The 69,744-nt window shown below is 46.7% G+C and overlaps 3 protein-coding genes across 3 annotated transcripts; all 3 read left to right on the forward strand.

Moving 5' to 3' along the window:
- The first annotated feature begins 4,332 nt into the window (after positions 1–4,332).
- Positions 4,333–11,006, forward strand: LOC132590299 (zinc finger protein 135-like). Its single transcript, XM_060263340.1, has 3 exons — positions 4,333–4,366; positions 9,046–9,072; positions 9,628–11,006. Exons 1-3 carry the CDS (start codon positions 4,333–4,335, stop codon positions 11,004–11,006), a joined length of 1,440 nt encoding a protein of 479 aa, XP_060119323.1.
- A 16,360-nt stretch (positions 11,007–27,366) lies between these two features.
- LOC132590305 (zinc finger protein 418-like) lies at positions 27,367–33,614 on the forward strand (the record flags this gene model as incomplete). The annotated part of the gene is made up of 2 exons (XM_060263352.1): positions 27,367–27,429; positions 32,478–33,614. Coding segments are annotated over exons 1-2 (1,200 nt in total), but the record flags the coding sequence as incomplete, so codon positions are not given.
- A 22,700-nt stretch (positions 33,615–56,314) lies between these two features.
- Positions 56,315–57,076, forward strand: LOC132567493 (zinc finger protein 892-like; the record flags this gene model as incomplete). The annotated part of the gene is made up of 1 exon (XM_060233172.1): positions 56,315–57,076. A coding segment is annotated over one exon (762 nt), but the record flags the coding sequence as incomplete, so codon positions are not given.
- Between the last annotated feature and the right edge of the window lie 12,668 nt (positions 57,077–69,744).

Here is a 69,744-nt window from a genome sequence, read left to right on the forward strand (position 1 = left end):
AGAAAGCTTTTGATAAAGTTCCTCATCAAAGGCTCCTTAGAAAGCTTGAGAATCATGGAGTAAAAGGACATGTCGTCTTGTGGATCAAAAACCGGCTGAGTAATAGGAAGCAGAGAGTGAGTATAAATGGGCAGTCTTCGCAGTGGAGGACGGTAAGCAGTGGGGTGCCGCAGGGCTCGGTACTGGGTCCCATGCTCTTTAACTTGTTCATAAATGATTTAGAGTTGGAAGTGAGCAGTGAAGTGGCCAAGTTTGCGGATGACACTAAATTATTCAGGGTGGTGAGAACCAGAGAGGATTGTGAGGAACTCCAAAGGGATCTGTTGAGGCTGGGTGAGTGGGCGTCAACGTGGCAGATGCGGTTCAATGTGGCCAAGTGCAAAGTAATGCACATTGGGTCGAAGAATCCCAGCTACAAATACAAGTTGATGGGGTGTGAACTGGCAGAGACTGACCAAGAGAGAGATCTCGGGGTCATGGTAGATAACTCACTGAAAATGTCAAGACAGTGTGCGTTTGCAATAAAAAAGGCCAACGCCATGCTGGGAATTATTAGGAAGGGAATTGAAAACAAATCAGCCAGTATCATAATGCCCCTGTATAAATCGATGGTGCGGTCTGATTTGGAGTACTGTGTGCAGTTCTGGTCGCCGCACCTCAAAAAAGGATATTATAGCATTGGAGAAAGTCCAGAAAAGGGCAACTAGAATGATTAAAGGGCTGGAACACTTTCCCTATGAAGAAAGGTTGAAACGCTTGGGACTCTTTAGTTTGGAGAAACGTCGACTGCGGGGTGACATGATAGAGGTTTACAAGATAATGCATGGTATGGAGAAAGTAGAGAAAGAAGTACTTTTCTACCTTTCTCACAATACAAGAACTCGTGGGCATTCGATGAAATTGCTGAGCAGCCAGGTTAAAACGGATAAAAGGAAGTACTTCTTCACCCAAAGGGTGATTAACATGTGGAATTCACTGCTGCAGGAGGTGGTGGCGGACACAAGCATAGCCACCTTCAAGAGGAGGTTAGATAAAAATATGGAGCAGAGGTCCATCAGTGGCTATTAGCCACAGTGTGTGTGTATATATAAAAAAAAAATTTGCCACTGTGTGACACAGAGTGTTAGACTGGATGGGCCACTGGCCTGATCCAACATGGCTTCTCTTATGTTCTTATGTGACACAGAGTGTTGGACTGGAGGGGCCATTGGCTTGATCCAACATGGCTTCTCTTCTGTTCTTATGTGACACAGAGTATTGGACTGGATGGGCCATTGGCCTGATCTAACATGGCTTCTCTTATGTTCTTATGGACAGTTCCGCAGGGCCTGTAAGACAGTCCTCTTCCGGTTGGCTTATAACTGACCGGAACCGAAATACTGAAGAAAGTTTATAGATAGCACACTAATATGGACTGATGTATCGATATTAATGTTTTAACTATGTATTTACTATTGTATTTTAATTCTGAATTTTATTGTTAGAATTTTTATGCTGTGAGCTGCTCTCAGCCCGCTTTGGTGGGGTAGGGCGGGATATAAATCAAATAATAAATAAATAAATAAATATCTGAGCTTCTGCTAAAGTTTCCCTGAGGGATATTTGTCCAAGTGTTAATCCTCCAAATGGGAGATTTCTCAGCTTCCTTCTGCAGCTTCTTCTAGAGAATTTCTGCTCCCTCCAGATAACTGACCAGGTCTGCTGATGGAAGGGTGCAGAGTCTGGGAGTGGGGCAGGATCCAGTGCATGGTCTCTTTTCCATCCCATCTCTTATCCATTTCAGATGTGGGGACCATCGGTGAAGGCAGAAGCTGCATTCTCTGGGGCAGACAGAGCTTCCTTGGAGCAAGGGCAGGGGGCGCAGGCCCAGGAGGGTGCCCAAGATGCCTTCTCCTCTGGTAAGGACTCTTTGTGCCTGGAGGCGATTGGGGCACCCCGTGAATGTGATGGGGAGAGCATTAAGGTCACAGCGCTGGAAACCAGTTCCTCGAGGCCAATAATCAAGGGGGAGATGTGGCTTCTGTGCCTGTGCTTATAGGAGCATCTGAGGGGTCACTGTGGAAAACAGACTTGTGCAATTGGGATGACAGGGTGTGGCCGGAACCCCAGGAGATTTGGGGAGGCCTTGATGTGAAGCTTGGCACAGAGAGTACCCTAGATCAGGGGTGTCAAACTCCTTCGTTAGGAGGGCTGGAGCTGACACAAGTGGGACTTCGTGGGGCCAGGCCGTGTCTGTCATAAAATATATTGCCAGGTAGTGGAGATCAATGTTCCCTTTATGGTGTGGGGTCTTGTGAGCAAAAATTCTACTGTGTGAGCTATTGACAATAAAGCTATGAGGTACTGCATAAATTAGCTTGCTCCGGGGCCATTTTTCCTGAGCTAAGACAAAAATGTGTGAGCTGGAGGCTAAAAAGCTGTGAGATAGCTCACACTAACTCAGCTTAGCGGGAACGTTGGTGGAGCTATAAACTTTATAATGGACACAGACAAACACAGTTAAAAGATAGTTTTAAACTTAAAATACGAACATGCTTAAAACTTTTCCAATTTTTTTTTAAGTTGGAAAGGTGGAAGATCAGTGGAATTTGGCACTTCAATTTTTAAAATAAAACATCAAGAAAAAGCACAAAGGGTCTGACTCTGTGGAAACAATGAAATGGCATTCTAAGCTTCTCCCCCACCCCCAAGTCTACTCAGGTGTGCAATGGCTTTCCAGTATAATATCCCCCTTTGGCTGTGGGTTCCCACATTAGAGTACTCACTAGATTGGCACCATTCAACAGATAAGCTGGCTGAAAGCATCAACCTTTTGTTTGCAAGGACACAACTCCAGGAAGCGAGAGTTTGAGCTGCTTATAGGAACTCAAAGCTGCAAGGAAAACATGGAACGGACCTTAATATCTACCCCACGTTTTCTTTGCAGCAGCCAGCAAAGAAAGGCAGGAAGAGCCGGGAACTGAGACTCAGCCTGGGAGCTTCAAGAGAAGCTTCAAAGACCTTTTGAAGCTCCCAACTGAAGGAGACTCTGCCTCAGAGCCTCAAAGAGTCTGAGAAGTGAAAGGGAGGTAGTCTTCGAGGTTCAAAGGGTAAGGACAAGAGGGGGCAGAAAAGAGCTCCGTGGGCCTGATCAAAGCCCTGGGCGGGCCGCTTCTGTCACGTGGGCCGAGTGTTTGACACCCCTGCCCTCGATTCTCCAGAAATGCTCCAGTGACATCTGGGATTTGGGCTGAATGTGATGGTGACATTTCATGCAACGTCATTTCCATCCCTGTCTATATCCTCCCCCAGCCCAGACTCAAGGGCCCAGCCGGCAGAAGAATGGGATTCCTGAGTTTGTGCTCTGATCCAGCAGAATGCTGTAACTTTAGGAACTCCAGAGTTCCCAGGGAACGTTTGAAGTCTGAAATATGTTGGCAGAGATTTTCACCCCGAGGCTCATGGGTACTTCTCTTCTGCTTATCCCAGGATTTAGTAAAAAGTGTGAAAGAATGTGTTGAGTGTACACAGGGCTTGTCTCAGACTCTCGGGAAGGGGATGCGTGAAGCAAGGAGCGACAAAGCAAATGGAATAAGAAGTCAAACACCCTCCCTTCTTCCTTTCTGTTATGAACAGGCAGTGGAGAGATGCTGTTTAGCCGCTGTCTTGCTGGAGGTGTGGAAATGGCTGCTTCACCTCTAGTCCAGGTAGGGGAGATGAGCGGGAGACAGCCTGGGTCCCCCTTCTTTCTCGGGGAGGGGGGGCTTTTGCTCCCAGTTCCTACAAGGATCCGGATGAGAGAGGATCTAAATGCAGCTCCCTTTATCCACGCCAAGCCGTATGTCCTGTTCTGCCCCAGATTCCTCCCTTCCAGTGTGCAATCTCTGTCCAGCATGAAACAGGCTTCCTCAGAAGGTGGTGAGCTCTCCTTCCTTGGAGGTTTCTTTATTTTATTTTGTTATTTTGGGGATTTCTAGTGTGCTCTTTCCCAAGTCGGATTCAGGGTGGATTACGACATAATAAAATAATTAAATCACACAATAAAACAGTTAAAATTAAACAGTTAAAACCATTAAAAAGAAAGAAAATAAGGCAGATGGCTAGATGGCCATGTGACAGCAATGAAGACCCTGTGAATTTAGGGGGACCTATTTGTGAGTTTCCTGCATTGTGCTGGGGGTTGGACTAGAGGACCCTGGAGGTCCCTTCCAACTCTAGGATTTTGTGATCGCTGACGAGGGAATCTCCTTTTTCTTTCAGTGCCCCGTTTCCTTTGAGGAGGTTTCTGTCTGCTTCACCCCAGCAGAGTGGGCCCTGCTGGATCCGGGCCAGAGGACTCTCTACAGGGAAGTTATGCGGGAGAACTACGGGAGTGTCATCTCTCTGGGTAAGGAGCTTTCAAAAGGGGCAAAGGTATGAGTTGGTACCTCTGGGAGGATGCTGGAATCAAACTGTTGAACAGCAATCCATCATTTTGAGGTCTTTCCAGCTTTGGTGAGGGGTGACTGAGACCAGTGTTGTGGCCGTCACCGAAGCCTGAGAAGGTGTCCCGGATAACAATGTTTGGTAAAACCTTTTTGGAGAAACCATATAATCTTTTTCTACATTAAAACAGCACAAGAAAGGTCCATTCTCGCATTAAAATATTACGAGAGAGGCAGGCCTGTAGCTAAGGGAGGCCCCAGGGGGGAACGGCCCCTCTACCCAATCCCCCTCAACAAGTATTGTCCCTCCTTTCCCTGCCGCTCTTGTGGCCCCTGATCTCTGCGGCGCTGTTCTTGCAGCCCTCGCCCGATCTCCACAATGCTGGTCTGGCTGCCTCCGCCCGATCTCCCCGCCGCTGCTCTTGCGGCCCCGTCCCAAACTCCCCGCCGCTTTTCTGGTGGCCCCCACTCTCATAACCACTCTTGCGGCCTTCGCCAGAATTCCCCACTGCTGCTGTGCAGCCCCGCCACCAATTTTTTATCCTCTGGGGCCCCTCCCCCAGAACTTTTCTGGCTACGGGCCTGGAGAGAGGTCTAGTGAGCCTCTCAGATTTAGATGAGATATAGGCTCATTTTGTCAATGAAGTTTTTCCTGAAGAGTAGTCCTTATTTCTTTCAGGGTTGTCAGCCTCTTGTAACAATTGAATGGAAATGCACTTCTGCAACATCTGTTTTTGTTTTTCAAGTTCTGTCATCGTGGGATAAACCAGGGCGGTAACAACAGGAGACACCACAAAGCTGAATGGAAATAGATAATTTTTAAATTTTAAGATATTGTTAATTGTTATTAAAAACTTGCAACTCAATCCCACTTAAGTGTACATATATATTTATTAGGAGCTTAAACCAGTCCTGAACCACTTCTTCAACCCGATGCAAAAGCCTTCTGGAGCTTGCTGGCAAATTGCTCTCTAAAATATTTTTATTAGGAGCAAGCCGTTCCTTTTGATGGCAGAAAGCAAGCTCCAAAAGGATTGAATGGTAAGTTTCTGGGTGCACATTGGACCTTTCTTGTAATATTGTAATGTGAGAATGGAACTTTCTTGTGCTTTTGTAATGTACAAAAAAATTATATGGTTTTTCTAAAAAAGTTTTACTAAACATTGTTAGCCAGGACATCAGAGGGTCTGTATCTCTTGGTGTGTGTAATGTGAAGTGTGATCCCATTTTGTTGGTGTTACTGAGAAGGTCTCCCGGCCGGAGGCAAAGGTGGAAATGAAAGAACCCCTGAGAAAGAATCCGGAAGGGGCCAGATCCTCATTTCTCTACTGCTTACGTTTACAACACCCCCTCCCCCCTGGATGGGATTACAAACATCCCCTTTGACTGTGACCTGTGAAAGATGCTGTCAAGAACCCAAGCCTGGGTCCCCCTGGTGTTATACTTCTACCTCTGTAGTGTCAGGTGGTCCGAATGACCCAATCGAGGGTCCTCACTGATGGAATCTTCCAGAAGCTGTCAGCGCCCACCCAGTCCCCCCCTAACTCCTGGTTGCACAACTGGATACAGGTTCTCAGGATTCACCAAAGCCAGCCTTGAGAAAGATAAGCTGGAGGGGGGGGGGTGTCAAATTAGCAACACCTGCAAGTCAGACGGACCATTTAATGCTCACATTAACCCTTGAGGGGAACTAGGGTGCTTTGCCTCACAAATCTGTCCCTCTTACACTGGTTGGGATTGCGGGCTAAGATCCTGACCATGATTCCAGAAGAATTTTTACTCCAGAATTTATTTCCTTCCCGATAGAAGAATGATTACTTTTTCTTTCTCTCTCTCTGCAAATGAAGTCAGAAGTATAAGCGAGACTTTGGTGGAGAAAGACAATCGCCTTGCATCCAAAGAAAAGCTGGGGAGTTTCTCAAGAGGATCTCAAGAGCCAATTTCCTCCCCAAATGACCTGTCTGACAGTAAGTATCATTCAGTTAGCCCAATAAAGAGGCAAGGCATAGCCATCGGGGAGTTTGGATTGAATTAGGAGCAAGATTTAGTTATTTATTCTATTTTTATTTCTTGCACTTGTATTCCGCCCTCCCCAAACGGGCTCAGGGCGGCTAACAACGGTCACAATTTGATGACAGATTCACATTATAACAATAACTCGTGGGCATTCGATGAAATTGCTGAGTAGCCAGGTTAAAACGGATAAAAGGAAGTACTTCTTCACCCAAAGAGTGATTACCATGTGGAATTCACTGCCACAGAGCTACTGTTTGCTGATGATGCTGCACTTGTCTCCCACTCGGCATCAGCTCTGCAGCATATGACGTCCTGCTTTGCAGAGGCTGCCAAGCTATTCGGCCTAGAAGTTAGTCTGAAGAAGACAGAAGTTCTCCACCAGCCTGCACCCCAGGAAGATTATCACCCTCCCTGCATCACTGTGGGTGAATCAGTTCTGAAGACAGTCCAGCAGTTCAGCTACCTGGGGTGCATCATCTCCTCAGATGCCAAGATCGACAAGGAGATTGACAACAGGCTGGCAAAGGCAAACCGTGCCTTTGGCCGACTGCACAAAAGAGTGTGGAGCAACAAGCATCTGAAAAAAGGCACAAAGATCAATGTTTACAAAGCGGTTGTGATGACAACCCTCATCTACGGCTCCGAATCGTGGGTTTTATACCGTCATCACCTGCAACTCCTTGAGCGCTTTCATCAGCGCTGCCTTCGCACCATCCTCAACATCCACTGGAGTGACTTTGTGACCAACACTGAAGTCCTCAAGAGGGCGGAGGTTACCAGCATCGAGGCACTGCTGTTGAAGACGCAGCTGCGCTGGGCAGGGCATATTTCTAGGATGGAAAACCACCGCCTTCCCAAGATTGCCCTGTATGGCGAACTCTCCACCGGCCATCGAAATAGAGGGGCACCAAAGAAGAGGTACAAGGACTCCTTGAAGAAATCCCTTAGCACCTGTCACATCAACCATCACCAGTGGTCTGACCTAGCCTCAGATCGCAAAGCATGGAGGCACACCATCCACCAGGCTGTCTCTTCCTTTGAGAACGCACGCATAGCTGGTCTTGAGGACAAAAGGAGATTGAGGAAGAATCGCACTGCTACAGGACCAACCCTAAATCAGACTTTTCCCTGCAGCCGCTGTGGCCGGACCTGCCTGTCCCACATTGGTCTTGTCAGCCACCAGCGAGCCTGCAGCAAACGTGGACTATTGCACCCTTCTTAAATCTTCGTTCGCGAAGCCAAGCCGAGAGAGGTCTACACAGATCACTGCCACAGGAGGTGGTGGTGGCCACAAGCATAGCCACCTTCAAGAGGGGTTTAGATAAAAATATGAAGCAGAGGTCCATCAGTGGCTATTAGCCACAGTGTGTGTGTATGTATAAAATTTTTTGCCACTGTGTGACACAGAGTGTTGGACTGGATGGGCCGTTGGCCTGATCCAACATGGCTTCTCTTATGTTCTTATGTTCTTAATAAAACATTATTAAAATATTAAAACAGTTTGAATACAGTTCACATAGCGCGCTCTGTCTGTTTTGAATTAATTTGTGATGCCATTGTGGGGTAGATAGTACACACCCCATAGATGTTAAAAGTGCCTCCACTTATTTATTAAAAGCCTGCCTGAGCAGGTATGTCTTACAGGCCCTGCAAAATTGTGAGAAATCCTGCAGGGCCCTGGTCTCCTCAGGGAGGGCCTTCCAGAGGGCAGACGCAGCCACGGAAAAGGCTCTTGCCCTTGTAGTGGTCAAACGGGCCTCCTTTAGCCCGGGGATCTTGAACAGATTTAACGAGCTTGATCGTAGTGCTCTGTGGGGCTCGTGTGGGGAAAGGTAGTCCAGAAAGTAGACAGGTCCCAAGCCATATAGGGCTTTAAAGGGCCAAACCAGCACTTTGAGCCAGGCTGAGAACACTACAGGCGATCAGTACAGCGTCTCCAGTGCAGGTTGGTACAATCATACAACCCGCTGTGGGAGGAGGAGTCCTTCTGGGGATGTCAAGAAGAATAAGATATTGGATTTATATCTCGCCTTATACTCTGAATCTAAAGAGTCTCAGAGCGGTCACAATCTCCTTTACCTTCCCCCCCCCCCCGCACCACAACAGACACCCTGTGAGGTGGGTGGGGCTGAGAGAGCTCTCCTCAGAAGCTGCATTTTCAAGGACAGCTCTGCGAGAACTATGGCTAATCCAATACCATTCCAGCAGCTACAAGTGGAAGAGTGGGGAATCAAACTCCGTTCTCCCAGATAAGAGTCCGCACACTTCACCACTACACCAAACTGGCCCTGGAAGAGGCAAGGAATAGCCATGGGTGATTTTGGATTGAGTTCAGAGCAACATTTGGTTGGTAGAATCAGACATTTCACTGCAGGGACAGGCGGCCTTCTGGGGACTGGGACTTGTAGGGTCAGGAGCTTCCTCTGAGCAAGAGCTCAGGTGTGACTCTCGTAGGGATGAGGTATCCTGAAAGACTAGATATCTCGGGGAGGGTGGAAGAGAGGTTAAGATCAGGCAAGCCGAAGGAGGCCAAAGGGCCCTCAGTCCTTTCCTCCTGCAGTCACATCGATGCCTTTAGAACTTACCTGCCCTCCAGGTGTTAATGGGATCTTTCTTCTTATTCCAGCCCACGACGATCAGAGCAATGAGGAGGGTGAGAAACTGGATCAGCAGTTGCCAGATCGAGTTAAAAATGTGGACTTGAAAGAAAACATCAGGAATCCAGGAAGACCTAAGAGAAAGAAAGGCAGCCATACACCTGAGAAGAGAAATAGAAGACGACATAATGCACGTTTTCCAAAGCAGAGGATAATGAGGGCAAGTACATCCGTTCAGTGTGTAAAGCACTTCAAAATCAGATCACAGCTCCCTCTGCACCAAAGACAACGAAGAGGGCAGAAATCATTTGAATGCACAGAGAGTGGAAGGAGATTCAGTGAGACAGGGAATCTTCAAAAGCATCAGAGAATCCACAAAGGAGACAGACCTTTGGACTGTTTAGAGAGTGAAAAGAGATTCAGTCAGAGTGGCCATCTTCAAAGTCATCAGAGAACCTACACAGGGGAGAGACCTTTTGAATGCTCAGAATGTGGAAAGAGGTTCAGTGAGAGACGGAAACTTCAGATGCATCAGAGAACCCACACAGGGGAGAAACCTTTTGAATGCTCAGAGTCTGGAAAGAGATTCACTGACAGTAGCAGTCTTCAAAGTCATCAGAGAACCCACACAGGGGAGAAACCTTTTGAATGCTCAGAGTGTGGAAAGAGATTCAGTCAGAGCGGCCATCTTCACAGGCATCAGAGAACCCACATAGGGGTGAAACCTTTTGATTGCTCAGAGTGTGGAAAGAGATTCAGTCACAGTGGCCTTCTTCAAAGTCATCAGAGAACCCACACAGGGGAGAGACCTTTTGAATGTTCAGAGTGTGGAAAGAGATTCACTGTCAGTAGCAGTCTTCACAGGCATCAGAGAACCCACACAGGGGAGAGACCTTTTGAATGCTCAGAGTGTGGAAAGAGATTCACTGACAGTAGCAGTCTTCAAATTCATCAGAGAACACACACAGGGGAGAAACCTTTTGAATGCTCAGAGTGTGGAAAGAGATTCACTGTCAGTAGCCATCTTCACACGCATCAGAGAACCCACATAGGGGAGAAACCTTTTGAATGTTCAGAGTGTGGAAAGAGATTCAGTCAGAGTTGCCATCTTCAAAGTCATCAGAGAACCCACACAGGGGAGAGACCTTTTGAATGCTCAGAGTGTGGAAAGAGATTCAGTCACAGTTGCAGTCTTCAAAGTCATCAGAGAACTCACACAGGGGACAGACCTTTTGAATGCTCAGAGTGTGGAAAGAGATTCAGTCAGAGCAGCCATTTTCAAAGTCATCAGAGAACCCACACAGGGGAGAGACCTTTTGAATGCTCAGAGTGTGGAAAGAGATTCAGTGTGAGTCGCAGTCTTCAAAGTCATCAGAGAACCCACACAGGGGAGAAACCTTTTGAATGCTCAGTGTGTGGAAAGAGATTCACTGACAGTGGCAGTCTAAAAAGTCATCAGAGAACCCACACAGGGGAGAGACCTTTTGAATGCTCAGAGTGTGGAAAGAGATTCAGTCACAGTGGCAGTCTTCAAAATCATCAGAGAACCCACACAGGGGAGAGACCTTTTGAATGCTTAGAGTGTGGACAGAGATTCAGTCGGAGTGGCAGTCTTCGAAGTCATCAGAGAACCCACACAGGGGAGAGACCTTTTGAATGCTCAGAGTGTGGAAAGAGATTCAGTCGGAGTGGCAATCTTCAAACTCATCAGAGAACCCACACAGGGGAGAGACCTTTTGAATGCTCAGATTGTGGAAAGAGATTCAGTCGGAGTGACCATCTTCAATGGCATCAGAGAACGCACACCGGGGAGAGACATTTTGAATGCTCAGAGTGTGGAAAGAGATTCACTGAAAGTAGCAGTCTTCACAGGCATCAGAGAACCCACACAGGGGAGAGACCTTTTGAATGCTCAGAGTGTGGGAAGAGATTCAGTCACAGTGGCACTCTTCAAAGACATCAGAGAACCCATATGGGAGAGACATGTTGAATGCTCAGCGTGTGGAAAGAGATTCAGTCACAGTGGCACTCTTCAATGCCATCAGAGAACCCACACAAGGGAGAGACCTTTTGAATGCTCAGAGTGGAAAGATGTTCAGTGAGAGACAGAATCTTCAAAGTCATCAGAGAACAGTGATGGGACAGTGGCTCAGTGGTAGAGCATCTGCTTGGGAAGCAGAAGGTCCCAGGTTCAATCCCTGGCATCTCCAAAAAAGGGTCCAGGCAAATAGGTGTGAAAAACCTCAGCTTGAGACCCTGGAGAGCCACTGCCAGTCTGAGAAGACAATACTGACTTTGATGGACCAAAGGTCTGATTCAGTATAAGGCAGCTTCATATGTTCATATGTTCAAACCCACACAGGGGAGAGACCTTTTGAATGCTCAGAGTGTGGAAAGAGATTCACTGACAGTGGCAATCTTCAAAGTCATCAGAGAACCCACACAGGGGAGAGATCTTGTAATTGCTTAGCCTGTTAAAGCAGCTTTTATCTTATTTTATAACTAAAGCAGAGCCACATTCCGTATAAAGAATTGGCACTATATAAAGTATTGTATAAAGCTTGAATCTACGCAGAAATGTTATTGTAACCAGGAAGAAATATTAAAAATGTTCTCAATATGGAAGAAGCTTTAGCCGTGTTCGAAGCCTTCTGATACATCTCACTACCCCATATGGTGTCAAAAGGACACCAGACTCTTTTCTTCCAGCCAGTTGGCAACCCTAGATTGTTTATTAATCTGAGAAAACGAAGCTGAACTAAGGAATGTTCATAGGTTGTTTAAGAGATTCTTATGTGTATCAGGTACATCAGACTTATACTCCTTATACATAGCTATCTGGTCCATTGAAATTAATTTTAATAAGTCGATGAATATTGCTATGAGATTATTGTAAATTACTGTATTATTTTAAACTGTATTTTTTCCATCTAATTGTGGGGGCTGGGGTGAACAGAAGTATCATTTGTTATTGAAGTTCATTCCCTTTCAGATATTTGACCAGCAACACAAATTGTAAGTTGTTTTGGCTCCAGCTACCAAAGGAGTGGTGTTCTAACCCTCTGTGAAGTATTCCAGCTGGGGCTTTGGTGTGTTCTCCCTAAGCATCCTACACCTGCAAATGATACTTAATCATTCGGCCTTGATTGGCTGGTAGGCTCTTTAATGCTGCTGGAGGCCTTCCTTTAGGGGGATTAGCCTCTTCCCCTCCTGGTCACCTGGGTCTGAGAGTTTGAAACTTTCTGTCTCTGTTATCTGACAGTGATGCTCATGTATCTTATAGAGTCTCTTTGCTTGCCCTTGCAGCTGATAAGAGCAAGAGTGATATCAAATGTAACTGATGGACAGTTTGGTGTAGTGGTTAAGTGCTCAGACTCGTATCTGAGAGAACCAGGTTTGATTCCCCACTCCTCCACTTGTAGCTGCTGGAATGGCCTTGGGTCAGCCATAGCTCTCTGAGCTCTCCTTGAAAAGGCAGCTGCTGTCAGAGCTCTCTCAGTCCCACCTACTTCACAGTGTGTCTGTTGTTGGGAGGGGAAGTAAAAGGAGATTGTAAGCTGCTCTGAGATTCAGAGTGAAGGGTGGGGTATAAATCCAATATCATCCATCAACAACAACTTCTTGAGGGCGGCCCTTCTGGGGAACTTTTAAGATGTTTTCTGTGAACTTTGGCGTTTGTGTTCTGTTTTGTAATGGCCAATAGGTATACACAATAAATTTTTGACTGCAGTTATCCCAAAATATTTCTGAGGGGTTTGCAGCTTTTTACTGGCTGTGTTTCCCATGTCTGTGTTTCCTGCACCCCCCACAGCTCCAAGAATACAGACAGAGCACCACTTACAGGGAAAGAAAGAAAGAAGGGGGGGACAAAAAAAAAGGAAGGAAGGGGGAAGGAAGCCAAATAGACGTCAGGCTTTGCAGTCTGTGTTAGTCTTCAAGACAAGCTCCTCTCTGCACAACAGAGAGACGGGGGAAGGAAGGAAGCCAAATGGAGCTCAGACTTTGCAGCCTGTGTCAGTCTTCAAGGCTAGCTCCTCTCTGCAGAACAGAGAGACGGGGGAAGGAAGGAAGCCAAATGGAGATCAGGCTTTGCAGCCTGTGTCAGTCTCCAAGGCTAGCTTTTCTCTGCACAACAGAGACAGGGGAAGAAAGGAAACAGAGTACAGGTCAGGCTTTGCTGGGGGCGGGGCTAGCTTTGGCTTTTTTTGTGACCCAGTAGTGAGGCTTCCGTAGCCCGGTACTGGGTCACGACCTTGCAAATGGGAAACACTGGCCTACGGAAATTGCTTGGCATGTAGAAGTTCCCAGGGTCTTTTATGTCATTTGATGAATGGGTTTTCTATAATAGGAAACTTTTTCTTCTGTCTTGTTTTGATTTCCCCCCTTTTAAAAAATTTTCCTCCTACTAATGACTGGCATCCGAGGAGGTGAGCAGTGACTCACAAAAGCTCACAGCCTGCCAGAAATTTTGTTAGTCGTTAAGGCTTCTAGTGTCCCAAACATCATGGTCGGGTGGTCCTAACAGAGGGATCCCAATTGGACTCTTGAATGTTGAGAAGATAAGAGAAGCCAAGTTGGATCAGGCCAAAAAAACCCAGGCACCATCAGTGGGGCCAGGACACTTGGAGCCCTGTTAGCCAAGAAGTATAGATGGAACTCTCTGGGGCAAGTGGTGCTCTGTATTCTTGGTGCTTGGGGGCACAGTGGGAGGGCTTCTAGTGTCCTGGCCTCACTGATGGACCTCCTGACGGCACCTAGTTTTTCTGTCCACTGTGTTACACAAAGTCTTGGACTGGGCCATTGGCCTGATCCAACATGGCTTCTCTTATGTTCTTATGTCTGGGGCAAGTGATGCTCTGTATTCTTGGGGCTTGGGAGGGGGCACAGTGGGAGGACTTCTAGTGTCCTGGCCCCACTGATGGACCTCCAGATGGCACCTGGCTTTTTTGGCCTGATCCAGCATGGTTTCTCATGTTCTTAATATTCATTTAAAAGGCACGAGGTCCCTTTAAATGTGATTGCCAAAACTCCCTTGGGAGTTGAATCGTGCTTGCCACACCTGGCTCCACCCCCAAAGTCCCCAGATATTTCTTGAGTCGGACTTGGTAACCCTACGCAGAATCCACCTTCCAAGGCAGCCATTTTCTTTAGCGGGAACTGAACTCTTTTTAGAGGGTTTGAATTGGCAGGCATCTCTTTTAACGGAGGGAGGACTAGGGATTTTTAAAAGTATTTTTAAATGAGAGGCCCCGTGGCGCAGAGTGGTAAAGCAACAGTACTGAAGTACTGTGGTCTGAACTCTCTGCTTATGACTGAGTTCGATTCCAGTGGAAACTGGATTCAGGTAGCTGGCCCAAGGTTGACTCAGCATTCCATCCTTCCGAGGTCAGTCAAATGAGTCCCCAGACTGGAGAAGGCCATGGCAAACCACCCCGTAAAAAGTTAGCCATGAAAATGTGAAAGCAACGTCACCCCAGAGTTGGAAACGACTGGTGCTTGCAGGGGGGACCTTTCCTTTCCTTTTTCCTTAAATGAAAATGGTTTCAACCGTTATTATAAGCACTTTGAACTATAAGGAAAGGTGAAGCTTAATTAAATGAATTGTAACCGTCCCAGGTTAGGGGTGACAGGTTATTTATCACTGTTATGCTCTGTACGTGGGACTACCCTTGACCCTAACTCAGAAACCACAGCTAGTGCAGAACACTGCAACACAACTGTTAACGGGGCTCCCTCGATGGGAGCACATTCAACCGGTGCTGAAAGAGCTGCACTGGCTACCTATTGTGTTCCGTATCTGTTCGGTACTGACCTTTAAAGCCCTATATGGTCGAGAGGTGTGCGCATGCTCTAAGAACCCTTTGCCTTCCCCTCCTAGAAGGAAAAAGAATTATGACCTAAAAGGAATGTAAACATTCCCACTACAGTGTGAGATATAAATAGGAGAGTGTCTAAGGAAGTAGAGAATAGTCTGATTTGAAAACTCAACGGCTGCGTTTGGTAAGAAAACTTTTATTGAACTTTCAAGATAAGAAGTCGACGCTAGCCGTGACTGATTGCTTAAAATGGCGACTACAGTGAAAGGGTTATCTGAGCAAATGACACAATTTCAAAACTTAGTGTTGGAATCTAATGAGAAAATTAGAGCTGAAATTGCAGAAGTAAAAAAGGAGGTGTGCCAATTAAATATGGAGTTAAAAGGGGTCAAAGAACTGGCATTGAAAGCTGATAGCGCCACAAAAGAATATAAGGTGCAGATTAACCAGCTGAAGAAACAAATCACTGAGCTTTCGGACAGGAATAGAAGGGCCAATTTAATTGTACATGGAATCTCAGAAGTAGATGCAAAACAGGTAGAGAAGAGCATGATGGAATGGATTTCAGAGCAGGGAATAAAATTAAATGAAGAGCAGATAGAGCGAGTACACAGACTGCGGAGTAAAAGGAGAGGAGGGGAAACACGCATCGTGATAGTTAAATTTGCGAGGGAGAAATTACAACAACAAGTATTCCTAGCTCTGAAGAAGAACAAACAACTGGAACATAAACGGGAAAAGGGTTTTGTAAGACAAGACTTTTGTCAGGAAACATTGCAACAAAAGAGCTTAATGAAACCATATGCTGAGAGGCTCTTCCAGAACAAAATGCAGTTCACATGGGCTTATCCAGCTTCTATAGTAATTTTCAGAGAGGGGAAAAGACTGATGGCAAGAAATCCAGATGAAGCAGTGAAACTACTAGAGAAGTTGGAAATCGACCCAGGAGACACTGACTCCCAACCAATGGAGGAGACTTCAATATTGGAAGAAGAAGAAGAAGAATCTACCACACGTCAGGACAAACGGCAAAGGACGCTTTCATAAGAAAAGGGAAGTATTCATAAAATAAGAGGTCATAAATTAAGGATATAATTAAGTATGAAGGAGGGGGGGATGTGCATACTCAAAGGCATAGAGAGGGGATGAGGAATCACCCCCAGTTACAAGCTCTATGTCAGGGGCAGGAGGGAGGGGGTGGAGGAGGGGGGGAAGGGATGTTGGGAAGCAGGAAGGGAAGGATAATTAAGTAAACGTTCGGCCAGAGGGACGGGGGAATTTTAGTGTAAAAAAATGATTAGAATGTTGAAGATGCTTTCACTGAACTTTAATGGTCTAAGTTCTAATCTCAAAAGGTTTAGATTTATAAAGCAACAAAATATTGCTAGATTTATAAAGCAACAAAGTATTGCTAGATTTATAAAGCAACAAAATATAGATATTACGTGCTTACAGGAAACACACAAAGTCAAAAAGGATACTAAACCATTATTTAATGACCCACAGTGGGAGGTGTTAGCTGAAGCAAGAAGTACTGCAAAAGCAAGGGGCGTGGCAATTCTGGCACACAAAAGGAATGACATTAAATTGATAGATGTATTAAGTGATGGGGAAGGAAGATATCTCTTGGCTAAATGCTCCTTTCAAAATAGATTGATAACACTGATAACTATTTATGCCCCAAACAAAGGATGGAAAAAATTTCTAGTAACAGTATTACAAAAGTTACAGAGGTTCTCTGAAGGAGAAGTGATAATAGCAGGAGATTTTAACATGGATGTCACTAAATTAGGTGGGAAAAGTGGAATCTGATAGAAGCATATGAAGCTTTAAGTTTGAACCCCCAACCAACTCACTTTTCCAGCAGGCATAAAATAGCTTCATGCTTAGATCATATAATCTTTCAAAGATCAAATAATTGGGAATTGACAAGAATAACAACGCACCCAATATGGATCTCTGCTCATGCCCCATTGAGTATAGAAATAGAAATAAAAGGTGAACAGGTTAAAAGAATGTGGAGATGTAATAATATGATTATGACTAAAGAAAAAGATAAAAAAAGTTATGGAAAATTATATTTTAAGGAAGATAGAGGGACAGTGGCCACAGATATTCTTTGGGATGCAGCTAAGGCAGTAATCGGGGGACAATGCATAATGAAGGAAAAGGAAATAAAAAAGAATGGTTTTTTAATAAGACAGGAAAAATACAAGAACTGGAAATATGACAGAGACACCAAGTAAAAACATTTTGCCAAGATAGGCAAAAATTAATTAAAGAACTTAAGAGACAATTAGATTCTCTTGACTCTATGGCACTCTGGAAAAAAACAAACTATGTAAGGAATTAATTTCAGAGGATCACAATAAACTCAAATAGGAGATTGGCAAACTATTTGAAGAGTAGAAGGCATAAGCAAAGGGTGAAAAGTATAAGAACACATGCAAATACAATGCAGAACCCAAGGCGATTAGAGAAGCCTTCCTGGATTTTTATAAAACTTTATATGCAAAAAAAGACATAGTTGAATTTGTGGAGCAAATAGGAATAAGTTTAAAAGATCAGGATAAAGAAAGTTTAGAGAAAGAAATCACTACCCAAGAAATAGTTGAGGTAATAAAGGGTTTAAAAACTGGCAAATCTTCGGGATTAGATGGTTTTACAGCAGAATTCTACAAGGAAATGAAAGGAATATTGACCCTGGAATTGCAAACAGTGTTTAATACTATCCTAAAGGGAGGAAGGTCTCCAAATATCTGGAGGAAAGCGGAAATAACTTTAATAGTGAAACCTCAGAAAAATCCTCAAGAAGTGGGCTCATACAGACCAATAAGTTTATTAAATCAAGATTATAAAATTTTTGCCAAAATAATGGCAAACAGATTGCAAAACGTAATACCTCATATAATAAAAGAAGATCAGTATGGGTTTGTGAAAGGTAGAAGTATAGCACATTCCATAAGAAATATATTAAATGTAATCTGCCATAGCCAGGCTAAGAAACTCTCTCTCTCTCTCTCTCTCTCTCTCTCTCTCTCTCGGCTTGGCTTCGCGAACGAAGATTTAAGAAGGGTGCAATAGTCCATGTTTGCTGCAGGCTCGCTGGTGGCTGACAAGACCAATGTGGGACAGGCAGGTCCGGCCACAGCGGCTGCAGGGAAAAGTCTGATTTAGGGTTGGTCCTGTAGCAGTGCGATTCTTCCTCAATCTCCTTTTGTCCTCAAGACCAGCTATGCGTGTGTTCTCAAAGGAAGAGACAGCCTGGTGGATGGTGTGCCTCCATGCTTTGCGATCTGAGGCTAGGTCAGACCACTGGTGATGGTTGATGTGACAGGTGCTAAGGGATTTCTTCAAGGAGTCCTTGTACCTCTTCTTTGGTGCCCCTCTATTTCGATGGCCGGGGTAGAAGTATAGCACATTCCATAAGAAATATATTAAATGTAATCTGCCATAGCCAGGCTAAGAAACTAGGATTACTTAAAATAGATGTATATAAAGCATTTGACGCACTGTCCCGTGAATTTTTGTAGTCCATAATGTCAAAATATGGAATAGGCCAGCCATTTATAAATACAATTCAGGAAATTTATTTATTCATTCATTTATTTTAAGATTTATATCCCGCCCTTCCCAACAAGTGCCTCAGGGCGGCTCACAGCACAAAGTTCCACATAAGTACAATTTAAGCATAAAAACAGTTAAAATAGTTAATACATTTAAATTTTAAGATATTTAAAACATTTAAAACATTAGGGACAGCAACCTCTATTATAACTACACCTGGTTTCTTGTACCAGCTAGTCATAAGCCAGCCGGCAGAGGGTTGTCTTACAGGCCCTGCAGAACTGGGCAAGGTCCCGCAGGGCCCTCACCTCTTCCGGCAGCTGGTTCCACCAGGAGGGGGCCATAACAGAAAAGGCCCGGTCCCTGGTAGATTTTAAGCGGGCTTCTTTTGGCCCGTGGATAACTAGGAGATTTCGAGTTCCCGATCTCAGTACTCTCTGGGGAACATGTGGGGAGAGACGGTCCTTCAGGTAGGCAGGTCCTAGGCCATATAGGGCTTTAAAGGTAATAACCAGCACCTTGTACCCGACTCGGTAAGCTATTGGCAGCCAGTGCAGATCCCGGAGCCCTGGCCGGATGTACTCCCTTCTTGGGAGTCCTAACAACAGCCGGGCCGCGGCATTCTGCACTAGCTGTAGCTTTCGGGTTCGGCACAAAGGCAGCCCCATGTAAAGAGCATTGCAGTACAACCTCGAGGTGACCGTGGCACGGATCACTGTTGCTAGATCGTCGCGCTCCAGGAAGGGGGCCAACTGCCTTGCCCGCCTAAGATGAAAAAAGGCGGACTTGGCGGTGGCTGCTATCAGCCTCCATCGTTAAGGAGGGCTCCAATAGTACCCCCAGGCTTTTGACCCTGTCCGCCGCTATCAGCGGCGCACCCTCAAAAGCTGGTAGGGGGATTTCCCTCTCCGGACCCCGACGACCCAAGCAAAGGACCTCTGTCTTCGCCGGATTTAGCTTCAGCCCGCTCAGTCTGAGCCATCCAGCCACTTCCTGTAGTGCCCGGTCTAGATTTTCTGGGGCTGAGACTGGTCGGCCGCCCATAAGTAGATAGAGCTGGGTGTCATCAGCGTACTCTTGACAACCCAGCCCATACCTTCGGGCAATCTGGGCAAGGGGACGCATATAGATGTTAAATAACATCGGGGAGAGAACCGCCCCCTGAGGCACTCTGCAATCAAGCGTGCGCCTCCGGGATAGCTCACCCCCAATCGCGACCCTTTGTCCTCGACCTTCGAGGAAAGAGGAAAGCCACTGTAAAGCTAACCCCTGAATCCCCGCGTCGGCGAGGCGGCAGGTCAGTAACCGATGGTCAACCGTGTCGAACGCAGCCAACAGGTCCAACAACATCAGCACCGCCGAGCCGCCCCGATCCAGATGCCGTTGAAGGTCATCCACCAGGGCGACCAACACCGTCTCAGTCCCATGACCCGGGCGGAAGCCGGACTGGAGAGGGTCGAGGACGGAAGCGTCCTCCAGGAAAGTCTGTAACTGCATCGCCAATGCCACTGAAATCTACAGAGAAAGTACAGCAGTTGTAAGAGTGAATACGGAACAATTTCCAATTTTAAGGGGAGTAAGGCAAGGCTGTCCACTTTCACCAGCGTTATTTATAATGGCGATGGAACAATTAGCTGAAAGAATTAGGAATTCAGGCAGGATGGGCAGGGTGGAGATGAAAATTAACTTATTTGCAGATGATATAATTATGATTATGGCAAATCCCAAAGAGGGAATTAAGGAAATAAAAATTATATTCGATGACTTTGAAGCGATATCAGGATTAAGAATTAATATGCGTAAATCAGAAATAATGTATTATAATGTGAATTTGAAGGAAAGGAAGGAAATTAATAGGTTAACTAAAATAGGAATGGGAGTCAAGAAATTTAAATATTTGGAAATAGAAATTTATAAAAATATTAATAAGATAATGGAAGAAAACTATAAAAATGTATGGGAAAAGATAAGAGATATGAAGGGATGGAGGAGGAAAACTATGAGTATAACTGCTAAAGTAAAAAGTGTTACAGTGTTTTGGATACCAAAATTATTATATTTATTCCAAACAATACCATTAGAAATGGACAAATAAAAAATGAGTAACTGGAACATAAAAATACGAGAATGGATTTTTGGTACTAAGAAATTTAGAATTGCAAAAAAGTTAGTATATAATCATAACTCTGAACTAGGATGGGGAGTACTGGACATAATAAACTATTACGAAGCTTTTCAACTTAAAGCATTATTAGAAATAGAAAGAGAAGGGAATCAGAAATGGGTTAGGTTTGAAAATGAAGCTAACAAAGGGGTAGGGAAATTTGGTATTTTTACAAATAAATGGACTAAAGATCTTAAATTGGATACAGGACCAAGGTAAAGTACATTAATGATCTGGAGAAAGTGGAAGCCAAAATGGTTAAAACGAATATCTAGATGGTCGCCTTTGGAAGAGGAAGGCATAGACTATAGATGGGGGGAACTACTTAAACAAAAAGGATATAATAGAGTACAGGACTTGTTATCTGCAAATATCTTAAAACCATTTCAAGTTCTTGAGGAGGCAGTAGGTGCAAAATACTGGTTAAAAGCTGCAGACTTATACACAAAAATTAAAAAGATAATTGAAAATAGTGACATAAATATAGAAGAACCAATAGAAGAGATTTATAAATTAATGGAAAAAAACAAAAGAGGATTGGTAGGTGTAATTTATAAGAAAATGACCTCAGATGAAAAAGGAATAATAGCCCACCTTCAAAGAAAATGGAGTAGAGAAACTCAACAGAACAAAAAGCTAAAAAATTAATGGAAGGAATTAAGAGAATAAAAATACATAAATTTAGGGAAATGGAGCTAAAATTTTATACCAAATGGCACAGAACCCCAGCCACCTTAGCCAACATGTTTCTAGGATATAGCCCAAACTGTTGGCATTGTAGAAAAGTGAAAGGATGGTACACCCACATGTGGTGGGAATGTCATGAGGTTAAAATAGTATGAGAAAATATAGTGGAAATAATAAACAAGCTCTTTCAAGTAAAGCTAAATATAGATTTTGAACTGATGTTGATGAGCACTCTAGGCAATGCAATAACAGGGGAAAAGAACCAAGATCTATTAAAAGCGATGATACTAGCTGGTAAAGCAGTAATAGCAGTAGGGTGGAAAGATTAAAAAAAACGGACAGAAAGAACCTGGCATAATTATTTGTTTGAATTTGTTCAGTCAGATATAATGGATATAGCAAACCAGGATCTGCCATGGGAAGACAGAACCTCGAGGATCAAAGAAAAGTGTTTGCTTTACCTGAGCTGAATAAAAGAGGAACAGAAGGAAGACGTTCAGTGGAAGTGTCAAGCCCTCTGCCCCTGGCGGAAAGAAGTTTAGATTGAGGGGGGAGGGACGGGACAGAAAAATTTATAACGGAACAATGAGACAATGGAAAATTGTACATTTTAATTAGTAAACAATAAAAAATTATATTAGAAAAAAATAAAATAAAGCCTTATATGGTCGGGGCCCTGCCTATCTACGGGACCGCCAGACTGTTCTACACGGGCTAGGGCAGGGGTGTCAAACATGCGGCCCTGCGGGATCTTTCCCAATTCCACAGGGCCTGCAAAACTGAATTGTTTTGACTGGCCTTCGACACCTAACCGGAAGAGGGCTGCCCCCCTGCACTGCTGAGGAATTACGATCGTTATAGGTTCACTCTCAGAAGAAAGGAAGATCCTGCCTATACTGAAGTTAAGCAGCACCATAAAATGTTTTTAAATTGTTTTTATCGTTTTAAAATTGTAATTGTAGATGTTTCAACTAGGCTTCCCAATCCCCAGGTCCCAGCGGGGGATCCCCCGTTTTGACAGGCTTCTCCCTGCCCCCAGCCAGCTGGCCGGTGGGGGAAGACCCGCCCCCACAGTCATCCGGTAGTTTTAGAGCTCTGGCAGGTTTAGAAACCTGCAAACAGATCCATTTTTAAAATGTGTGCCCTTAAGGCTGAGCAGGAAGCAGGAAACAGGAAGGGCTTCATGGGAAAGGGTCAGAAACAGTTTCCTAAGAGAACGGCCCCTCCCTTTCTTTTGCTTTCGTTTTCAGAGCACAAGTAAAGTTCTGCAGAAACAAGACCCAGTAAGTATTTGTGGGGGGGGGGCAGGGGATTCCCTGGTTTGGAGGTCCTCCCCCCCCTTTAGAAACTGGGCACTCTATTATTCCCTATGGAGAAGGATTCCCATAGGGAATAGTGGGGAATTGATCCGCGGGTATTGGGGGCTCTGGGGGGGCTATTTTTTGAGATAGAGGCACCAAATTTTTAGTATAGCATCTAGTGCCTCTCCCCAAAATACCCCCCCCCAAAGTTTCAAAACCAGGGGGTCCAATTCTATGAGCCCCAAAATATGGTGCCCCTATCCATTATTTCATATGGAAGAAAGGCATTTGAAAAGGTGTGCTGCCCCTTTAAATATAATGGCCAGAACTCCCTTGGAGTTCAATTATACTTGTCACACCTTTGTTCCTGGCTCCACCCCCAAAGTCCCCAGATATTTCTTGAATTGGACTTGGCAACCCTAGTTTCAAATGATTGTTAGCCGCCCTGAGTCTGCTTGCAGAGAGGGCGAGTATTAAGTAATAAGTAATAAGAAAGGAAAGGGAAAAGTCCCTTGTGCAAGCACCAGTCGTTTTTGACTCTGTGGTGATGTTGCTTTCACGTTTTCATGGCAGACTTTTACGGGGTGGTTTGCCATTGCCTTCCCCAGTCATCTACGCTTTCCCCCCAGCAAGCTGGGTCCTCATTTGACTTGACCTCAGAAGGGTGGAAGGCTGAGTCAACCTTGAGCCTGCTACCTGAAAACCCAGCTTTCGCTGGGGATCGAACTCAGGTCGTGAGCAGATCTTAGGACTGCAGTACTGCAGCTTTAACACTCTGCACCACGGGGCTCTTAATAAATAATAAAGCAATCAATAAATCAGTGGGGGATGGGAGATAGAGGCTTGCCAGCTCCAGGTGGGGAAATTCCTGGAGATTTGGGGATGGCGCCAGTGGAGGAGAGAGAACTCAGTGGGGTGCAGGGTGCCAGGTGTGGGTTGGGAAAGAGCTGGAGTGGAGTAATTTTATTTATTTATAACGGTCATAGACCAGCAAACAATTCATAAAAGTCCAATTCATAACCAATAAAAGGTAATATAAATATACAATAATTATTATACACTAAAATATGATACCACCTAAAATATACATAAAATACGAATACAGACTTTAAGACACTGACACTGAAGATGTAAAATTAGTGTTAAAACCAAGGATGAACTAAAAACCCTGTCTGGACCTCTTTGTTTCTCCCCTTAATAAAGAAATTATTTATTCACGCCCTGAGCCTGCCTTGGCGGGGAGGGCGGGGTATAAATAAAATTGTATTATTATTATTATTATTATTATTATTAGCCAGCATTTAAAGCAGTAAAATCATACAAAATTAGATATTGAAGAAGATATTGGATTTATATCCCGCCCTCCACTCTGAAGAGTCTCAGAGCGGCTCACAATCTCCTTTCCCTTTCTCCCCCACAACAGACACCCTGTGAGGTAGATGAAGATATTGGATTTATATCCCGCCCTCCACTCCGAAGAGTCTCAGAGCGGCTCACAATCTCCTTTCCCTTCCTCCCCCACAACAGACACCCTGTGAGGTAGATGAAGATTTTGGATTTATATCCCACCCCCCACTCCGAAGAGTCTCAGAGCGGCTCACAATCTCCTTTCCCTTCCTCCCCCACAACAGACACCCTGTGAGGTAGATGAAGATTTTGGATTTATATCCCACCCCCCACTCCGAAGAGTCTCAGAGCGGCTCACAATCTTCTTTACCTTCCTCCCCCACAACAGACACCCTGTGAGGTAGATGAAGATATTGGATTTATATCCCGCCCTCCACTCCAAAAAGTCTCAGAGCGGCTCACAATCTCCTTTCCCTTACTCCCCCACAACAGGCACCCTGTGAGGTAGATGAAGATATTGGATTTATATCCCGCCCTCCACTCCGAAGAGTCTCAGAGCGGCTCACAATCTCCTTTCCCTTCCTCCCCCACAACAGACACCCTGTGAGGTAGATGAAGATTTTGGATTTATATCCCACCCCCCACTCCGAAGAGTCTCAGAGCGGCTCACAATCTCCTTTCCCTTCCTCCCCCAAAACAGACACCCTGTGAGGTAGATGAAGATTTTGGATTTATATCCCACCCCCCACTCCGAAGAGTCTCAGAGCGGCTCACAATCTCCTTTCCCTTCCTCCCCCACAACAGACACCCTGTGAGGTAGATGAAGATATTGGATTTATATCCTGCCCCCCACTCCGAAGAGTCTCAGAGCGGCTCACAATCTCCTATCCCTCCCTCCCCCACAACAGACACCCTGTGAGGTAGATGAAGATTTTGGATTCATATCCCGCCCCCCACTCCGAAGAGTCTCAGAGCGGCTCACAATCTTCTTTACCTTCCTCCCCCACAACAGACACCCTGTGAGGTAGATGAAGATATTGGATTTATATCCCGCCCTCCACTCCAAAAAGTCTCAGAGCGGCTCACAATCTCCTTTCCCTTCCTCCCCCACAACAGGCACCCTGTGAGGTAGATGAAGATATTGGATTTATATCCCGCCCTCCACTCCGAAGAGTCTCAGAGCGGCTCACAATCTCCTTTACCTTCCTCCCCCACAACAGACACCCTGTGAGGTAGATGAAGATATTGGATTTGTATCCCGCCCTCCACTCCAAAGAGTCTCAGAGCGGCTCACAATCTCCTTTACCTTCCTCCCCCACAACAGACACCCTGTGAGGTAGATGAAGATATTGGATTTATATCCCGCCCTCCACTCCGAAGAGTCTCAGAGCGGCTCACAATCTCCTTTCCCTTCCTCCCCCCACAACAGACACCCTGTGAGGTAGATGGAGATATTGGATTTATATCCCGCCCTCCACTCCGAAGAGTCTCAGAGCGGCTCACAATCTCCTTTCCCTTCCTCCCCCACAACAGACACCCTGTGAGGTAGATGAAGATATTGGATTTATATCCCGCCCTCCACTCCAAAAAGTCTCAGAGCGGCTCACAATCTCCTTTCCCTTCCTCCCCCACAACAGGCACCCTGTGAGGTAGATGAAGATATTGGATTTATATCCCGCCCTCCACTCCGAAGAGTCTCAGAGCGGCTCACAATCTCCTTTACCTTCCTCCCCCACAACAGACACCCTGTGAGGTAGATGAAGATATTGGATTTGTATCCCGCCCTCCACTCCAAAGAGTCTCAGAGCGGCTCACAATCTCCTTTACCTTCCTCCCCCACAACAGACACCCTGTGAGGTAGATGAAGATATTGGATTTATATCCCGCCCTCCACTCCGAAGAGTCTCAGAGCGGCTCACAATCTCCTTTCCCTTCCTCCCCCCACAACAGACACCCTGTGAGGTAGATGGAGATATTGGATTTATATCCCGCCCTCCACTCCGAAGAGTCTCAGAGCGGCTCACAATCTCCTTTCCCTTCCTCCCCCACAACAGACACCCTGTGAGGTAGATGAAGATATTGGATTTATATCCCGCCCTCCACTCCGAAGAGTCTCAGAGCGGCTCACAATCTCCTTTCCCTTCCTCCCCCACAACAGACACCCTGTGAGGTGGGTGGGGCTGGAGAGGGCTCTCACAGCAGCTGCCCTTTCAAGGACAACCTCTGCCAGAGCTATGGCTGACCCAAGGCCATTCCAGCAGCTGCAAGTGGAGTGGGGAATCAAACCCGGTTCTCCCAGATAAGAGTCCGCACACTTAACCACTACACCAAACTGGCTCTTAAAACTGACTGTCCATACAATCCTACATAAAAGGCATAAAATACTGTTATAAAACTACAGATATAACAAAACATGGCCGTTACAACCAACAGATTGGCAAAGAGGTGGAGATTTTGGGGGTGGAGCCTAAGGAGGGTGGGGTTTGGGGAGCAGAGCTCATCAGGGCACAGGGCTATAGGGCTCGACCGCTGAAGCAGGGAATCTGATCTCTCTAGTCAACTATCGAACAGCAGCAATGCCAGGAGATCCCTCCCCAGGCCCTAACTGGAGGTTGGCAACCCTAGCTGGGGTGCAATGCCATGGAGTCCATCCACACAGCGCCTCCCTCCCAAAAAAGACATCCATTGGCTCTGTAGCCTGGAGATAGTGAGCTGTAATTCCAAGATATCTCCAAACCCCACCTAGAGGTTTGCAACTCCACCAGCCCACCCTTTCCCGTACGCTCCCCGCAAAATGTGCTGGGTGTAGGGTTGCCAATTCCCAGGTGAGGGCAGGGGATCCCGCGGTTTAGAGGCCCTCCCCCCGCTTCAGGGTCGTCAGAAAGCGGGGGGAGGGGAGGGAAATGCCTGCTGGGAACTCTATTATACCCTATGGAGATTTATTGCCATAGAAAATCATGGAGAATTGATCCGCGGGTATCTGGGGCTCTGGGGGGGGGCTGTTTTTTGGGGTAGAGGCACCAAATTTTCAGTATAGCATCTAGTGCCTCTCCCCAAAATACCCCCCAAGTTTCAAAACGATTGGACCAGGGGGTCCAATTCTATGAGCCACAAAAGAAGGTGCCCCTATCCTTCATTATTTCCTATGGAAGGAAGGAATTGAAAAGGTGTGCCGTCCCTTCAAATGTGATGGCCCGAACTCCCTTTGGAGTTCAATTATGCTTGTCACAGCCTTGATCTTGGCTCCACCCCAATGTCTCCTGGCTCCACCCCCAAAGTCTCCTGGCTCCACCCCCAAAGTCCCCAGATATTTCTTGAATTGGACTTGGCAACCCTAGCTGGGTGCTCAATGCACTGCATTTGCTTATCCTTAGCACCAGTCAGGCCGGCCCTTCCTTTCCCCTCCGCTCCCCCCCCAGCCTGTACACACAGGGGGGCCCATGGGGGCACTGCCTCCTGACTCCTGGGATGCCCTCTGGGGCACAGCCCCCCTCTTTGTCCATGGCAGTGCTAGGGAAGGAGGAGGAGCAGGTGGTGGAGGCAGCCGCATGAAATGGACCGGGAAGGGGAGGAAGGGATCCGGCTGCTGGCTGCTTGCACACTGCGGTTCCTTCTTGACTCCAAAGTTTTAGGTTTGGCTGCCCCGACTTGGCCGCTTTCAGAACCTCCAGCTTTTGCTCCAACCACAGAACATAAGAACATAGAAGCCATGTTGGATCAGGCCAACGGCCCATCCAGTCCAATACTCTGTGTCACACAGTGGCCAAAAATTTTATATACACACATACACTGTGGCTAATAGCCAGTGATGGACCTCTGCTCCATATTTTTATCTAAACCCCTCTTGAAGGTGGCTATACTTGTGGCCGCCACCACCTCCTGTGGCAGTGAATTCCACATGTTAATCACCCTTTGGGTGAAGAAGTACTTCCTTTTATTCGTTTTAACCTGTCTGCTCAGCAATTTCATCGAATGCCCACGAGTTCTTGTATTGTGAGAAAGGGAGAAAAGTACTTCTTTCTCTACTTTCTCCATCTCATGCATTATCTTGTAAACCTCTATCATGTCACCCCGCAGTCGACGTTTCTCCAAGCTAAGGAGACCCAAGCGTTTCAACCTTTCTTCATAGGGAAAGTGCTCCAGCCCTTTAATCATTCTAGTTGCCCTTTTCTGGACTTTCTCCAATGCTATAATATCCTTTTTGAGGTGTGGCGACCAGAACTGCACACAGTACTCCAAATGAGACCGCACCATCGATTTATACAGGGGCATTATGATACTGGCTGATTTGTTTTCAATTCCCTTCCTAATAATTCCCAGCATGGCGTTGGCCTTTTTTATTGCAAACGCACACTGTCTTGACATTTTCAGTGAGTTATCTACCACGACCCCAAGATCTCTCTCTTGGTCCGTCTCTGCCAGTTCACACCCCATCAACTTGTATTGGTAGCTGGGATTCTTGGCCCCAATGTGCATTACTTTGCACTTGGCCACATTGAACCGCATCTGCCACGTTGACGCCCACTCACCCAGCCTCAACAGATCCCTTTGGAGTTCCTCACAATCCTCTCTGGTTCTCACCACCTTGAACAATTTAGTGTCATCCGCAAACTTGGCCACTTCACTGCTCACTCCCAACTCTAGTGAAACCTTCTGAGAAGGAGAAACTGCCATAGTGGATGGTAAACGGGGCCCCCTGACTTTTTAAAAAGCCCCCCCTTGTAAAATCCTGACTACACCCCTGGCTCCGCCCCCCGTGGGGCTTCTCTTGACCACTCTCCGGACAAGCAGGTATTTCTACATGCCAGGTAGGGCTGCCAATCCCCAGGTGGGTAAGAGAACCATGGAGAATCAGGGAGAGACAGCAAACCAAAGAAATAGCGTGATACAATAATGAAGAAACCATCGAATTCACTTATACAAATTTATCAAAAATTGATATCACTATAGCTATGATCATTTTTGATAAATTTGTATAAGTGAATTGGATGGTTTCTTCGTTATTGCATCACGCTATTTCTTTGGTTTGCTGCAATCCCCAGGTGGGGGGCAGGGGATCCTCCGGTTTGGAGGCCCTCCCCCCGCTTTAGGGTCATCAGAAAGCAGGGGGCGAGGAAAGTGGCTTCGAGCACTCTATTAATCCCTATGGAGACCAATTTCCATAGGGTATAATGGAGAATTGATCATAAGAACATAAGAGAAGCCATGTTGGATCAGGCCAATGGCCCATCCAGTCCAACACTCTGTGTCACACAGTGGCCAATATATGTGTGTGTGTATACACACACACACACACATATATATATATATATATATACACACACACACACATACTATGGCTTTCCCCACAGCAAGCTGGGGACTCATTTTACCGACCTCGGAAGGAGGGAAGGCTGAGTCGACCTCAAGCCGGCGACCTGAAAACCCAGCTTTCGCCGGGGATCGAAATCAAGTCGTGAACAGAGCTTAGGACTGCAGTACTTCAGCTTTAACACTCTGCGCCACGGGGCTCTTAATAAGTGATCAATCAATAAATAAATCAGTGGGGGATGGGAGATGGAGGCTTGCCAACTCCAGGTGGGGAAATTCCTGGAGATTTGGGGATGGCGCCAGCGGAGGAGAGAGACCTCAGTGGGGTGCAGGGTGGCCAGCTGTGTGTTGGGAAAGAGGTGGAGATTTTGGGGGTGGAGCCTGAGGAGGGTGGGGTTTGGGGAGCAGAGCTCATCAGGGCACAGGGCTATAGGGGTCGACCGCTGAAGCAGGGAATCTGATCTCTCTAGTCAACTATCGATCAGCAGCAATGCCAGGAGATCCCTCCCCAGGCCCTAACTGGAGGTTGGCAACCCTAGCTGCGGTGCAATGCCATAGAGTCCGTCCACTCCCCGCCCCCCCCCCCAAAGCATCCATTGGTTCTGTAGCCTGGAGAGGGCGAGCTGTTTAGAGGCCCTCACCCCGCTTCAGGGTCATCAGAAAGCAGAGGGCGAGGAAAATGTCTTCGAGCACTCCATTATTCCCTATGCAGACCAATTCCCATAGGGTATAATACAGAATTGATCTGCCAGTATCTGGGTCTCGGAGGGGGGCTCTTTTTTGAGGTTGGGGTACAAACCTGCAGCATAGTATCCAGTGCCTCTCTCCAAAATACCTTCCAAGTTTCAAAAAGATCGCACCAGGGGGTTCAATTCTATGAGCCCCCAAAGAAAGTGCCCATATCCTTCATTTTTTCCAATGGAGGGGGGGCCCCAGACAGCAATGAGGGTCCTGTGGATGGAGGGGGAGGGGCTTGTGAGTTCCCTGCATTGTGCAGGGGGTTGGACTAGAGGACCCTGGAGGTCCCTTCCAGCTCTAGGATTCTATGCTTTAACTGGGCTCTCCTTCCTTGGAGGTTTTCCAACAGAGGCTGGATGGCCCCCTGACAGCAATGATAGTCCTGTGGATTGAGGGGGGGGGGGAGGCTTGTTGTTAGCCGCCCTGAGCCTGCTTCGGCGGGGAGGGCGGGATATAAATAAAAAATGTTGTTGTTTTTGTGAGTTCCCTGCATTGTGCAGGGGGTTGGGCTAGATGACCCTGGAGGTGCCTTCCGACTCTAGGATTCTGTGCTTTAACTGGGCTCTCCTTCCTTGGAGGTTTTTCAGCAGAGGCTGGATGGCCCCCTGACAGCAATGAGGGTCTGGTGGATTGAGGGGGAGGGGCTTGTGAGTTCCCTGCATTGTGCAGGATGTTGGACTAGATGACCCTGGAGGTCCCTTCCCGCTCTAGGATTCTATGCTTTAACTGCGCTCTCCTTCCTTGGAGGTTTCTAAACAGAGGCTAGATGGCCCTCTGACAGCAATGAGGGTCCTGTGGATTGTGGGGGAGGGGTTTCTTGTCCCTTCCACCTCTAGGATTCTATGCTTTAACTGGGCTCTCCTTCTTTGGAGGTTTCTAAACAGAGGCTAGATGGCCCTCTGACAGCAATGAGGGTCCTGTGGATTGAGGGGGAGGGGCTTGTGCGTTCCTTGCATTGTGCAGGGTGTTGGACTAGATGACCCTGGAGGTCCCTTCCAACTCTACGATTCTGTGCTTTAACTGTGCTCTCCTTCCTGGGAGGTGTTTCAACAGAGGTTGCATAGCCATCTGACAGAAATGTGGGTCCTGTGGATTCAGGGGGAGGGGCTTATGAGTTTCCTGCATTCTGCAGGGGTTGGATTAGATGACCCTGGAGGTCCTCTTCAACTCTAGGATTCTATGCTTTAACTGGGCTCTCCTTCATTGGAGGTTTTTCAACAGAGGCTGCATGGCCTCTGACAGCAATGAAGGTCCTGTGGATTTAGGGTGAGGGGCTTGTGAGTTCCCTGCATTGTGCAGGGGGTTGGACTAGAGGACCCTGGAGGGCCCTTACAACTCGAGGATTCTATGCTTTAAGTGGGCTCTCTTTCCCGGGAGGTTTGTAAACAGAGGCTGGATGGCCCTCTGGCAGCAATGAGGGTCCCGTGGATTGAGGGGGAGGGGCTTGTGAGTTCCTTTCATTGTGCAGAGAATTGGACTAGATGACCCTGGAGGTCCCTTCCAACTCTAGGATTCTTTGCTTTAACTGGGCTCTCCTTCCTGGGAGGTGTTTCAACAGAGCCTGAATGGCCCTCTGACAGCAATGAGGGTCCTGTGGATTCAGGGGGAGGGGCTTGTGAGTTTCCTGCATTGTGCAGGGGTTGGACTAGACGACCCTGGAGGTTCCTTCCGACTCTAGGATTCTGTGCTTTAACTGGGCTCTCCTTCCTTGGAGCTTTCTAAAGAGAGGCTGGGTGGCCCCCTGACAGTAATGAGGGTCCTGTGGATTGAGGGGGAGGACATTGTGAGTTCCCTGCATTGTGCAGGGGGTTGGACTAGATTACCCTGGAAGTACTTTCCTGCTTTAGGATTCTATGCTTTAACTGGGCTCTCCTTCCTTGGAGGTTTTTCAACAGAGGCTGGATGGCCCTCTGACAGCAATGAGGGTCCTGTGGATTGTGGGGGAGGGGTTTCTTGTCCCTTCCACCTCTAGGATTCTATGCTTTAACTAGGCTCTCCTTCTTTGGAGGTTTCTAAACAGAGGCTGGATGGCCCCCTGACAGCAATGAGGGTTCTGTGGATTGAGGGGGAGGGGCTTGTGAGTTCCCTGCATTGTGCAGGGGGTTGGATTAGAGGACCCTGGAGGTCCCTTCCAGCTCTAGGATTCTATGCTTTAACTGGGCTCCCCTTCCTGGGAGGGGTTTCAAGAGAGGCTGCGGGGGCCCCTGACAGCAAGGAGGGTCCTCTGGATTGAGTGTGGGAAGAGGTTCAGTGAGAGACAGCATCTTCAAAGTCATCAGAGAACCCACACAAAGGAGAGACCTTTTGAATGCTCAGAGTGTGGGAAGAGGTTCAGTCAGAGTGGCAATCTTCAAAGCCATCAGAGAACCCACACAGGGGAGAGACCTTTTGAATGCTCAGAGTGTGGAAAGAGGTTTAGTGGGAGACAGCATCTTCAAAGTCATCAGAGAACCCACACACAGGAGAGACCTTATGAATGCTCAGAGTGTGGAAGGAGATTCAGTCACAGTTGCAGTCTTCAAAGTCATCAGAGAACCCACACCGGGGAGAGACCTTTTGAATGCTCAGAGTGTGGAAAGAGGTTCCGTCAGAGTGGCCATCTTCAAATGCATCAGAGAACCCACACAGGGGAGAAACCTTTTGAATGCTCAGAGTGTGGAAAGAGATTCGCTGACAGTGGCAGTCTTCAAAGGCATCAGAGAACCCACACCGGGGAGAAACCTTTTGAATGCTCAGAGTGTGGAAAGAGATTCAGTCGGAGTGGCCATCTTCAAAGTCATCAGAGAACCCACACAAGGGAGAAGCCTTTTGAATGCTCAGAGTGTGGAAAGACGTTCAGTCAGAGTGGCAATCTTCACAGTCATCAGAGAACCCACACAGGGGAGAGACCTTTTGAATGCTCAGAGTGTGGAAAGAGATTCAGTCAGAGTTGCCATCTTCAAAGTCATCAGAGAACCCACACAGGGGAGAGACCTTTTGAATGCTCAGAGTGTGGAAAGAGATTCACTGACAGTGGCAGTCTTCAAAGTCATCAGAGAACCCACACAGGGGAGAAACCTTTTGAATGCTCAGAGTGTGGAAAGAGATTCACTGTCAGTAGCCAACTTCAAAGTCATCAGAGAACCCACACAGGGGAGAAACCTTTTGAATGCTTAGAGTGTGGAAAGAGATTCAGTGAGAGTGGTAGTCTTCAAAGTCATCAGAGAACCCACACAGGGGAGAAACCTTTTGAATGCTCAGAGTGTGGAAAGAGATTCAGTGAGAGTGGTAGTCTTCAAAGTCATCAGAGAACCCACACAGGGGAGAGACCTTTTGAATGTTCAGAGTGTGGAAAGAGATTCAGTCAGAGTTGCCATCTTCAAAGTCATCAGAGAACCCACACAGGGGAGAGACCTTTTGAATGCTCAGAGTGTGAAAAGAAATTCATTGACAGTGGCAGTCTTCAAAAGCATCAGAGAACCCACACCGGGGAGAAACCTTTTGAATGCTCCAAGTGTGGAAAGAGATTCACTGTCAGTAGCCATCTTCACAGTCATCAGAGAACCCACACAGGGGAGAAACCTTTTGAATGCTCACAGTGTGGAAAGAGATTCAGTCGGAGTAACCATCTTCAAAGTCATCAGAGTACCCACACATGGGAGAGACCCTTTGAATGCTCAAAGTGTGGAAGGAGATTCAGTCAGAGTTGCAGTCTTCAAAGTCATCAGAGAACCCACACAGGGGACAAACCTTTTGAATGCTCACAGTGTGAAAAGACGTTCAGTCGAAGTGACCATCTTCAAAGTCATCAGAGAACCCACAAGGGAGTGACATTTTGAATACTCAGAGTGTGGAAAGAGATTCAGTCACAGTGCCATCTTCAAAGCCCTCAGAGAACCCACACAGGGGAGAGACCTTTTGAATGCTCAGAGTGCAGAAAGAGATTCAGTGGGAGTGACATTCGTCCTAATCATCAGAAAACCCACCCAACGGAGAGAGCTTTCCAATACTCAGAGCGTGGAAAGAGATTTAGTCGGAGTGACACTCTTCAGCGGCACCAAAGAAACCAAAGAATAGAAACCATGTAATTGCTTAGTCTGTTAAAGTAGCTTTTATCTTATTTTATAACTAAAAAAGAGCCACAATCCGTATAGAGAACTGGCACTATATAAACTATTGTAGAAAGCTTGAATGTACACAGAAATGTTACTATAGCCAGGAAGAAATATTTAAAAATGCTCTAAATATGAAAGAAACTTTAGCCGTGTTTGAAGCCTTCAAATACATACCACTACCCCATATGATCTTAGAAGGACACCAGACTCTTCTTCCAGGCAGTTGGCAACCCTAGATTGTTTCTTAATATGAGAAAACGAAGCTGAACTAAGGAATGTTCATAGGTTGTTTAAGAGATTATTATGTGTATCAGGTACATCCGACTTATACTCCTTATACATAGCTATCTGGTCCTTTGAAATTAGTTTTAATAAGTTGATGAATATTGCTATGAAATTATTGCAAATTGCTAAATTATTATTGTAAATTGTTTTTTTTTCCCCATCTAATTGTGGGGACTGGGGTGAACAGAAGTATCATTTGTTATTGAAGTTCGTTCCCTTTCAGATATTTGACCTGCAACACAAATTGTAAGTTGCTTCGGCTCCAGCTGCCAAAGGAGTGGTGTTCTAACCCTCTGTGAAGTATTCCAGCTGGGGCTTTGGTGTGTTCTCCCTAAGCATCCCACACCTGCAAATGATACTTAATCATTCGGCCTTGATTGGCTGGCAGGCTCTTTAATACTGCTGGAGGCCTTCCTTTAGGGGGATAAGCCTTTTACCCTCCTGGTCACCTGGGTCTGAGAGTTTGAAACATTTTGTCTCTGTTATCTGACAATGATGCTCATGTATCTTATAGAGTCTCTTTGTTTGCCCCTGCAGCTATGAAAATAAGAGCAAGAAAGAGATTCAGTCAGAGAGGCACCAAAAAAACCACAGAGCAACCATGTAACTGCTTAGACTAACCCCTTAGGCCGTTAAAAGAGCTTTTCTCTTATTTTATAACTAAAAAACAACCACAAACCGTATAAAGGACTAGCACTATATGAACTATTGTAGAAAGCTTTAATCTACACAGAAATGTTACTGTAACCTGGAAGAAATATTAAAAATGCTCTCAATATGGAAGAAGCTTTAGCCGTGTTCGAAGCCTTCAGATACATCTCACTACCCCATATGGTGTCAAAAGGACACCAGACTCATTTCTTCCACCCAGTTGGCAACCCTAGATTGTTTATTAAACCGAGAAAACGAAGCTGAACTAAGGAATGTTTATAAGTTGTTTAAGAGGTTATTATGTGTATCAGGTACATCAGACTTATACTCCTTATACATAGCTATCTGGTCCTTTGAAATTAATTTTAATAAGTTGATGAATATTGCTATGAGATTATTGTAAATTACTGTATTATTTTAAACTGTATTTTTTCCATCTAATTGTGGGGGCTGGGGTGAACAGAAGTATCATTTGTTATTGAAGTTCGTTCCCTTTCAGATATTTGACCTGCAACACAAATTGTAAGTTGCTTCGGCTCCAGCTACCAAAGGAGTGCTGTTCTAACCCTCTGTGAAGTATTCCAGCTGGGGCTTTGGTGTGTTCTCCCTAAGCATCCTACACCTGCAAATGATACTTAATCATTCGGCCTTGATTGGCTCTTTAATGCTGCTGGAGGCCTTCCGTTAGGGGGATTAGCCTCTTCCCCTCCTGGTCACCTGGGTCTGAGAGTTTGAAACTTTCTCTTTCTGTTATCTGACAATGATGCTCATGTATCTTATAGAGTCTCTTTGCTTGCCCTTGCAGCTGATAAGCGCAAGAGTGATATCAAATGTAACTGATTGACAGTTTGGTGTAGTGGTTAAGTGCTCAGACTCTTATCTGGGAGAACCGGTTTGATTCCCCACTCCTCCACTTGCAGCTGCTGGAATGGCCTTGGGTCAGCCATAGCTCTCTTAGGAGCTCTCCTTGAAAGGGCAGCTGCTGTCAGAGCTCTCTCAGCCCCACCTACATCACAGTGTGTCTGTTGTCAGGAGGGGAAGGAAAAGGAGATTGTAAGCTGCTCTGAGTGAAGGGTGGGGTATAAATCCAATATCATCCATCAACAACAACTTCTTGAGGGCGGCCCTTCTGGGGAACTTTTAAGATGTTTTCTGTGAACTTTGGCGTTTGTGTTCTGTTTTGTAATGGCCAATGGCTATACACAATAAATTTTTGACTGACTGAAACTTTGCTGGCATTGGTATTCTTTTTTCTCTATCATCAGACAGTGATTTGTTACTCTTTCAACTTGTTCTGAATAAACTTTGTCAGGTTTTTTCAAAGCTGAAGTGTGGAACAGTTTTGTTAATAAGTGTGTCTTCCATCCCAGAGCCGAACCGGAAACTGGGGAGGTGGCCTTTGAAGGGGGGATTAATTCTTATTAATCCAACAAACCACTCCTTGCCAACTCAAGGCCAGACACCCCTGCAACTTTTAACGTGCAGAGCCGGGGGGGGGGGGGAGGGGGGAAGAGAAGCTCCAAGTCCACAGAGGATTATACTATTAACTACTTACACATAGCTATCTGGTCATCTGAACTGGAACATGGTGTATCAAAGGCTGAAATGGAGCCAAAGGACCATGGCTCAGTGGTGCGGGGCTGTTTCACGCACACTGAAAAATGCACTTTCCATGCACTTTGCAACTGGAGTTTACTGTGCGAAAGGCCAAAATCCACTTGCAAATGGTCACTAAAGTGGATAGAAACAGTTTTTAAAATGTCTGAAACCGCCTACAGCAGGGTTTCCCAAACTTTTCTTTCCCGCGGCCCGGTTATTTTTACACTTCTTCGTGGCCCACTAAAATGTGGGAGTGGAGCCAGGAGACTTCGGGGGTGAAGCTGGGAGACAGGAATTATGTAATTTCCTGTGGTGTCACTTTCAGGTCAAGGGCCAAGTGATGTCACTTCTGGGGCACACTGAACCAAAACTGCACCTTTTCATGTGATGTCAGTTCCAGGTCATTCCCCCAAACCTGCTCCTCCTTAAGTAACTTCGTTTTCAGAAAAATCTCTCTGAAACTCATGCTGAGCCAAAATGGTAGTGGAAAGTGGGCAGTCTGCAACTGTTTCATACATTCCCAGAGTCCCCTCTTTCCACCTCCACACCTGCATGCACCTATGTGTGTGTTCTTCTCCACCTTCCTCATGCCCATGTTCAGTTGCCTGCACCACCTACACAGCCCTTCCTCAATAGCACTGGCCAGTGTATGCAGTTGGGAGTGCTGTTGCCATTGCCATCAGGAGTGCCAGCACTGTATACCACCCACACTGGGCCCTGGCAGCTGCTCTACCTCAAATATCTGACACATTTAGTAGGCCTTTCCTTCAGCTGCTACTACTGGAACCCTGCCTCAAGCTACAAACAAGCTTACTTGGTTTCAAGAAAATCTTTTGACAGCTATTTTTCATACTTGGCTAAAACACTGGGAAATTGCTGTGAAAGGTAGCAGAGAATTGGACTGCAATTAATGAATTAATTTTAAGTTCTATAAAGTTCATACCATCTTTTCTGCAGTTATCCCAAAAAGGATATTTATGAGGGGCTTGCAGCTTTTTACTGGCTGTGTTTCCCGCCCACCCCCCCCCCCCAGCTCCAAGAATACAGACAGAGCACCACTTACAGGGAAAGAAAGATAGAAGGGGGGGGGGGTCAAAAAAAAAACAAGGAAGGAAGGGGTAGGAAGGAAGCGAAGTAGACGTCAGGCTTTGCAGTCTGTGTCAAGTCTTCAAGACTAGCTCCTCTCTGCACAACAGAGAGACGGGGGAAGGAAGGAAGCCAAATGGAGCTCAGGTTTTGCAACCTATGTCAGTCTTCAAGGCTAGCTCCTCTCTGCAGAACATAGAGATGGAAGAAGGAAGGAATCCAAATGGAGCTCAGGCTTTGCAGTTTGTGTCAGTCTTCAAGGCTAGCTCATCTCTGCACAACAGAGATGAGGGAAGGATGGAAGCCAAATGGAGCTCAGGCTTTGCAGCCTTTTCTCAGTCTCGAAGACTAGCTTTTCTCTGCACAACAGAGAGACGGGGGAAGGAAGGAAGCCAAATGGAGCTCAGGCTCTGCAGCCTGTGTCAGTGTTCAAGGCTAGCTTTTCTCTGCACAACAGAGAGACGGGGGAAGAAAGGAAGCAGAGCACAGGTCAGGCTTTGCTGGGGGCGGGGCTAGCTTTGGCTTTTCTTGTGACCCAGTAGTGAGGCTTCCGTGGCCCGGTACTGGGTCACGACCCTGCAAATGGGAAACACTGGCCTACAGAAATTGCTTGGCATGTAGAAGTTCCCAGGGTCTTTTATGTCATTTGATACATGGGTTTTCCATAATAGCAAACTTCTTTTCTGTTTTGTTTTGAGCCCCCCCCCCCTTTTAAAAAATTTTCCTCCTACTAATGACTGGCATCCGAGGAGATGAGCAGTGACGCACAAAAGCTCACACCCTGCCGGAAATTTTTAGCCGTTAAGGCTTCTAGTGTCCCATACGTCACGGCCGGGAGGTCCTGACAGAGGGATCCCAATTGGACTCTTGAATGTTGAGAAGATAAGAGAAGCCATGTTGGATCAGGCCAAAAAAACCCAGGCACCATCAGTGGGGCCAGGACACTAGGAGCCCTGTTAGCTACAGAGTATGGATGGAACTCTCTGTCTGGGGCAAGTGATGCTCTGTATTCATGGTGCTTGTGGGAGGGCTTCTAGTGTCCTGGTTCTACTGATGGACCTCCAGATGGCGCCTGTTTTTTTCAACCTTTGTGTGACACAGAGTGTTGGACTGGATGGGCCATTGGCCTGATCCAACAGGGCTTCTCTTATGTTCTTATGTGACACAGAGTGTTGGACTGGATGGGCCACTGGCCTGATCCAACAGGGCTTCTCTTATGTTCTTATGTGATACAGAGTGTTGGACTGGATGGGCCACTGGCCTGATCCAACATGGCTCCTATTATGTGACACAGAGTGTTGGACTGGATGGGCCATTGGCCTGATCCAACATGGCTCCTCTTATATTCTTATGTGACACAGAGTGTTGGACCGGATGGGCCACTGGCCTGATCCAACAGGGCTTCTCTTATGTTCTTATGTTTAGGGCACTGATGCTCTGTATTCTTGGGGCTTGGGAGGGGGTACAGTAGGAGGGCTTCTAGTGTCCTGGCCCCACTGATGGACTTCCAGATGGCACCTGGTTTTTTTGGCCTGATCCAACATGGCTTCTCTTATGTTCTTAACGTTCATTTAAAAGGCACGAGGTCCCTTTAAATGTGATTGCCAAAACTTCTTTGGGAGTTCAATCTTGCTTGCCACACCTGGCTCCACCCCCAAAGTCCCCAGATATTTCTTGAGTCGGATTTGGCAACCCTACACAGAGTCCACCTTCCAAAGCAGCCGTTTTCTTTAGTGGGAACTGAACTCTGTTTTCAGAGGGTTTGAATTGGCAGGCATCTCGTTTAACGGAGGGAGGACTAGTGATTTTTAAAAGTATTTTTAAATGAAAGGCCCCGTGGCACAGAGTGGTAAAGCAGCAGTACTGCAGTACTGTGGTCTGAATTCTCTGCTCATGACTGAGTTCAATTCCGGCGGAAGCTGGATACAGGTAGCCGGCCCAAGGTTGACTCAGCCTTCCATCCTTCCGAGGTCACTCAAATGAGTCCCCAGCTTGCTGGAGGGAAAGTGTAATGACCGGGGAAGGCAATGACAAACCACCCCGTAAAAAGTCTGCCATGAAAACGTTGTGAAAGCAACACCACCCCAGAGTTGGAAACGACTGGTGCTTGCATGGGGGACCTTTCCTTTTCTTCTTCCTTAAATGAAAACAGTTCCAACCGTTATTGTAAGCTCTCTCTCGGCTTGGCTTCGCGAACGAAGATTTAAGAAGGGTGCAATAGTCCACGTTTGCTGCAGGCTCGCTGGTGGCTGACAAGACCAATGTGGGACAGGCAGGTCCGGCCACAGCGGCTGCAGGGAAAAGTCTGATTTAGGGCTGGTGCTGTGGCAGTGCGATTCTTCCTCAATCTCCTTTTGTCCTCAAGACCAGCTATGCGTGCGTTCTCAAAAGAAGAGACAGCCTGGTGGATGGTGTGCCTCCATGCTTTGCGATCTGAGGCTAGGTCAGACCACTGGTGATGGTTGATGTGACAGGTGCTAAGGGATTTCTTCAAGGAGTCCTTGTACCTCTTCTTTGGTGCCCCTCTATTTCGATGGCCGGTGGAGAGTTCGCCATACAGGGCAATCTTGGGAAGGCGGTGGTTTTCCATCCTAGAAATATGCCCTGCCCAGCGCAGCTGCGTCTTCAACAGCAGTGCCTCGATGCTGGTAACCTCTGCCCGCTTGAGGACTTCAGTGTTGGTCACAAAGTCACTCCAGTGGATGTTGAGGATGGTGCGAAGGCAGCGCTGATGAAAGCGCTCAAGGAGTCGCAGGTGATGACGGTATAAAACCCACGATTCGGAGCCATAGATGAGGGTTGTCATCACAACCGCTTTGTAAACATTGATCTTTGTGCCTTTTTTCAGATGCTTGTTGCTCCACACTCTTTTGTGCAGTCGGCCAAATGCACGGTTTGCCTTTGCCAGCCTGTTGTCAATCTCCTTGTCGATCTTGGCATCTGAGGAGATGATGCACCCCAGGTAGCTGAACTGCTGGACTGTCTTCAGAACTGATTCACCCACAGTGATGCAGGGAGGGTGATAATCTTCCTGGGGTGCAGGCTGGTGGAGAACTTCTGTCTTCTTCAGACTAACTTCTAGGCCAAATAGCTTGGCAGCCTCTGCAAAGCAGGACGTCATATGCTGCAAAGCTGATACCGAGTGGGAGACGAGTGCAGCATCGTCAGCAAACAGTAGCTCTCGGATGAGTTTTTCCATTGTCTTGGAGTGTGCCTTTAGTCGCCTCAGGTTGAACAGGCTGCCATCGGTGCGATAGCGGATGTAGACACCATCGTCCTCATCTAGATCTACTGCGGCTCTTTGAAGCATCATGCTAAAGAAGATAGTAAAGAGAGTTGGAGCGAGAACGCAGCCTTGCTTTACACCTGTGCCTATTGGGAAGGGCTCCGAGAGGTCGTTGCAGTGTCCGACTTGGCCTCGCTGGTCTTCGTGTAGCTGGATGATCATGCTGAGGAACCTTGGGGGACATCCTAAACGTTCCAAGATTTGCCACAGGCCTTTCCTGCTAACGGTATCGAAAGCTTTGGTAAGGTCGACAAAAGTCACATACAGACCCTTGTTCTGTTCCCTGCATTTCTCTTGGAGCTGCCTGAGAACAAATACCATGTCGGTGGTGCTCCTGTTAGCTCTGAAGCCGCACTGGCTCTCTGGGAGGAGTTCTTCTGCAATGGTGGGCACCAGTCTGTTCAGGAGTATTCTGGCAAGGATTTTGCCTGCGATGGAGAGCAGGGTTATCCCCCGGTAGTTGGAGCAGTCTGACTTTTCCCCTTTGTTCTTGTATAGGGTGATGATGATTGCATCGCGAAAGTCCTGTGGTAATTTGCCTTGTTCCCAGCAGGTGACAAGTACTTTGTGAAGTGAGCTATGTAGTACTGTGCCCCCATGCTTCCAGATCTCTGGTGGAATTCCATCAACTCCTGCTGCCTTGCCACTTTTCAGTTGCTTGATGGCTTTAACAGTCTCTTCTAGGGTGGGGATCTCATCCAACTCTGTTTTCACCGGTTGAAGTGGGGTGAGGTGGATTGCTGAATCTTGAACTACGCGGTTGGCACTGAAGAGAACCTGAAAATACTCCGACCACCGGTTCAGTATGGATGCCTTGTCTGTGAGGAGCACTTGGCCGTCTGCACTATGCAAGGGACTCTGAGCCTGATATGATGGACCATATACTGCCTTCAGGGCTTCGTAGAACCCTCTTAAATCACCAGTGTCTGCACACAGCTGGGTTCTCTCTGCAAGCTTGGTCCACCACTCGTTCTGAATGTCTCGAAGCTTGCGCTGGAGGTTGCTACATGCAGCGCGAAAGGTTGCTTTTTTCCCAGGACAGGAGGGCTGAGCAAAATGTGCTTGGTAGGCAGATCTCTTTTTTGCCAGTAATTCTTGGATCTCTTGATTGTTCTCATCAAACCAGTCCTTGTTCTTCCTTGTGGAGAACCCGAGGACTTCTTCAGAGATCTGCAGGACGGTAGTTTTTAGGTGTTCCCAGAGTGCTTCTGGAGAAGGGTCTGTGGGGCAACTGAGGTCCTCAATTCTTGACTGGAGTTTTGCCTGGAAGGCAGCTTTAACTTCGGCTGACTGGAGGCTGCCAACCTGAAACTTCCTCCGAGGGATACCTCCTCTCCTGGGTGTGGGTTTAAAGTGAAGACGGAGATTGCAGCGTACAAGACGATGATCCGTATGACATTCTGCGCTGGGCATTACTCGGGTGTGTAAGACATCTCGAAGGTCTCTCTGGCGCACCAGAATGTAGTCGATAAGGTGCCAATGCTTGGACCGTGGGTGCATCCAGGTTGTCTTCAGACTGTTCTTCTGCTGGAAGATAGTGTTGGTGATGGTGAGCTGGTGCTCCATGCAGAATTCTAGCAGGAGGCGCCCGTTGTCATTGCAGTTGCCAATGCCGTGTTTGCCAAGTACTCCTTTCCAGGCTTCCGAGTCTTTACCTACTCTGGCATTGAAGTCGCCAAGGATGATCACCTTGTCCTCTGTAGGGGTCTTCCGTACGAGGTTGCGTAGATCAGCATAGAACTTGTTCTTTTCTGCAGGATCTGCTTGAAGGGTTGGGGCATACACACTGAAGAGTGTTGCATGCTGCTTGTTTTGAAGTGGGAGGCGCATGGACATGATGCGATCTGAGTGACCTGTTGGAAGGTTTTCGAGTTTGGAGGCGATGGAGTTCCTGACCATGAAGCCGACGCCAGAAAGGCGGCTCTCAGCCTTTGACTTACCCGACCAGTAGAGGGTATAGCCAGCACCGTGTTCTTGAAGACTACCTTCCTCAGGGAAACGGACCTCACTGAGAGCTGCTATGTCGATATTCAACCTGAGAAGTTCGTGGGCAACTAGAGCAGAGCGTCGTTCAGGGCGACCACTGCCTACTGTGTCAAGCATGGTTCTGATGTTCCAACACGCAAGCTTTAGTCTTTGCACACTTTGTGAGGCAGGTGCACGCCTTTTCTTTGTTGTTATTTTTCGACCGCAAGTAAGGATGCCCGTTGACCGCGGCTAGCCAACTGGGGTGGGGGAGACGAGCTTTGTTTAGGCCACCTTTTCTAGGCCCCTCTCCGTGTGGAGCAAGCAGTGCTGTCCCTAGATAAGGCTGCTTGGTCGTTCAGGGTGCTGCCGAAAGATGCTTTCGTCTCCGGGTTAGCATCAGGCGACCAATATCCTGAACCGCCTACGTGCAGGATCGGGACTGCGGCTTCCAGTGGCACCTTCCACCTGCCGTTTCGCCCCTTGCCTATCGCTGCAGGACTTGATGCGTTGTGGGTTGTGTGTGTGGATATGCCCTTCAGGCCTGCGCAGAGGAATTTTTTAGGTGAAGCGCAGTGTGCGCAGTACTGGCTCCACCCTTTCACCTGGGGATCATCTGCCATGGCCCACTGCCGGCGTATTGTAAGCACTTTGAACTATAAGGAAAGATGAAGCTTAATGAAATGAATTGTAACCGTCCCAGGTTAGGGGTGACAGGTTATTTATCACTGTAATGCTCTGTTCGTGGGACTACCCTTGACCCTAACTCAGAAACCACAGCTGTTAACGGGGCTCCCTCAATAGGAGCACATTCAACCGGTGCTGAAACAGCTGCACTGGCTACCTATTGTGTTCCGAGTCTGTTTCAAGGTGTTGGTATTGACCTTTAAAGCCCTATATGGTCGGGGCCCTGCCTATCTACGGGACCGCCTTTCTCCGCCTGTTCCCCAGAGAGCACTGCGTCAGGGACACAAAACCTACCATCTATCCCCGGATCAAGGGAGGCCAGACTGTGTTCTACACGGGCTAGGGCCGGGGTGTCAAAGATGCGGCCCTGCGGAATCTTTCCCAGTTCCACAGGGCCTGCAAAACTGAATTGTTTTGACTGACCTTCGACACCTAACTGGGAGTGGGCTGCCCCCCTGCACTGCTGAGGAATTACGATCACTGGCAGAAGAAAGAAAGATCCCGCCTACACTGAAGTTAAGCAGCACCGTAAAATGTTTTTAAATTGCTTTTATTTTTGTTGTTTTAAAATTGTAATTGTAGATGTTTCAACTGATTGTGGAGAGGGCGGGATAAAAGTGTAAAGTAATAAATAAATAAATCAGTGGGGGATGGGAGATGGAGGCTTCCCGGCTCCAGGTGGGGAAATCCAAGGGCCCCACTGCCTCCCTGGCTGGTTTCCTGCTTCTAATGTATTTGAAGAAATTTTTATTGTTGGTCTTTATGTTTTTTTGCAAACTCCTCATAGTCCCTTTCTGCCTGCCTGATCACAGACTTGCATTTGATTTGCCACAGCCTGTGTTCCCTTTTATTTACCTCATTTGGAAGAGCTATGCACTTCTTAAAGCTATCCTTCTTCTACAGCTTCCACTTTCTCCCTTTCTTTGCCTTTTTTCTTCATCACAAGTCGCTTTGCCAGGATTTCTCAACTGCCCAAAAGCTACAGAGGAAAGCCTCTATATTCCCCATTGGCTGAGGCTCCTCTCTTGGGTAAATGGGGGGAGAGGGAGAGCTTGCTTTTATACTGACCACAATATTGCAAGGGTTCTCATACGTTAAGCATGATTTATGGTGGGTTTTTTTTAAAAAAATGTTTAAATTGTGTTTGTATCCTTATAAAGTTTATATCTCTGCTCCCCGGCATTACATTTCATTACATACCTGGCCCAGCCCGACAAGATCTCATTTATGTCAGATCCAGCCCTGTAACCAATGAGTTTGACACCCCTGTTCTAGGGTGATGTCAGTGAGTTTTCAGAGCATCTCTTGTCCTCCCAACCAGGTTTTCACCCAGATGCAGTGTGGAGATGACATCACATCTGACCCCAAACCTTCCCCAAAGCAAGCAGGGGGTGCCAGGACACCGTGAGCCTTCCCTACTCTCCTATCCTATTTCCCACAAGAACCCTCCAGATGCTAGGGTTGCCAATCCCCAGGTGGGGGCAGGGGATTCCCCAGTTTGGAGACCCTCCCCCCGCTTCAGGGTTGTCATAAAGCGGGGGAAGGGGAGGGAAATGTCTGCTGGGAACTCTGTTATTCCCTATGGAGATTTATTCCCATAGAAAATCATGGAGAATTGATCTGCAGGTATCTGGAGCTCTGGGGAGGGGCTGTTTTTTGGGGTAAAGGCACCAAATTTTCAGTATAGCATCTAGTGCCTCTCCCCAAAATACCCTCCAAGTTTCAAAAACATTGGACTAGGGGGTCCAGTTCTATGAGCCCCAAAAGAAGGTGCCCCTATCCTTCATGATTTCCTATGGAAGGAAGGAATTGAAAAGGTGTGCCGTCCCTTTAAATGTGATGGCAAGAACTCCCTTTGGAGTTCAACTATGCTTGTCTCAGCCTTGATCTTGGCTCCACCCCCAAAGTCTCCTGGCTCCACCCCCAAAGTCCCCAGATATTTCTTGAATTGGACCTGGCAACCCTATTCCTGAGAAGCAGCAAGCCCCATTATGGCTGGGAAAGCCTGAGGTTTTTTTTTTTAAACCCTCCCCGACTTGTAAAATGCTGACTGCAGCCCTGGCTCCGCCCCCTGTGGGGCTTCTCTTGACCACTCTCCGACAGGCAGGTATTTCAACATGCCAGGTGGGGCTGCCAGTCCCCGGGAGGGTAAGAGAACCAGGGAGAATCAGGAGGAGACAGCAAACCAAGCAAATACCGTGATACAATAATGAAGAAACCATCCAATTCACTTATACAAATTTATCAAAAATGATCATAGCTATCGTGATATCAATTTCTAATAAATTTGAATAAGTGAAATGGATGGTTTCTTCGCTATTGTATCACAGTATTTGATTGGTTTGCTGCAACCCCCCGGTTTGGAGGCCCTCCCCCCGCTTCGGGGTCACCAGAAAGCAGGGGGCGAGGAAACTGTCTTCGAGCACTCCATTATTCCCTATGCAGACCCATTCCCATAGGGCATAATGCAGAATTGATCTGCGGGTATCTGGGGCTAGGGGAGGGGCTGTTTTTTGGGGTAGAGGTACCAGATTTGCAGCACAGTATCCAGTGCCTCTCTCCAAAACACCTTCCAAGTTTCAAAAAGATTGGCCCAGGGGGTCCGATTCTATAAGACCTCAAAGAAAGTGCCAGTATCCTTCATTGTTTCTAAAGGAGGGGAGGAATTTAAAAGGTATGCAGTGGTCCCTTCCAATGAGATGGCCAGAACTCCCTTTGGAGTTCAATGGTGCTTGTCGCAGCCTTGCTCCTGGCTCCACCCCCCAAGTCTCCAGGCTCCACCCCCAAAGTCCCCAGATATTTCTTGCATGGGACTTGTTAACCCTAATGCCAGCCGCCGAACTTCACCCGCTGAGTTTCTGCCTGCCCTGCTGCAAGGCAGACAAGCGCAGGATCTCTGCAAGGAAACGGGAGCAGGAGAAGGTCGGGCCGGGCTAAAAGAGGTCGCATGGAAAGGAGCCCCCACCCGCTCCCCTGCAAGGAAGGAATGAAGGAGGGAGGGAGGCCGGAACTCTTGGGGCGTGGAACCCAGGGGCTGGGGAGCGGTTTCCCGGCGAGCTGTAGCTGATGCACCCACAGGCCTCGGAGGAATGGAGCCTACGGACTGGCAGGGGGACTGGAGGGAGGGAGGAAGGAAGATGGAAAGACGGAAGGAAGGAAGCAGGGAGGGAGGCAGGCCGGTGCCGCTGGGCCAGGCAGGGGGCGGGGAGGCCAGAACTGTTGGGGCGCGGAACCAGGGGCTGGGGATCGGTTTCCCGGCGAGGCGGGCGTGCTGTAGCTGATGCACCCGGAGGCCCTGGGGGAACGGAGCAGCGGACTGGCAGGCAGGAGAGAAGGGAGGAGGGAAAGAAGAAGGAGGGAGGGAAGGAAGGAAGGGAGCCCCCGGGAGGGAGGCCGGTGCCGCTGGGCCAGGCAGGGGCTGGGAGGCCGGAACTCTTGGGGGCCGGAACCAAGGGGCCGGGGAGCGGTTTCCCGGCGAGGCCGGCGCACTGTGGCTGCTGCGCCCGGAAGCACTGGGGGAACGGAGCCGGCAGACTGGCAGGAAGGAGGGAAGGAAGGAAGGAAGAAGGAAAGAGGGAGGGAAGGAAGGAAGGAAGGAAAAAAAGGAAGGGAGTCCCCGGAAGGGAGGGAGGCCGGTGCCGCTGGGCAGAACTCTTGGAGGAGGCCGGAACTGTTGGGAGGGAGGGAGGCCGGAAGTGTTGGGGGGCGGAACCCAGGGGCCGGGGAGGGTTTCCCGGCGAGGGCGGCGCGCTGTGGCTGCTGCACCCGGAGGCCCTGGGGGAACGGAGCCGGCGGACGGGTGAGTCTTGCAGCCCCCTCCTGCTGCTCTTGCACGCCGGCTCTGGCTCCCCGAAGGCAGCCCCGCTCGCTCAATGCACGGAGCCCAGCGAAGGGAGGCGGGAGGGCTTGGCAAGCAGAGAGGGCTCCGGAAGCCTGCAGGGAAGGACCCGCCTCTCCTCCCTGGGAGGGGCTTCAAGAGAGGCTGCGGGGCCCCCTGACAGCAATGAGGGTCCTGTGCATTGAGGGGAGGGGCTTGTGAGTTCCCTGCATTCTGCAGGGGGTTGGACTAGACGACCCTGGAGGTCTCTTCCAGCTCTAGGATTCTGTGCTTTAACTGGGCTCTCCTTCCTGGGAGGGGTTTCAAGAGAGGCTGCGGGGCCCCCTGACAGCAATAAGGGCCCTTTGGATTGAGGGGGAGGGGCTTGTGAGTTCCCTGCATTGTGCAGGGGGCTGGACTAGATGACCCTGGAGGACCCTTCCAACTCTAGGATTCTATGCTTTCAGGGTGATATTACAATGACTATTTTCATGTGTGTGGGGGGTCATCCTCCTTACCTCATTGTTTGTACTTGCAAGCAGCTTTAGGGCTTCTGCCCCCCTTTTTTGTGGCAGTATTTGTGGGTACTGAAAACCGGCACCTGTTGGTGGGAGTTCTGCCAAGTCCTGAGAGGGGAAGTGGTGGAAAGTAGTGAAGCTTTCTATTTGAATACAGGCACTTCAAACAACAAGAAGCAGTGGTTTTAGGGGCTCCTTTTAGGCATCAAGCACAATTTTGTGTAGTTTGGTGGCAGGAAATGCCAGTTATAGAGGGTCATGTTCGAGCTGAGCACACTTTTTCAGATTCATTAAAATGGAGGCTAGCAGTCTTAGCCCTTGCCCTCACTGCAGTTTAAGATGTGGGGACCATCGGTGAAGGCAGAAGCTTCAAGAGCCAAGCAGAGACAGTGAACTTTCCCAAGGAGGCATATCTAAAATAGTCTGGTACATTACATGCATTACATTACATAGCAAAACAAGATAGGAGTCAAGTGGCACCTTTAAGACCAACTTAAGTTTTATTCAGAACAGAAGCTTTCATGTGGTCTCTAAGCACACTTCATCAGACGAAGAATCCGGTACAGGGAGCAAAGCCACACATAGCTGGTAGTCAGTGGCTCAGAATGCAAACTGGTACAAATTTAAGATCCAAACGCAGTATAGTAAAATTGTCTGGTAGGGAGTGGTTTAGAATGCAAATTTAAGATTCAATGACAGAATAGTAAATTTAATCCATTCTATAGCTGCATATGACTGTTTTATTATTTCTGTAGCTGTTTATCTGTTTGTTTATAATCTGATATATGCCAATAAAGGCTTTTGATAGATAGTAAAATTAACATATTGAGCAAACCTTTGATCTGAGTAGCATGAGCATGCAAAAGCAATAAAACAGTAATATGTCAAAATGTGAGAATGTCAATGACTATATGGTATTAAGCCTGGCTCAAAAGGAAGGTATTTATATCTCAGCTTAATACCATATAGTCATTAACAGACATTCTCACATTTTGACATATTACTGTTTTATTGCTTTTGCATGCTCATGCTTCTCAGATCAAAGGTTTGCTCCATCTGTTAATCTTACTATTCTGTCATTGAATCTTAAATTTGCATTCTAAACCACTCCCTACCAGATAATATTACTATACTGTGATTGGATCTTAAATTTGTACCAGTTTGCATTCTGAGCCACTGACTACCAGCTATGTGTGGCTTTGCTCCCTGTACCAGATTCCTCGTCTGATGAAATGTGCTTAGAGAGTACGTGAAAGCTTACGTTCTGAATAAAGCTATGTTGGTCTTAAAGGTGCCCCTTGACTCCTATTGTATTCTACTACTTCAGACCAACATGGCTGACTACTTGGATCTAATTACATAGCAAAACGAAACAAAACCTGATCTACAAACCACAAGAAGCACTTTTCTTCTGATCCACCAGGGCAATTCTCATTTGCTTTCCTTGTGACATGTAATTCTCTCTGTCTCTCCTTCCCCCAGTGCAGAAAGAAGCCTCTCTTCATAGCAAGGTCACTAAAGGGACATTGACACAGTCGGAGGTGGCCCAAGAGAAGGGGAAAGAGATGGAAGAGCAGGACCCAGAAGGACCTGGAGTTTCGAAGATGGCAAGCAAAGGCCCCCGTCCTACCCTAGCTGGGAGCAGCGTTGAATTCTGGGAAAGCCCTGTGCCAGAGGTCCTAGCTAAGGACCCCGTGACCTCAGATGCACCTTGCCAAGGCTTTTGGCAGTTCCGCTACCATGAGGCTGATGGGCCCCGAGAGGTTTGCAGCCAGCTCCATCGGCTTTGCAACCACTGGCTGAAGCCGGAGAGGCTCACCAAGAAGCAGATCCTGGACGTGGTGGTTCTGGAACGGTTCCTGGCCCTCCTGCCCCAGGAAATGCAGTGCTGGGTCAGAGGATGTGGGCCGGAGACCAGTTCCCAGGCGGTGGCCTTGGCCGAAGGTTTCCTCCTGAGTCAGGCGGAGGAGAAGAGGCAGGCAGAGCAGCAGGTGAGGGGGTTTCCTCCAGCTACGTCCAATTCAATATCTGACCTTATCTAAGGGAAATTTGTCCAAGTGTTAATCCTCCAAATGGGAGATTTAAATCTCTCCTTCAGCAGCCTCTTCTAGTAGATAATTTCTACTCCCTCCAGATAAGTGACCAGGTCTGCTGAGGGAAGGGTGCAGAGTCTGGGAGTGGGGCGGAATCCAGTGCCGGGTCTCTTTTCCTTTCCATCTCTGACCCCTTTCCCTCGCTGCCGTTTCAGATGTGGGGACCATCGGTGAAGGCAGAAGCTGCATTCTCTGGGGCAGACGGAGCTTCCTTGGAGCAAGGGCAGGGGGCACAGGCCCAGGAGGGTGCCCAAGATGCCCTCTCCTCTGGTAAGGACTCTTTGTGCCTGGAGGCGATTGGGGCACCCCGTGAATGTGATGGGGAGAGCATTAAGGTCACAGCGCTGGAAACCAGTTCCTAGAGGCCAATAATCAAGGGGGAAATGTGGCTTCAGTGCCTGTGCTTATAGGGGCATCTGAGGGGCCACTGTGGGAAACAGGATTGTGCAATTGGGATGACAGGGTGTGGCCGGAACCCCAGGAGATTTGGGGAGGCCTTGGTGTGAAGCTTGGCACGGAGAGTACCCTAGATCAGGGGCGTCAAACTCCTTCGTTAGGAGGGCTGGAGCTGACAGAAATGGGACTTTGTGGGGCCAGGCCGTTTCTGTCATAAAATATATTGCCAGGTAGTGGAGATATAAACTTTATAACAGACGCAAACAAACACAGTTAAAGATATTATTTTTAAACTTAAAATGCAAACTTGCTTAAAACTCTTCCAGTATTTTGTTTGTTGGAAAGGTGGGGGAACACTGAAATTTGGCAGTGCGATTTTTACAATAAAACATCAAGAAAAGGCTCAAAGGGTCTGACTCTGTGGAAACAGTGAAATGGCATTGTAAGCTTCTCCCCCACCCCCAAGTCTACTCAGGTTGGCAATGGCTTTCCAGTACAATATCCCCCTTTGGCTGTGGGTTCCCACATTAGAGTACTCACTAGATTAGAGCCATTCAACAGATAAGCTGGCTGAAAGCATCAACATTTTGTTTGCAGGGACACAACTCCAGGAAGCATGAGTTTGAGCTGCCTATAGGAACTCTGAAAATGTAACCCTCTCCACTCCATTTGAAACCATTGCAGAGCAAAGAGAAAGCTACAAGGAAAACATGGAATGGACCTTAAAATCCAGCCCATGTTTTCCTTTTAGCAGCCAGCAAAGAAAGGCAGGAAGAGCCGGGAACTGAGACTCAACCTGCGAGCTTCAAAGGGGGATTCAAAGAGCTTTTGAAGCTCCCAACTGAAGGAGACTCTGCCTCAGAGCTTCAAAGAGCCTGAGAATTGAAAGGGAGGTGGTCTTCGAGGTTCAAAGGGTAAAGACAAGAGGGGGCAGAAAAGAGCTCTGTGGGTCTCATCAAAGCCCTGGGCGGGCCGCTTCTGGCACATGGTCCAAGTGGTTGACACCCCTGCCCTAGATTCTCCAGAAATGCTCCAGTGACATCTGGGATTTGGGCTGAACGTGATGGTGACATTTCATGCAGCGTCATTTCCACCCCTGTCTATATCCACCCCCAGCCCAGACTCAAGGGCCCAGCCGGCAGAAGAATGAGATTCCTGGGTTTGGGCTCTGATCCAGCAGGGATGCTGTAACTTTAGGAACTCCAGAGTTCCCAGGGCACGTTTGAAGTGTGAAATATGTTGGCAGAGATTTTCACCCTGAGGCTCATGGGTACTTCTCTTCTGCCTCTCCCAGGATTTAGTAAAAAGTGTGAAAGAATGTGTTGAGTGTACACAGAGCTTGTCTCAGACGCCTGGGCAGGGGGTGCGTGAAGCAGGCAGTGACAAAGCAAATGGAATAAGAAGTCAAACACCCTCCCTTCTTCCTTTCTGTTATGAACAGGCAGTGGAGAGACGCTGTTGAGCCGCTGTCTTGCTGGAGGTGTGGAAACAGCTGCTTTACCTCCAGTCCAGGTAGAGGAGATGAGCGGGAGACAGCCTGGGTCCCCCTTCTTTCTCGGGGAAGGGGTGCTTCTGCTCCCACAGTTTCTACAACGGTCCGGATGAGAGAGGATCTAAATGCAGTTCCCTTTCCCCATGCCAAGCCGTATATCCTGTTCCGCCCCAGACTCCTCCCTTCCAGTGTGCAATGTCTGTCCAGCATGGAACAGGCTTCCTTGGGAGGTGGTCAGCTTTCCTTCCTTGGAGCTTTATTTATTTTATTTAGTTATTTTGCGGATTTCTAGTCCGCCCTTTCCCAAGTCGGATTCAGGGCTGATTACAATATGATAAAATAATTAAATCAGACAGTTAAAATTAAAGTTAAAACCATTAAAATGAAAGAAAATAAGGCAGATGGCTAGATGGCCATCTGACAGCAATGAAGATCCAGTGAATTTAGGGGGAGGGGTTTGTGAGTTTCCTTCATTGTGCAGGGGGTTGGACTAGAGGACTCTGGAGGTCCCTTTCAGCTCTAGGATTCTGTGACTGCTGACGAGGGAATCTGCTTTTTCTTTCAGTGCCCTGTTTCCTTTGAGGAGGTGTCTGTCTGCTTCACCCCAGGAGAATGGGCCCTGCTGGATCCGGGCCAGAGGACTCTCTACAGGGAAGTCATGCGGGAGAACTATGGAAGCGTCATCTCTCTGGGTAAGGAGCTTTCACAGGGGCCAAAGGTGTGAGTTGGTACCCCTGGGATGATGCGGGAATCAAACTGTTGAACAGCAATACATCATGTTGAGGCCTTTCCAGCTTTGGTGACGGGCGGCTGAGACCAGTGTTGTGGCCGTCACCGAAGCCTGAGAAGGTTTCCCGGATAACAATGTTTGGTAAAACCTTTTTGGAGAAACCATATAATGTTTTCGTACATTACAATAGCACAAGAAATGTCCATTCTCAGATTACAGTATTACAAGAGAGGCAGGCCCGTACCTAAGGGAGGCCCCAGGGGGACACGGCCCCTCCACCCAACTCCCCCTCAAAATGTATGGCCCCTCCTTTCCCCGCCGCTCTTGCAGCCTCTGATCTCTGCGCTGCTGTTCTTGCGACCCTCACCCGATCTCCGCACTCCTTGTCTGGCTGCCCCCACCCGATCTCCCCGCCGATGCTTTTGCGGCCCCCGCACAAACTCCCCGCCGCTTTTCTGGTGGCCCCCACTCTCATCACCGATCTTGTGGCCCCCACCTGAATTCCTCACTGCTGCTCCGCAGCCCGCCACCAATTTTTTTTTCCTCTGGGGCCCTTCCACCAGAAATTTTTTGGCTACGGGCCTCGGGAGAGGTCCAGTGAGCCTCTCAGACTTAGATGAGATATAGGCTCATTTTTTCAATGAACTTCTTCCTCAAGAGTAGTCCTTCTTATTTCTTTCAGGGTTGTCAATGTCTTCTAACAATGGAATGTAAATGCTCTTCTGCAACATCTGTTTTTTTTCAAGTTCTCTCATCGTGGGATAAACCATGGCGATAACAACAGGACACACCACAAAGCTGAATGGAAATAGATAATTTTTAAATTTTAAGATATTGTTAATTGTTGGTAAAAACTTACCACTAAGTCCCACTTAAATGTGTGTGTGTGTATATATATATATATATATATATATATATATATACACACACACACACACACACATTTACTTGGAGCTTAAACCAGTCCTGAACCACTTCTTTAACCAGATGCAAAAGTCTTCTGGAGCTTGCTGGCAAATTGCTCTGTACAATATTTTTATTAGGAGGAAGCCATTCCTTTTGATAGCAGAAAGCAAGCTCCAAAGGGATTGAATGGGAAGTTTCTGGGTGCACATTGGACCTTTCTTGTAATATTGTAATGTGAGAATGGACCTTTCTTGTGCTTTTGTAATGTACAAAAAAACTTAGGGTTTTTCTAAAAGGAAAGGAAAGGTCCCCTGTGCAAGCACCAGTCGTTTCCAACTCTAGGGTGACGTTGCTTTCACAATGTTTTCATGGCAGACTTTTTACGGGGTGGTTTGCCGTTGCCTTCCCCAGTCTTTTACACTTTCCCCCCAGCGAGCTGGGTACTCATTTTACTGACCTCGGAAGGATGGAAGGCTGAGTCAACCTTGGGCCGGCTATCTGAATCCAGCTTCTGCCAGAATGGAAATCAGGTCGTGAGTAGAGAGTTCAGACTCCAGTACTGCTGCTTTACTACTCTGCGCCACGAGGCTGCTTTCTAAAAAGGTTTTACTAAACATTGTTAGCCAGTACACCAGTGTTTGTTTCTTTTGTTGTGTGAAATGTGATCCCGTTTTGAAGGTGTCCCAGCCGGAGGCAAAGGTGGAGATGAAAGAGACCCTGAGAAAGAATCTGGAAGGGGCCAGATCCTCATTTCTCTACTGCTTACATTTACAACACCCCCTCCCCCCCTGGATGGGATTACAAACATCCCCTTTGACTGTGACCTGGAAAAGATCCTGTCAAGAACCCAAGCCTGGGTCCCCCTGGTAGTATACTTCTACCTCTGTAGTGTCAGGTGGTCTGAATGACCCAATCGAGGGTCCTCCCTGATGGAGTCTTCTAGAAGCTGTCAGCACCCACCCATTCCCCCCTAACTCCTGGTTACACAACTAGATACAGGTTCTCAGGATTCACCAAAGCCAGCCTTGAGAAAGAGAAGGTTGGGGGACGGGGTGAAATCGTCAGCATCTGCAAGTCAGACAAACCATTTAATACTCACATTAACCCTTGAGGGGAACTAGGCTGCTTTGCCTCACAGATCTGTCCCTCTTACACTGGCTGGGATTGCGGGCTAAGATCCTGACCATAGTTCCAGAAGAATTTTTACTCTTGAATTTATTTCCTTCCTGACAGAAGAATCATTACTTTTTCTTTCTCTCTCTCTGCAAATGAAGCCAGAAGTATAAGAGAGACTTTGGTGGAGAAAGACGATCGCCTTGCATCCAAAGAAAAGCTGGGGAGTTTCTCAAGAGGATCTCAGGAGCATATTTCCTCCCCAAATGAGCTGTCTGACAGTAAGTATCATTCAGTTAGGCCAAGAAAGTGGCAAGGCATAGCCATGGGGGAGTTTGGATTGACTTCGGAGCAACATTTAGTTATTTATTTTATTTTTATTTCTTGCACTTGTATCCCGCCCTCCCCAAACGGGCTCAGGGCGGCTAACAACAGTCACTATTCGATGACAGATTCACATTATAACAATAAAACATTATTAAAACATTCAAATATTAAAACAGTTTAAATACAGTTCAGATGGCACGCTCTGTTTTGAATTGATTTCTGATGCTCTTGTGGGGTAGATAGTACACACCCCCATAGATGTTAAAAGTACCTCCATTTAATTATTAAAAGCCTGCCTGAGCAGGTATGTCTTACCGGCCCTGCGGAATTGTGATAAATCCTGCAGTGCCCTGGTCTCCTCAGGAAGAAGAAGAAGCTATTGGATTTATATCTCGCCCTATACTCTCAATCTCAAGTGTCTCAGAGCGGTCACAATCTCCTTTACCTTCCCCCCCACACCACAACAGAGGTGGGTGGGGCTGAGAGAGCTCTCCTCAGAAGCTGCCTTTTCAAGGACAGCTCTGCAAGAGCTATGGCTAATCCAAGGCCATTCCAGCAGCTATAAGTGGATGAGTGGGGAATCAAACCCTGTTTTCCCAGTTAAGAGTCTGCACACTTCACCACTACACCAAACTGTCTCTGGAAGAGGCAAGGAATAGCCATGGGGTATTTTGGATTGAGTTCGGAGCAACATTTGGTTGGTACAATCAGACAGCCCACTGCAGGGACAGGAGGCCTTCTGGGGACTGGGACTTGTAGGGTCAGGAGCTCCTTCTGAGCAAGAGCTCAGGTGTGGCTCTCATAGGGATGAGGTATCCTGAAAGACTAGATATCTGGGGAGGGTGGGAGAGAGGTTAAGATCAGGCAAGCCGAAGGAGGCCGAAGGGCCCTCAGTCCTTTCCTCCTGCAGTCACATCGATGCCTTTAGAACTTACCTGCCCTCCAGGTGTTAATGGGATCTCTCTTCTTATTCCAGCCCAAGGTGATCAGAGGAATGAGGAGGGTGAGGAACTGGATCAGCAGTTGGCAGATCGAGTTGAAAAGGTGGACTTGAATGAAAACATCAGGAATCCAGGCAGACCTAAGAGAAAGAAAGGCAGCCATGCAGTTGAGAAGAGAGATGGAAGACGACATAATGCACATTTTCCAAAGCAGAGGATAATGAGGGCAAGTGCATCCATTCAGTGTGTAAAGTATTTCAAAACCAGATCACAGCTCCCTCTGCACCAAAGAAAACGAAGAGGGCAGAAATCATTTGAATGCACAGAGTGTGGAAGGAGATTCAGTGAGAGAGGGACTCTTCAGAGGCATCAGAGAATCCACACAGGGGAGAGACCTTTTAAATGCTCAGAGTGTGGGAAGAGATTCAGTCGGAGTGGCAATCTTCAATGTCATCAGAGAACACACACAGGGGAGAGACCTTTTGAATGCTCAGAGTGTGGGAAGAGGTTCAGTGAGAGTGGCACTCTTCGAAGTCATCAGAGAACACACACAGGGGAGAGACCTTTTGAATGCTCAGAGTGTGGGAAGAGGTTCAGTGAGAGTCGGAAACTTCAGAGGCATCAGAAAACCCACACAGGGGAGAAACCTTTTGAATGCTCAGAGTGTGGGAAGAGATTCAGTCAGAGTGGCCATCTTCAAAGGCATCAGAGAACCCACACAGGGGAGAGACCTTTTGAATGCTCAGAGTGTGGGAAGAGATTCAGTCGGAGTAACCTTCTTCAAAGTCATCAGAGAACCCACACAGGGGAGAGACCTTTTGAATGCTCAGAGTGTGGAAAGAGATTCACTGACAGTGGCAGTCTTCAAAGGCATCAGAGAACCCACACCGGGGAGAGACCTTTTGAATGCTCAGAGTGTGGGAAGAGATTCACTGACAGTGGCAGTCTTCAAAGTCATCAGAGAACCCACACGCGGGAGAGACCTTTTGAATGCTCAAAGTGTGAGAAGAGATTCAGTCACAGTGGCACTCTTCATCGTCATCAGAGAATCCACACAGGGGAGAGACCATTCGAATGCTCAGAGTGTGGAAAGAGATTCAGTCGGAGTGGCAATCTTCAGAGGCATCAGAGAACCCACACCGGGGAGAGACCTTTGAATGCTCAGAGTGTGGGAAGAGGTTCAGTGGGAGTGGCCATCTTCAAAGTCATCGGAGAACCCACACAAGGAAGAGACCTTTTGAATGCTCAGATTGTGGAAAAAGTTTCAGTAACAGATGGAATCTTCAAAGGCATCATAGAACCCACACAGGAGAGAGGTCCACATGCACATGCAGAAGAACAGTCTGAAGACAACCTGGATGCACCCACGGTCCAAGTACTGGCACCTTATTGACTACATTCTGGTGCGCCAGAGAGACCTTCGAGATGTCTTACGCACCCGAGTAATGCCTAGTGCGGAATGTCATACGGATCATCGTCTTGTACGCTGCAATCTCCGTCTTCACTTTAAACCCACACCCAGGAGAGGAGGTATCCCTCAGAGGAAGTTTCAGGTTGGTAGCCTCCAGTCAGCCGAAGTTAAAGCTGCCTTCCAGGCAAAACTCCAGTCAAGAATTGAGGACCCCAGTTGTCCCACAGACCCTTCTCCAGAAGCACTCTGGGAACACCTAATAACTACCATCCTGTTGATCTCTGAAGAAGTCCTAGGGTTCTCCACAAGGAAGAACAAGGACTGGTTTGACGAGAACAATCAAGAGATCCAAGAATTATTAGCGAAAGAGAGATCTGCCTACCAAGCACATCTTGCTCAGCCTTCCTGTCCCGGGAAAAAAGCAACCTTTCGCGCTGCATGTAGCAACCTCCAGCGCAAGCTTAGAGACATTCAGAACGAGTGGTGGACCAAGCTTGCAGAGAGAACCCAGCTGTGTGCAGACACTGGTGATTTAAGAGGGTTCTACGAAGCCCTGAAGCCAGTATATGGCCCATCATATCAGGCTCAAAGTCCCTTGCGTAGTGCAGACGGCCAAGTGCTCCTCACAGACAAGGCATCCATACTGAACCGGTGGTCGGAGTATTTTCAGGTTCTCTTCAGTGCCAACCGCTTAGTTCAAGATTCAGCAATCCACCTCACCCCACTTCAACCAGTGAAAACAGAGTTGGATGAGATCCCCACCCTAGAAGAGACCGTTAAAGCCGTCAAGCAACTGAAAAGTGGCAAGGCAGCGGGAGTTGATGGAATCCCACCAGAGATCTGGAAGCATGGGGGCACAGTACTACATAGCACACTTCACAAAGTACTTGTCACCTGCTGGTAACAAGGCAAACTACCACAGGACTTTCGCGATGCAATCATCATCACTCTACACAAGAACAAAGGGGAAAAGTCAGACTGCTCCAACTACCGAAGGATAACCCTGCTCTCCATCGCAGGCAAAATCCTTGCCAGAATACTCCTGAACAGACTGGTGCCCACCATTACAGAGGAACTCCTTCCAGAGAGCAAGTGAGGCTTCAGAGCTAACAGGAGCACCACCGACATGGTATTTGTTCTCAGGCAGCTCCAAGAGAAATGCAGGGAACAGAACAAGGGTCTATATGTGACTTTTGTCGACCTTACCAAAGCTTTCGATACCGTTAGCAGGAAAGGCCTTTGGCAAATACCGTTAGCAGGAAAGGCCTATGGAACGTTTAGGATGTCCCCAAAGGTTCCTCAGCATGATCCTCCAGCTACATGAAGACCAGCGAGGCCAAGTCAGACACTGCAACGACCTCTCGGAGCCCTTCCCAATAGGCACAGGTGTAAAGCAAGGCTGTGTTCTCGCGCCAACTCTCTTTACGATCTTCTTTAGCATGATGCTTCAAAGAGCCGCAGTAGATCTAGATGATGACGATGGTGTCTACATCCGCTATCGCAGCAATGGCAGCCTGTTCCTCCTGAGGCGACTAAAGGCTCACTCCAAGACAATGGAAAAACTCATCCGAGAGCTACTGTTTGCTGATGATGCTGCACTCGTCTCCCACTTGGTATCAGCTCTGCAGCGTATGACGTCCTGCTTTGCAGAGGCTGCCAAGCTATTCGGTCTAGAAGTTAGTCTGAAGAAGACAGAAGTTCTCCACCAGCCTGCACCACAGGAAGATTATCACCCTCCCTGCATCACTGTGGGTGAAGCAGTTCTGAAGACAGTCCAGCAGTTCAGCTACCTGGGGTGCATCATCTCCTCAGATGCCAAGATCGACACGGAGATTGACAACAGGCTGGCAAAGGCAAACCGTGCATTTGGCCGACTGCACAAAAGAGTGTGGAGCAACAAGCATCTGAAAAAAGGCACAAAGATCAATGTTTACAAAGCGATTGTGCTGACAACCCTCATCTACGGCTCCGAATCGTGGGTTTTATACCGTCATCACCTGCGATTCCTTGAGCGCTTTCATCAGCGCTGCCTTCGCACCATCCTCAACTACCACTGGAGTGATTTTGTGACCGACACTGAAGTCCTCAAGCGGGCGGAGGTTACAAGCATCGAGGCACTGCTTTTGAAGACGCAGCTGCGCTGGGTAGGGCATATTTCTAGGATGGAAAACCACCGCCTTCCCAAGATTGCTCTGTATGGCGAACTTTCCACTGGCCATCGAAATAGAGGGGCACCAAAGAAGAGGTACAAGGACTCCTTGAAGAAATCCCTTGGCACCTGTCGCATCAACCATCACCAGTGGTCTGACCTAGCCTCAGATCGCAAAGCATGGAGGCACACCATCCACCAGGCTGTCTCTTCCTTTGAGAACGCATGCATAGCTGGTCTTGAGGACAAAAGGAGATTGAGGAAGAATCTCACTGCTACAGCACCAACCCGAAATCAGACTTTTCCCTGCAGCCACTGTGGCCGGATCTGCCTGTCCCGCATTGGTCTTGTCAGCTACCAGCGAGCCTGCAGCAGACGTGGACTACTGCACCCTTCTTAAATCTTCGTTCGCCAAGTCAAGCCAAGAGAGAGGCCTTCAGGTGTTGCATCTGGCAGTTTTTCTGTCTTATTTTGGGTTGCTTCACAACTTTTTCATTTGAAATTATAACGTGTTATAGAGGAACATCTATACCCTTCCTTGGGTGAAACTGCCCTCTCACTATGCAGCTTCTTTCTTAAGTCTTGAGAAACTAATACTTTTTTATCAGAGATCCAGTTATTCTTAGTGTCATATTTCCTATGGAAATACCCTTTCTAGGTTTCTTAGTAATTTAGTAGGCAGGATTCCTGACAACTCTTGGTCTTCATTGGAAATCTGGACTTTAATACTGTTCTGCATTCCTTAAATGCATATCATTTGCTCTTTTAATGTCATTTAGAGTCAAGTTTAACCATCTATGAACTGTACATATCAATCTTCATATTTAGCTAGTTGGTGAACCTCTTACCTGTGGAAAGAGGCATCTACATGCTTATCTATTTTATTTTATGCCTCTATAGTATCTTGTTAGAGTTTGACCTTTTCTGAGTGTTTTGTTCAGAAAATTCTTTCTATGTTTCATGTTCTTACTATGGTAGGGCTCTAATTCTGCTTGATTCTGTGTTTTAATCCAGTCTCCAGTCCCGGCCAGGCTTGCTACCGGATAACACATTTCCATTTGTTTAAGTTTCTGCCTCTCTGTTATTTCAACCTTCTTTGTCAAGGTGTATTAACCAGAATTTGTCTTCCAGGATTGTTTTGTTATATATATATATATGAAGAAAATCGGGATCTGCAATTCCAGTTTAGTGCATGCTCATTATTATATAGTAATTTTAAGAATTACTGGTATGTCTGCTAAGAATTGTTTAAGGATTAACTATTATTTGTTTTTAGGATTTTTGTTGTTGAAATTTGTTGAAACCCACTCTCACACCTATGTGAGACCCACAGAACAAATTTTGGACGAGCTGACACAGAGGAAGATGGGGTTCACCCCACTGAAGTCCAATGGTTTAAATTCTCTAATCCAGTTCTCTAATCATTTTTGGGTCTGATCCCTCACATACATGTATGTTAAAAGCTGGCATTGTTCTATTGAGGCCTCAGTTATGTTTTGTGTTTGTTTTTGAAGTATTTCTTCCCTTTTTGTGACCATTTTCATAATCCAGGGGTAACTTCGACTCTGGTAATTTCTTTTTGGAGCTCCAAATTTTGTGCACAATTTCATGTTTTCTTTTTTAAGATTCATATCTGTTGCAACGAAAATAAAAAGCCTCTCGTGAACCACTAGATGCTTGTTTTCTATATGGATATGCACTAGCCTGAATCATGAGAAGTGATGCATGGGTTTATATTGTGGATTTGTGTTCTGCATAATGTATGTTGTATGAAATCTGTCCTTTAACATTGGAAAGGTAGAGACCTTGTCAAACTGAAACACCAAGGATGAAGTCTCCTGTCCAAAACAAGTATGGTAATTTAGCTAATGTATGCAAACCTATCTCAACAAGGTTGGACTCATGTTATGGCAATTTGTGGACAGCCAAGGAAAGCTTTAAAGGGAAAAGGCACCTATTATTGTTGTTTTATTTGTTTGTTTCTCCAAGTATGTTTTCCAGGCTCTTCCATATCTACCTAGAGGTCCTGAAATTTGCTTGGTCATGCCTCATTGATGTTGGAAGGAAGGCCTCCCCCAGAACCCCATCCAAATTGAGTTGTGGAGAAAACTTATTTCCAGGAAACTTCCTTTGCCTAGCAAAAGGCTGGTTGCCTCAGCTAATCACAAAACAATTGTCATGCATAAAGCACACAAACTCCATGAACTCAAGAGAGAAGACCTTTGGTTAGACTAAGGGGGGAGGGGAACAAGAAATGAATAGTGAAATGGTTTTTATATTGTAATAATGAGCCAGTATGGACTGCCCATTTCTGGCACTGCTGTTATTTATGTTAATATGGTTTCTGGCCATGCTCTCACTTATGTCTGAATGTGTGCATCTTAATCACCTAGGCTACAACAAAGTGTTTGCCATAAAGGTACATGAGTTGATTCCGTTTAGAGCATGTCATTTGCAAATGCCCCTTATGTGTTTTAGAATTGAGATGAGTTCGTGTATTCTTGCATCATAACTAGTTGTTTTATTGATAAAGAAATAACTTATCTGGGATCCTTCCAAAATCTGTGTTCACAAATTTAGACTGGACATATGTAATTATTCAATGGATATACCATGAATGGATTATTTTATATTTTTTCACTCAGGCATAGCCTATTTTTGGTAGTTGACATTCCTAAAGCTTTCCCTTTGTCCCAACTGTGTCTCAACCCTGGTTGTTTGAAGTCTGATTGGCAGTGCACCATGAAATGTGACATACCCTGCAAGGACTGGACAGTGCCAAAGAGGAGGAATTGATACCAGAATGCTGCCAAATAAAGAGAGGAGCCTTAAAAGACAAGGGGGGGGGCCCTCTCAAGCTAGTCTGTGTGCCCAGAAAGCCCCCATGATGGAGACCAGGAAAACTCCACATTGAAAGGCTAGACTGCATAGCCAAGGCATGCCTCTGAGTGACCTTCTGCCACACACACATCTTCTCGTGTTTTAACAATTTATTGATAGCATATGGTTACAAAACTTAATTATTTCTTAATTATTTCAGTACTAACCCATATGACATTTCAGTCCCCCCTGCCTCCAATGTTGAATTCCCCGAAGTTATAAATTCAAGTTCAATACTAAAGGTATTACTAACTGATCAAAATTCAATGTATATATTCTCTTTTCTTTTTTTCCTTTTCTTTTTTTTCCCCTCAATAATGCTAAAAAATTGTCCAATGTCTTTTTACATTCCACTCTTTCTCCATATATCCTTTAAATTTCCTCCACTCCGTTTTGAATATCTCCAAATCATAGTCTCTTAGTGTTCTAGTTAGTTTGTCCATTTCACTCCACGATAAAACTTTCATAGTCCAGTCCCATTTCTCCGGTATTTTTTCTTGCTTCCAAAGCTGCGCATACAATGTCCTAGCAGCTGATAGCAAGTACCAAATTAGAGTCCTGTCTTCCTTTGGAAATTTTTCTAATTGTAATCCCAGCAAAAACGTCTCTGCAGTTTTCTTGAAGTCACAGCCCAGAATTTTGGAGATTTCTTGTTGTATCATCTTCGAATATTCTTTCGCTTTTTCACGTCCACCACATATGGAAGAAAGAACCTTCATGTTTTTTACATTTCCAACATCTATCCGACATTTTCTTGCTCATCTTAGCCAGTTTTTTCGGAGTCATATACCACCTATACATCATCTCAAAAAGATGAAGAAATAGAAGGTTTAAAAATCAGAAGATTCTCTTATAAATACAAAGCTTTTGCAGATGATATAGTGTTTATATTGGAGAATCCGATTCAAGTGTCACCATTGTTGCTAGCTAAGATAAAAGAGTATGGAGAATTAGCAGGATTATATATAAACAAAGAGAAATCGAAATTGTTATGTAAAAGCATGCAACCAAATAAAATAAAAGAATTACAAAAGATGACGGGTTGTGAAGTCACAACCAAAGTTAAGTACCTTGGAATAGAGATAACAATGAAGAACATTGATCTATTCAAAAATAATTATGAAAAACTGTGGTGTAAGATGGACAAAGATTTGATGAAATGGAATAGGCTTAACTTGTCCTTACTGGGCAGGATAGCTGCAATCAAGATGAATATTTTGCCAAGAATAATGTATTTGTTTCAAACCATCCCGATTGTAAAAGATGCCAAACAATTTAACAAATGGCAAAGGAAAATTTCTGACTTTATTTGGGCCGGAAAGAAACCAAGGATTAAGATGACGAACTTAAAGGATGCCAAAGAGAGAGGGGGTTTTCAACTTCCTGATTTAAGATTGTATCATGATGCAGTTTGTTTGGCAGGGATCAAAGATTGGATAATGCTGTTAGATAAAAAACCTTTATGGTTAGAAGCCCACGGGAATAAATTCAGCTGGCACGCGTACATGTATTATGGGAAGAATAAAATGGACGGTTTTTTCTCTCACCATTATGTTAGAAATACTTTACTAAGTACTTGGATAAAATATAAGAAATACGGGGATGAGAGAAAACCGCTGTGGATAGTGCCAGCAGAAGTAATAAAAATAACAGCTGAATCCGATGAAGAAAGAGAAATGTCATATAATCAACTGCTCAAGATTCAAGGAGACAAAATTGAATTAAAATCCTCGGAAGAGCTAAATAATAAGTACGACTGGTTTCAAATGCAACAAATTAAAAGCTTGATGGAAAATGATATTAAATCGGAGGGAATTAGACGAGAACAAACAGAACAGGAAAGGGTCCTGCTTGGTGATAATGAAAAACTGATATCAAAAGTATATAAGTTATTATTGAAATGGTCTACAGAAGAAGAAGTAGTAAAGTCTCAAATGGTCAAATGGGCAATCAATGTGAATAGAGAAATACAAATGGATGCATGGGAACACCTTTGGAAGAACTCAATGAAGATATCAACTTGTCAGAGTATAAAAGACACACACATCTTCTCTAGATGGAAAATACTGGGATGTGCCAGTGTGAATGGATAATCCCATCACTGTTTCTCTCCTCCTGTGACCCATCTGTACTCCATTTCTGTCAATATACTACTGCATTACCCCATTGTAGTGTCATTTCAGTCTTTCTTGGGAATGTTGAAAACCAAATTGTCACCTAGCTGCCTTTCTTGAGTGGGCATACAGTGGACACTTGTTTAAAAATGATGATGGTCAGTCTCTTTCAGATTTTAAAATAATAATAAAAAAATACTTTCAGAGACTGAAAGGGGGGAATGAAGGGGAGACCCCTGAATAATTATGAATACCCCTATAGTAATAATAATTGAAAATATGGTTTTGCCTTTAACAGCAAAGAGAATGTCTGATGCAATATTTGAAGAGCTGTAATTGTTAGAAAAGCAGGCAGCTCAAATGGGTGTAAGAAACCGATGTGTACTGATAATGGGCAGGCCCTCTGAAGAAGTTCCTTGCCGAGAGCTGATAAACACATGAAGGCAAAGGAACACAGCAGAGGAAAATGACAAGAAATTACTGAAAGGAAAGCAGGAGGTGGAGCATTTGAATTAGATAAGGACTGTGGGCTAGTCTGCTTGTTTTGGGGATGAATAAAAATGGTCAGAAGTCTGATGATTTTAACTTTTTCATTTTGAAGCTTATGCTGACAAGTTCACTTTGATATCAAAGTAAAATATCTCGATTTAAACCAAGCAATGTGTGGGGCCTCGTTATTCTACTGCTACAGAAGCTTTCAAATACATCCCACTATCCCATATGATGTTAGAAGGGCACCAGACTCTTTTCTTCCAGGCAGTTGGCAACCCTAGATTGTTTATTAATCTGAGAAAACAAAGCTGAACTAAGGAATCTTCATAGGTTGTTTAAGAAATTATTATGTGTATCGGGTACATCAGACTTATACTCCTTATACATCCGGTCCTTTGAAGTTAGTTTTAATAAGTTGATGAATACTGCTATAAAATTATTGTAAATTACTACATTATTATCAAAGATTTCAGGTTTTCACGGCTGGTAACATCATTAGGGTTTGTAGAATCTTTCGGGATCAAGTGCCGTGTTCTACTGGAGAAAGTTTTCCTTCCAGACGTTTCATTCTCAGCTGCGGAGAACATCCTCAGTGGCATTGCAGACGGAGCAGGCGCTCAGACCTTCTTGGCTGCTGTGCATTGAGTGGGGCCAGGGCTGCTGCAGAGCTGCTATTTGTAGGCTGGAGGGGGTGTGATGAAAGGGCAATTGGTTTGTGGATGTGCCCATTGTTTGGTGGGGCTTCCTGGAAGGGTAGTGATAAGGAAACTGGCTGTTGAATGTGACCATTGTTCTGTGTTAATTGCTGGGAAGGTTGGAAGGGGTTTGAAGATAAGGAAGATGGTTGTTGACTGTGCTGATTGTTCTGTGGAATTTGCTGGTTGTTCTGAGACTTTCTGCAATTTATAGTCTGTAGGGTGTTTTGCAGAGCTGGGTACCAAGATTGGTGGATGAAAATGCCTTCTTCCTTTCTGTTAAAATTGTGCTGGTGTTTGTAAATCTCAATAGCTTCTCTGTTCAGGCGAGTATGATCATGTGAGACCGTAGAAAGGACTTCAGTTCTTTCAAAGTGGATGACGTGGTCTCCTTCTTGAAGTGCATGTTCAACAATGAACACGGCACTTGATCCCGAAAGACCCTAATACTACATTATTATTGTAAACTGTAATTTTTTCCCGCTAATTGTGGGGGCTGGGGTGAATAGAAGTATTATTTGTTATTGAAATTTGTTCCCTCTCAGATGTTTGACCTGCAACACAAATTGTAAATGGCTTCGGCTCCAGCTACCTAAGGAGTGCTGTTCTAACCATCTGTGAAGTATTCCAGCTGGGGCTTTGGTGTGTTCTCCCTAAGCATCCTACACTTGCAAATGATACTTTATCTTTTGGCCTTGATTGGCTGGTAGCTCTTTAATGCTGCTGGAGGCCTTCCTTAAGGTGGATTAGCCTTTTACCCTCCTGGTCACCTGGGTCTGAGAGTTTGAAACTTTCTGTCTCTGTTATCTGACAATGATGCTCATGTATCCTATAGAGTCTCTTTGTTTGCCCCTGCAGCTTGTTCTGGATAAACTTTGTCAGTTTTTTTCAAAGCTGAAGTGTGGAACAGTTTTGTTAATAAGCATGTCTTCCATCCCAGAGCCGAACCGGAGACTGGGGAGGTGGGCCTTTGAAGGGGGCAGGGTTTTAATTCTTGTTAATCCAACAAACCACTCCTTGCCATCTCGAGGCCTGACGCCCTTGCGACGTGCAGAGCCAGGGTTGGGGGGGGAGAGAAGCTCCAAGTCCACGAAGGATTATATTGTTAACTACTTACAGATAGCTATCTGGTTATCTGAAATGGAGCCAAAGGGCCATGGCTCAGTGGTGCGAGGCTGTTTCACGTACACTAAAAAATGCACTTTCCATGCACTTTGCAAGTGCAGTTTACCGTGTGAAAGGCCAGAATTCACTTGTGAACTATCAGTATAGTGGATTAAAACAACGTTTCTTAAAATATCTGAAACCGCCTACAGTACTTGCTTGGCATGTAAAAGTTCCCAGGGTCTTTTATGCCTTTTGATAAATGGGTTTTCCATCATAGGAAATTTTGTCTTCTGTTTTGTTTGGTGTTTTTTTTTCCTTTTTTAACATTTTTCTCCTACTAATTCTTGCAGTTCAAGGGACTCTCAAGAGTCTTCTCCAGCACCACATCTCCAAAGCGTCTGTTCTTCTGCGCTTGGCCTTTCTTTCACACATATCGTGTGGCTTTTGAAGCCCCCCCCCCCATCAGCTGCCTTGGAGAAGGCTTTTCTCTCTTTAAATCACTTTGTCAAGCCAAGCCAGCCGGTGGCTTGGAGAATGCATTTAAAGTTGATTTCTTTCCACCTCCCTCTCTCCCATTTTGCGGCTCTCAAACATCGGACATTCATTTCTTGCAACTCTCAAAACTTTTATGTTCATGCCTTGTGGCTCTCAACCATCTGACATTTATTCCGTGTGGCTCTTACTTTAAGCAAGTTTGGCCAACCCTGCCATAGGGTATAATAGAAAATCAATCTGTGGGTATCTGGGGCTCTGGGGGGGGGCTGTTTGTTGAGCTAGATGCTCCAAATTTTCACCATAACATCTGGTGACTCTCCTCAGAATAACCCCCAAGTTTCAAAAAGATTGGACCAGGGGGTCCAATTCTATGAGCCCCCAAAGAAGGTGCCCCTATGCTTCATTATTTCCAGTGGAGGGAAGGCATTTAAAAGGCGTGCAGTCCCTTTGGATGTGATGGCCAGAACTCCCTTTAGAGTTCAATCGTGCTTGCCACACCCTTGCTCCTGGCTCCACCCTCAAAGTCCCCAGGTATTTCTAGAGTCGGACTTGGCAACCCTACACAGAGTCCACCTTCCAAGGCGGCCATCTTCTTTAGGGGAAATTGAACTCTGTATTTTGGAGATTGGGTGGAACTGTGGGAGACCTCCAGGCCCCACTAGCTGCACGGAGAAGTGACTGAGGGCCAGGCTGCATCCAGGATCTACGTCTCCTCACCCCAGAGCTGGCAACCATAGGCTGGGAGGGGCTGCCCGGCCCGTCTGTTTGCCAGGGCTTTTCAAGGAGTTAGAATTGGCAGGTGTCTCTTTTAAGGGAGGGAGAACGAGGGGTTTTTAAAAGTATTTTTAAATGAAAACGGTTTCAACTGTTATTGTAAGCACTTTGAACTATAAGGAAAGGCGAAGCTTAATGAAATGAATTGTAACTGCCCCAGGTTAGGGGTGACAGGTTATTTATCACTGTAATGCTGTTCGTAGGACTACCCTTGACCCTAACTCAGAAACGACAGCTAGTGCAGAACACTACAACACAGCTGTTAACGGGGCTCCCTCGATAGGAGCACATTCAACCGGTGCTGAAAGAGCTGCACTGGCTACCTATTGTGTTCCGTCTCCGTTGCTATTGACCTTTAAAGCCCTATATGGTCGGGGCCCTGCCTATCTACGGGACCGCCTTCCTCCACATGTTCCCCAGAGAGTACTGCGTTCAGGGACACAAAACCTACTGTCTATCCCCGGATCAAGGGAGGCCAGAAAGTTGGGGGGGAGGAAAATGTCTTCGAGCAGTCCATTAATCCCTGTGTAGACCGATTTCCATAGGACATAATGCAGAATTGATCTGTGGGTATCTGGGGCTCGGGGAGTGACTGTTTTTTGAGGTAGAGGTACCAAATTTGCAGCACAGTATCCAGTGCCTCTCTCCAAAACACCTTCCAAGTTTCAAAAAGATTGGACCAGGGGGTCCAATTCTATGAGTCCCCAAAGAAAGTGCCCGTATCCTTCATTGTTTCTAATGGAGGGGAGGAATTTAAAAGGTATGCAGTGGTCCCTTCCAATGTGATGGCCAGATAGGGTGGCCATAATGTCTGAAGGTCAGCCAGCGACACCTTGGGGGGGAAGGTAGGGGTGCGTGCGTGCAAAGCGCCCGCGCCGCCGGAAACAGGAAGTGACGTCACTTCCTGTGACGTCATGCCACCGCCAGAAACAAGAAGTGACATCACTTCCTATGACATCATTTCCCCCGCGCCACCTGCCGGAAGCAGGAAGTGACATCACTTCCTGTGCCATCGTCCCCCCCCCGCGCCACCTGCCGGAAGCAGGAAGTGACATCACTTCCTGTGACATCGTTTCCCCCGCGCCACCTGCCGGAAGCAGGAAGTGACATCAGCAAAGTGGCAGCCCTCTGGAATTTGGGCAAAAACTCTGTGGCAGAAGCTGTTTTCACCATAGAGGTTTTGCTCAAGTGTCAGAGCATTCCACATTGCCATTGCTGTGATAATGTAACTTCTGGTGCATGCCTAGAAGTGATATCGCTATGTTCCCAGCAATGTTGTAGCTATGTCGACCTAGGCTTTCTCCCCAGTGCTGGTAAATTCCTCCACTGGCCAGATTATTGGAAGCAGGGGGCAGGGCCTGTGGACAGGGGATACTCTGCCCCTGTTAGGGGCCTGGCAATCCCGGACACATTTCTAAATATTAACAATGCAGTGACTTTCAACACAGCCATTAAATAACATGGAACTCAACAAAGAAAGCCAAAAAATGCACTGAAACTTTGCTAAGTACACCACATATCCAATTTTAAAAATCCTGTTGTTCCAAATACAAAAAAGAAAACAACAGAACTGTAGTATAAAACTTTGATAAATAAATAGCAAGCAAAGAAAGTGTTTCAAAAGAACTATTTGAAGGAGATTAACCCCCGCTCCCCGGGATTGTGCCTACTGGAACTACTTGTTTATTCATCCTT

This window comes from Heteronotia binoei, chromosome 2 (genome assembly GCF_032191835.1).
Source record: "Heteronotia binoei isolate CCM8104 ecotype False Entrance Well chromosome 2, APGP_CSIRO_Hbin_v1, whole genome shotgun sequence".
Classification (NCBI taxonomy): domain Eukaryota; kingdom Metazoa; phylum Chordata; class Lepidosauria; order Squamata; family Gekkonidae; genus Heteronotia; species Heteronotia binoei.

What these genes read in the sequence shown, in the direction of transcription:
- LOC132590299 (XM_060263340.1), top strand. Translation starts at nt 4,333, where the DNA reads ATGCGGGAGAACTACGGGAGTGTCATCTCTCTGG. An exon ending in CGGGAGTGTCATCTCTCTGG is followed by an intron (nt 4,367 to 9,045) that starts GTAAGGAGCTTT and finishes TTCTTATTCCAG; the next exon opens with CCCACGACGATCAGAGCAAT. An exon ending in CGATCAGAGCAATGAGGAGG is followed by an intron (nt 9,073 to 9,627) that starts GTGAGAAACTGG and finishes GCAGTCTTCAAA; the next exon opens with GTCATCAGAGAACCCACACA.